General features: G+C 37.7%; 3 protein-coding genes across 6 annotated transcripts in view; 1 reads left to right on the top strand and 2 right to left on the bottom strand.

Moving 5' to 3' along the window:
* Positions 1-160: 160 nt before the first annotated feature.
* On the bottom strand, positions 161-15,983 carry DECR1 (2,4-dienoyl-CoA reductase 1). Of its 3 annotated transcripts, none has more exons than XM_052786941.1 (10): positions 15,883-15,983; positions 13,412-13,614; positions 12,369-12,426; positions 12,134-12,220; positions 9,517-9,664; positions 6,232-6,331; positions 4,874-4,946; positions 2,559-2,705; positions 2,181-2,243; positions 161-2,083 (listed from the first exon to the last, which is right to left on the bottom strand). In XM_052786941.1, the coding sequence occupies exons 1-10, from the start codon at positions 15,955-15,957 to the stop codon at positions 2,024-2,026; spliced, it is 1,014 nt and encodes a 337-aa protein (XP_052642901.1). In that variant the 5' UTR covers positions 15,958-15,983; the 3' UTR covers positions 161-2,023. The 3 variants fall into 3 exon arrangements, with proteins under 3 accessions (XP_052642901.1, XP_052642902.1, XP_052642903.1); XM_052786942.1 differs by lacking the exon at positions 15,883-15,983 and adding an exon at positions 15,227-15,642; XM_052786943.1 differs by lacking the exon at positions 15,883-15,983 and adding an exon at positions 15,257-15,642.
* Positions 15,984-20,422: 4,439 nt separating this feature from the next.
* NBN (nibrin) lies at positions 20,423-49,242 on the top strand. 2 transcript variants are annotated; one of them, XM_052787071.1, is made up of 15 exons: positions 20,423-20,500; positions 22,153-22,286; positions 25,141-25,286; positions 26,690-26,849; positions 27,253-27,356; positions 31,951-32,068; positions 32,365-32,555; positions 35,144-35,244; positions 37,477-37,618; positions 38,068-38,331; positions 38,615-39,089; positions 42,661-42,816; positions 43,824-43,937; positions 44,973-45,022; positions 48,299-49,242. In XM_052787071.1, the coding sequence occupies exons 1-15, from the start codon at positions 20,470-20,472 to the stop codon at positions 48,327-48,329; spliced, it is 2,217 nt and encodes a 738-aa protein (XP_052643031.1). In that variant the 5' UTR covers positions 20,423-20,469; the 3' UTR covers positions 48,330-49,242. The 2 variants fall into 2 exon arrangements, with proteins under 2 accessions (XP_052643031.1, XP_052643032.1); XM_052787072.1 differs by lacking the exon at positions 20,423-20,500 and having other exon boundaries at positions 26,731-26,849.
* Positions 49,243-58,335: 9,093 nt separating this feature from the next.
* Positions 58,336-71,811, bottom strand: part of OSGIN2 (oxidative stress induced growth inhibitor family member 2) — a 15,386-nt gene continuing 1,910 nt past the window's right edge. The window contains exons 2-6 of the mRNA XM_052787073.1: positions 69,985-70,139; positions 65,099-65,235; positions 62,902-63,093; positions 62,176-62,267; positions 58,336-60,167 (exon numbers count right to left, since the gene is read on the bottom strand). Of these exons, the coding sequence (XP_052643033.1) occupies positions 59,120-60,167; positions 62,176-62,267; positions 62,902-63,093; positions 65,099-65,235; positions 69,985-70,139 (1,624 nt within the window). The 3' untranslated portion in view covers positions 58,336-59,119. The remainder of the gene's footprint in view (positions 60,168-62,175; positions 62,268-62,901; positions 63,094-65,098; positions 65,236-69,984; positions 70,140-71,811) is intronic.

Raw genomic sequence — 71,811 nt, 5'->3', positions numbered from 1 at the left:
AAGTGCACCTGCACTGCTGTTCAGATGCAAAAGAAATAACTTAAGGTCACACGAAGTCTGTGACAATGTTGGACACAGAACATGGTTATCTTCTATCTCTGTCCTATACTTCAACCACATGACAAACTTTCCTATAGCAGAAGTTGTACACACCCATGGATGCAAGAGAGCAGTGGGAACTTATTTTTTATTGATAGCCCATCTCCAGAGGATACCTTACTAAATACCACAGAGAAATACTTGATCATACCACAGCTCACAAACATACCTTTGAATTTTTTTTCTGAAACTTTTTTTTCAAGTGTCAAAGCCATATATGCAACAGTGTCCCACACAAAGAGAAAATGTAAGTATATGCAAAGGACAACAAGCAAAGAACAGTGAGCAAAGAACAATATATATGAGCCTAACTTCCCAATTAGATCACTTTTTGGGGAAAAGACATGGATATCATGTCAGAATTTGATCTTGACAGTAGACCGACCAAAACCCAAGATGCTATAAAAAAGCTTTACATTACATTCAAGAGACACCTTGAAGGCTGCTATGATAAACACATTTGCTTTGTTTTATTATCAGTGGCACAGATGCTGTTCAATCCCCCACAGGACCACCACTCTCAAGGGAAAGCTGGCACATGGAAGCCTGCACTAATATAATCCACCCTTTCAGCAGAACATATACTAGCTTGCTTCAGCTTCGTATTAAGGCAATCAAATGATTTCAAAAGTCAGATGCTGGCATATGTAAGCATGGCCTGAAGTGTGGGTAAAGCAATGCCAGCACTTGAAGGAGGACATCCTTGAATTGCTTCTATATTCCTGACTCTCAAATCACTGCATCAATTTCAAAGCACATACAGCTATGTCCATGCTTGTATGTGTGGAGAGTCTGGAGCTTGGTTTAAATTTAAAAAAAAAAAAAAAAAAGGCATGGATTTCAGGTTGTAAAGGCCAGAGCCTGTTAATTTCTTTGAAGAATTCCATCCACCATTTGAAGCAGGGGGGACAAACAACTGGCAACTCCTTAATCTGGAAAATGTATTAATACTAAAAGAGGGACAGCAATAAACATTGCTTGCTTGGTTTTGTTTGGTTGGTTTGGGTTTTTCTTTAATCACCTGCTTATTTGGGATGGATAAACTGACTAGATTCAGAAGTAATGACATCTTAAAGCTTCTTTAGTACCAGTCTGTGAATACAAATGAAACAATGAGGTTTCAGCGCTTTCAGTCCCAATTTACTGATGTCCTTTACTAGTCTTAAGTAAACCATTTTTTATGGAGAGACTGCCCTAGTCACACACACATTAATAGCAGATGATTATTTTGTTTTCTCATTTTCAAGAACATTAACTTAATCATGACAAAGAGTAAGCTCCTTAGAAAGGCACTGCTAGTCCTTAAATGCCATTTTTGAAGTTCAGGATAAGATAATTAACAGACTGGAAATGTCAGCAGAAGATGAGACCAAGATGGTTATGCATTTCAAGATTTTGTAAGTAACCACAGGAGTTACATCCTATCTCCGTGTATGTAGTCCTGCCGATAACTTGAAACTCTGTTATTTGCAAGTTTAGGACTTATTACTGAAGTGTGAAGATTAGGACTTCATTTCTTAGTTTTTCCTCAGATTAGCAATCATATTCAGTTATGGTAGTCCTGAAATGCTATTTGAATTACAATATTAAGAGACACTTGCATGTATCTGAGGAACAAACCACCCCTCCAAAATATTAAAAAAAAAAAAAGCAGCTAATTGTAGACCACAGCATGGCTATATAAGACATAATCTAAAAACCAATTAAAATTTCAGTGAACATCCATTGTTCACTAGTGGCAACAGATTAGATTGTAGATTGGGAAAAATATACATGCTATATTCAAAATATGACAATTTCAAAATATCTTATTGAAACTAGCATACAAAATACTTTGAAGGCTATTTCTCAATTGGTTATTTCTAAATATTAATGAAAAAGTCATGGTTCATTTCCAAAGAACTCCACCATACAGTTAGGTACTTCAAGAGCCTTTTGTTTTTCTAATCATTGCTTCGATCACATCCCACTGCTCTTTGGTAACCTAATAAAAGAAAAAAGCATTTTATTGGAATTCCACATAATAATTACAAATCTAAGTATTTGTCTGAATGTAAAACAGCAAGCAAGGAATTGAATACCTTCTTCAAATCATTGAATTCTCCTGCCATAGAAACATATTCTCCACCATCCATTCTAATAACCTAGAAAAAGCATAAACAGTGTATTTAATAATAGTAAGCTTTCTATAGCATTCCTTTCTTATGAATTGTGAAAGTAATTTTTATTGATTTGGATCAGAAAAACCCATGCTCAAAATAATGTAATTCAATCACTTTTAGAAGTTCTTTTTAAAGGTACTAACTACTATGCATTACAATTAAAAGGTTGATAATCCTGGTACAGAATTTCAAAGTAACTGGTTTTGTTGCATTTCTGAAACCAGGGCTTTAAAAAGTATCAGCAAAACTCAGACCATCATCAGTTTAATTGTATAAACAACATCAACCAAAACTCACTGCTCCATTAACCCAGCTTGCATAGTCACTGCAGAAATAGGCAGCAAGATTTGCAATTTCTTCTACAGTTCCCAGACGACCACAGGGAATCCTCTCAATCATGTTTTTCTCAAATGAGCCTGTTGGGTCAAGACGGCTAAAAGCACCCTGAGAATTAAGAGAAACATTTAAAAAAAAAAAAAAAAAAAGAATAACTACATTAGAAATTGAAATCCAACAGAGATTTGACTCCACATAAACAATATGGAAGTTAACGTTTGTGAACAAACAGTCTACAGCCTGTTTGTCAGTAGGATGAAAAAGAAAAAAGTGGGAAACAAAAAACAGTTTATCCCTGTTGCACTGATAGGCATCTACTGAGGAATATAAGCTGGAATTTAACATGTTTGGGACAGTCACCCACCATCTATCTACGAAATCTTTGTTTCCCAAACACCCTTGATAAACATTTGAGGAAATAAGCAAGACTCAAAATTGCTGCATGGACAGGGGAGAGGAAAGAGGGGAGAAGAGGAGCAGGAAAGTGACAGAAATAAATCATACGTGACATAGAGTAAGTAAACCTGGAAAGAAAAAAAATATCAAGTTCAGTTAAATTGCATCAATGGCTAGAACTAAACTAAGTCACTGGAAGTTCTAGTATTTGAATAGCTTAGAATGGCATGGGAAATAGAAGAGGTTTTTTGCTCTTCCTGGCTCCTCCACAAGGAAACAACCTCCTCAGACAAAATCAGAAATGTGTTAGTAATATTTATGTTAAGTTACTTCAGTTATGAGAGTTAAAGCACACTGTAATTTATGTAATCATGGCTGTAATCATGCCATTTAAGTCTTGTATTGCCATGTTTTTAAATGCCAGTTTATAAGCTTAATGGTATTGCACTTGTACACTTTTTTCTTTTCCTATCATGACTCACAACAGTGTTTCTTAAAGACATGGATGTAGCCCATAACACAGAAAGCCTCGATTTTGCAATATGCTGTTTTAAGTAAAGCCTATCTGCCTTTTTATGCTTTCAGGGAAATTTTAACTTGGAACCAGTATGACAAATGTAGTACTTTATCAAGAACACACAGTATCTCAAGTGGGATATACACTATTAGGTTAAATCAGAAACATTAAGGGGAGGTAGCAATATTGACATTTAAAGCAGTTAACTTGCCAAAAATTATAAGAATCTATAAATCAAAGTTATCTTGCCACATGATATAGTGGATGCCAAAAGTTTATACAGATTCAAAAGGAGCACGACAAACTAATGGAAGAAGAAAATCCATCAAGATGACTACAATATGAAGAGATACCAACTGTATCAAACTCCTTGGGCCATAGACTGCCAGAGGCTGGAGACAAAGAAGAAATGTCATGAAATATTTTTCTTCTACTCTTGCCTAAAAATTCACCAGATACAAGGCCTGGAGGACTTGTGGTCTGATCTGTCATGTTGTTTCAACATTCTTATAACCCTGCTGATACTGCATTTACCTTTCTTTACAGTCAAAAAAGGGAAAACTGAGTTGTCCAATGTAGCATCTAATACTGACAAGAGGAGGAAAAAAAGAAAGAAAGAAAGAAAAAAAAAAGCAGCAACCCTGTACCCCTACCCCCAAAACAACAGCAAAACCAACTGTGAAACATTTTACAGGCAGTAGTAATACCATTATTAGCTGTTACTGCTCATAATTGTAATATTTTGATTCAATGTGAAACGGATCCTCCTCTCCCCTCTTGCAGGACTACTTTCTTTTTTTTTTCCTGTTCCAGCTGGTCTGGATTACTTCCTTCAAACCCTCCAGTCCTTTTCACTCATATCAAAGCTTCACATTTCCTTCCTGACTTATTTTTCTCTTTCTAGTTTTGTGATTTTTAACAAAAACTAGTGAAATTCTCTTCTCATATACCTAAAAGAGATTCTGAAATTTTGGAATTGATGAGTTGTTTTGTTTATGAATTAGGAGTTCAGGCAGAAATAGACACTCCAACAAGTCTAAGAATTCACTTCACTTGACAACCTAGGTATGTACAGTTGGTAAGAAGCAACATTAAATATTTTGATGTATCGTTTCTTTAAAACACTAAAAAAAGGTTTCATTTATATTAGTGTAGTAGAAGGGACAGTAGCAGGTTTCAGAAGTTCAAGAAATTCTATTTTACAAAAGAATTGAGAGGTAGTGTGTTCAATATTCCAGCACAGTCGTGACTACCAAGGAAATCATACTTGAATTTAACAGTCATAGAAGAGGTTAGACTATCTTAAAGTTAAGTCTGTACTACAAAGCATATTCAAGGCTGTGTTTCACTTCATGCTATGTACCTTTGTTTTTATTGGACCTGGTTGAATCACATTGAATCTCATGCCATATTTACCCCATTCAGCTGCAAGAGACCTAAAATTCATTAACAGAACGCATCAGTATTTTAAACACAATGCTATTCAGCAAAAAAAAGTATTCAAAACTGAATCAAATGTGTAAATACTAGGATTTTCCTGAAACAGACATTTCTACTTAAGGGGGTTTTTTTGTTCTTAATAAAAACATTTCAGAGAAGAAAAAAAATCACATTCATAAACAGAGGAATACTGATTTAATAGATGCATCATAGATAAAGCAACATTAAGAAGCAATTCTTTCTCCCTCGCAAATTATACACATGATTTTGGCACCTAAACTCCTTGACAAACAACTGTTAGGCTACCACCTTTCTCTGGTAATTTAGATTATCCCACAAGTATACATTCCTAACGTTTTCAATATAGCTCTCGCATTAGATGTGTTGAAATAACACTAAGCAGAGGTTACATTCTAAAATCGGACCAGTAGAATAATTTTGCTTTATGGCAACATTTTCTCTGCATAAGCAGTACTTCAGGTAGATCATCTACTACAGTGAATGAATTAGCTGGGTCAAAGTCTCTGAAAAGTACACACTTCAGTTACAGCTCTACAGAACAGAAAACAAGACCATCACTTATTCCCTCATTTTTTTCTGGATAAAGAATTCTAGTTACTAAAAGGCTGCCTAAATTCCTTCTGCTGAAGTGCAGAGGAGGATCTATTTGCTATGAAGGATTGCCCTATAGTTAATAATGATAGAAATCCTTTTGTTTGCTGAGTAACATGGATACATCACATGATACTGTTCTGAATTAAGTATAACTGCAGACCTTAATTTAAAATAGTGACAGGAAACATTTCTTTATGAAACTAGATAGGTGAAGCAACAGTATACTCCATCCAAATACAAGCACATCTTTTCCTGAAACAAAAGAAAGTGGAAGGCACTATAGACCTCGAACAGTTGCCCTAATAACTGTCTTTAAGTGCTGGCTCGCCTATAAGAATGCAAGAGAATCTGATTATCGAAACTCTGTAACTGAAATTTTAGAACTTGCTATTGCCAAAAGTAGTTCCACTTACCCTTATCTCATCCTTGTGATAAAAATCATCTACTCATCCTCGTGATAAAAATCGTCATAATAATAGCAGTTAATACTTCCTTCTTTAAGAAGGTGACAGAATACTATTTTCTTGCTAGGATACTGGAGGCTGGGAGGTTCTTTTATGATACAGTGAAACAGGAGGACTATACCAACTAGCTCCATTTTTATAGATCAATTAACCTACCTCAAAGATGTGAAAAGCAGAACACACATTTTGTTACATTACTCACTTGCTCATTGCTTCTACACCAGCTTTGGCAGAGGCGCTTGGCAACACAAATCCTGAACCACTCTCTGCATAAATTGTCGTAATAGCCAGGAACGCTGCTCCTGGAAGTTGCAAAAACATTAAAAACCCCACGCACATCAAACAAACAAAAAATGCACGAAGATCGAACTCTGAACTTAAGGTAAAAGCAACCTCAGTGGTACAGAAGTTTGCAGCTCAAGTGCTAGGGATGCCATTTCACCCTGGGTTGTAAAAAGATATTTTAAAAATCTAGTCTTGGAAACCTTGCTTTCAAGCCTTTTATTTCAGTTCCCTCTTCTCCATGAATGTTAACAGTTATTCCATGTAAGTGTAAATAGCTATTGATTAGGCTCCAAAGGTCTAAACCCTCAGACTTCTACTGATAATGAATTACGTGTGCAAATCAGTCTAAGTGGAATGAAGGCCTAAGATCTTACAGTGTCTTTTTAGAAGGTGCACTAGCCTAGTGGTCACTAACCAGGTAATTTGCCCTAATTTCCTCAATTCCTGGCTGAAAAAAACCCCATAAAATAGAAAAAATCAGCATGAACAATTAGATTTGGCATAATCTTAAAATGACACAGTTTAGGCCTTGAGTTAAAGTTTATGCAGAAAAAAAAGAAGAGGTTTTTTAAGAAATTTTCAGAAGCTTTTTCTACAGTAGAGCTTACAACAAAGTTAACCTGCATAACTTTATCCCATTAGTATCACAACAAACTGTATTATAAAAAGACTGCTTTCTTTTACATGTTAAATTTTATGACAGATTTAGCAAAAATGTTATGGAAAATAATGGAAACTGCAACTGTTTATTTAATCTCTTTTTTATAGAAGCCTGCAAATTCTAATTGTCTGATCAATGACTAGCATGAACTTACTCTAACTTGGAAATGGAGGACAAGGGACAATAGCTCACTACTTACGCCACAGTATCTAAAATAACTGTTCTACTTACTGTATTTTAAAAATAATTTAATTAGAATAGCTACCCAAGGGATATTTCTAAAACAATATGTTACTTATAGAACGTATGTGACGATGAAGTAGAGACTCAATTAAAAAATTACAGTAATGTTACATAAGAGAAACTAAAGGGAACCATAAACAAGCACTGACAGAAATGCCAGCAGATATCCAGAAACCAGGGACCCTGTTTATAAAAATAGTCTTCGGCGAGAGACTTTGAAAAGAAATATCAACACAGGCAAAAAAACACAGAACAACTTTGAAGTTATCTAGAGCTGATTGTTAATTATACATTTTGCAGAATTAAACCATAGAATTTTTAAAATACAGGTTAAATAGAGGTGAGTTGGGTGAACCTAACACAGAAGCAAGAATGACTGATAACTTTACAGCTCTGAAGTTTAAAGTACACTTCAGTTCATGCACAATTTTTATTTTTAAAGCCTATAATCATAAAATGGACAATATCTAACCAATTAATTCCTCTCATTTTGTAAAACTTTAGTGCATAAATAACACACTAGCAGATTACAAATCCCTTTTAAATACCAGTACAAACCTAAGAGTCTGAAAGCAGAGCACTTTTATTGTTTACTAAATTAGGTTTAACACAGATCATACGGCAGACCTAAAGGATGTGCCAGTGTTCTAGGAACTGTCAGATGTATAGCATCCTCACAGACTGTTCTAAAATATTTGCATTGGGTAGCATCTCCATCACTTCAGAAACTAAGGTCTCTGCTCAAACTTAAAAACAAGCAAGTAAAAAGAAAATGAAGGTGGAGAATGACAGGACAAACAGGTACACTTGATTTACTTGCAAAAATACATCTTAAAGAAAGCCTTAAATAAAAAGTCTTACTCACAGATGCAATCCCCTAGAAAGAAGGCATGCAAGTAATAGCAAAAGAAATTCACGTTTTGGAAGCTTAGAAGTGAGAGGAAGAGAGACAACATGAAGGTGAATGACTTCTGGATTTTGCCAAATTTGAGGGTGGAAGCAAGGGAAGTAGTTTTTCCTTCAACAGCAGCAGAGACAAAGGCATTTTTAAAGCTGTATTTCACATTACTATAGGGAGACACTGCATGCATTTGGCAGGCCATAAAGTCATACCAATACAGTAAGTCAAAGTTGGGGATGGGTTTTTAATGCGGTAATATTAGCACTAGAATGACTAGAAAGGATTTTTGCATGTGCTGCTAAAATATATGTGGGAAATACCTTGTCAACTGACCAAAACTGTTACAGACTTACTGAAACAACTTTATATTGTTATCATTAAATAGTATAAACCCACTGAGTACTTTTTGGAGAGGAGTTTTGAAGAAATTCAACTAATTCAGGAGTTAGAGAAATACAGTGCACAAAAGGATTATTTCAACACAGTGGCTGTACCTAGAAAACATGATTCAGAAGTGAGGGCACATGGAAAACCATAATATACCTCACTGCTTTTAAACGCTATTTGAGATTATATCATTCTGATTAAAAAAATAAGCTCAATGTTTTTCAATTCATAACTAGAAGATAATGTAAAATGAAAGCAGTTCTTTGTATATATCTATAATATAACACAGAAGAGCATACGGTATCTTTCCCTTAAAGGCAATAATCTGGTTAAGTAAATCTTTAGCTAAATAGTACATCAAAAAACTACCGTATTTTTAAGGTAAAGCTAAAATATTGGATTAAAATTCTAGGTAGTCTAGAACTAAGAATTATACCCAAGAAAATAAAACCTAACACTGATTTCAATTTTGAAATTCTTTTTCAAATTACCTCAAAGGTAATATTCTCTAGTGCAATTAGTCATATAACACAGCTGTGAATTTTATTTATTGACGTGTAGGAGGAAAATTCAAAGCGATATCCTGACTTGCTGTTCATTTAAGTAAATGCCACATGTTCAGTTGCTCAATGAAACCAACATAGATATAGAAGACTCAAAAGAGTCTTCTCTTTTGAGAAATAACAGCATAGGTTTTAAACAAAGCCTTATTTTTTAAATTTTAAAAACCATTTATTAGTACAAACTCTGCAATCAGATTTTTATATTCAACCTCCTGGCCTCTGGGTCCAATTTTAAGGGCAGATTCTACAATGAAGTAATTGCTAGCCAGTTCCACTGTGTGATATTTAAGTATGGCTTTACCGAAAATGAAGTTTCTTTCTAGAAAATATGTAGAATGTTAAAGATTGTGTTTCTTTCCAAACTCTCAAAACTGGCTATAATAATAGCAAGGCAAGGAAGTAATAATACTATGTCAAAATGCTTAGTTACCATTTATCTTAAGATACCTTTTTGTACTTTAATGAGCTCCTTTCCGATTTCCAGAGTTACAAAAGCGGTACCGTTAAGCACAATATCAGTTATTGTTTTCCATGCGTTAGCAGAAAGTCGTTCAGAAGGGGAAATAAAGTTTCCAGCTGCGTTGTTTATCACAACCTGAAACACATGAAGGAAAACCTAAGAGTTAACTAAAACCAACTCTTCCTGAGAGAAAAGCAAAGAATTTAGAAGGAACTTCTTAGTGTTTCCAGGTAGAAAAGTAAAAATATCCTCATCAAACGAGGTACCGGAGGAGGGGAGAGAGAAAATAATCCATCAGAAATTTTAACATCTGCAGCATAGATATGTATCAGTAACAGAAAATGAGCTGTATTTCCAAACTGCTGTAGTTACTAGTCTAGTACTGAGGAACTTTAAATGTAGAGGGTGACTTAAGTTGCTATTTTCCATAGTGTCTGAGGTGCATCCTAACAGAAAAATTTGTTCCCACCGAGTGTCAAGATAACATATCATATTTAATGTAATGGATGCATGGGAATAAAAGCAAAATAAGTTCAGGTAACCTGACGACTAAAGTCTGGATTAGCTGACTGTTGCATAACAGGAAGTCTAATCAGTCATGACAAACAGAATATTACGATTTAGTGAACTGCAAGCAACTAGTACAAAACCTTTTTCAAATAGATGTATCTGTCACTTGTTGCCTTTCTACTTACAATAATTAGGTAGAGGATACTTTCGATATATCTTGTGCTTAGCCCTTCAAGCTAGCAGTTAGATATATATTTTTACGGGGAATAAGCATCACATAAGCAGTTTTTAAACCAAAACTTATGTGGCCAGATCTTGTGTATTTAATAATAATATAATGTACTGAAGCAATAAAACAGTGTATTACTTATGGAATAGTACCTAGATTCATGGAGGTTTGCACATAAAACCAAGTCTTTGTCCTGAAGAAGTTCTGGGCTAAATTAAGACATTAGAATTTTCAGTAACAAAACACAGCACAGTACATATTGCATGAATAGAAAACAAATACAATACAACAGCCATAAATTATACATATAGGTGGCAAATACAATTTAAAGGCCTCCCTACAGTCTGTAGAAAAAATAAAATCCAAACACCTCAAGATACTGACGAGGTTACTTGAATCACTGAATAAATACAGCAAAGACACAATAATAAAACTAGTGAAGTAAAGACTGCATGATACAGTCTTTGAGGTATGTAGATACATATGATGCCCAAACAATCCATATGACAAAAGAATGACTGCTTTCTAATTGGGTGTAACAGTCTTGGGGACAGAATGAACAAAACAAAGATAGAAGGAATATGATACTGCCATTAACTTCTACCTTTGAGACCTCACCTTAAATGCACAGTGGCAGTGACACTCAGGCTTGCAGTATTCATAAACTTACATGCCATGTCTGTCACTAAGACAAAAACCAGACAAAAAGAACTGAATATTCAATTTACTCTGCAGTCTCTCTTAAACACACAGAATATGTGAAATTAAAGAGAAAGGAAATGCTTGTAAAGAACAAGTCATGGGAAGTATTTATTCAGAAAATTACTGGTGTACTAAAAACATAATATATAGGAAGAAGTCTCCTCCCTCTCTACATGCACTTAAAACCTGGAGATCATGGTGACAGACGTGCTTTGACCAAAAACTGCACTAACTAGCAGTCAAAATATCTTGTCTACAAAATCAGGACAGTAAACTGTCTTATTTTAGAACACTGTTACAGCAAACAGCTGCGAGAAATAGTTTCTCCACTTCTTAGCACATTTAGAATTCAGCAGGTACTTTTCCACGTCCACAGGAAGCTATTGGTGAATGCAAAGTGTCTACATCACACAGATGACACTTATAAATCTACAGTAAACAGTTTAAATCTCACTGACTATCCTTTACATAGATGTTAACACTCTCATCACACTTTCTATCAGCTAGCAGAATCTGAATTGTTTCTCACGATCAAATCAGAGTTTGGTGCCTATCATTGCTCAGACTCCTCCAGACCACCCTTCTCAAAGCAACAGTCTGATGTAGAGAGCTCTGTATTTTGTGACAAACTATTAAAAACCAGATGCTTAGCTTGACTGAAGATTTTTTTCTTGATTTTATGAGAATTTAGTTTTCAATTTGCAACCTTCTTTGTGTATTTTAATAAGCTAAGCAAGAACCAAAGAAGATGTTTATGATTACTTCCATTTCTAATTTGTGAAACATTCTGTTAATAAGCAACAGGTGTAATTCAGTACCAACACAAGTAAGTCACCTTTTCAGGAGGATTTAACAGCAATATTCCACTCACTTAACTCAAAGAACCCCATCATAATTGTCCCACTGTTTACAAAGAAACTGTTAGTCCTTAGAGTAAGGACAACAACGTTTTGTCTATTTGGCCGCTAAGCATTTTGAGAACCACAGGAAGACAGTAACCAGTCTAACTGTGAATGTTAGCTTTATCTTGAAGTACAGCCACATTTTGTCTAGTGTCTCTTTAGATTCCATTAACTTTCTATCAGTCATTTTCTTCATGCCTACTATACAGAGTATTTTCAGTAATGAAGACTAAAGTTCTTTCCTTTCACTAGAACACTTACATCAGGATGTCCTGCCACTTTGATTATTTCAGCAACAGCATTCTTAACTGAAACTGGATCTCTCACATCACACTGGATGGCATGAACCTATATAATAACAGAAAGGCAGCTGTAAGACTTCAAACGCGTATCACTTATAAATTAAACAAGCCCACAGAAGCACATAAATGCATAAAAATCCTATAATCATTTAAAGCATAATAACTAACATATTCACAATTCTGTAAAAATTTACCTTATTCCCTGTTTTAGAAGAAATTTCTTCTGCTGTTCCTTTCAAAACATCAAGCTTCCTAGAAATAAGTATACAATGTCACTAAATTTCAATTAAATGCAATTACAATTCAGATTAATAAAATCTGGTGATTTTTTCTTAGCAAATATGAGCTAAACCTTAAAATACCATTTAATATGTGTGTGTGCACATGCGTGTTGCCGATTTTCATGAAAATTGAGCTTTAAGATAGAAACTATACTTAGCCACTAACTTTCTGAAAGAAAACTATTTAAATCTAAGTAATTTCTGGTTACTGCTACTTGAAAGCAACTCAGAGGTGACTACAATAAAAGACTATCTTAAGCTAAACATGGTAAGCTAGAAAAAAATATTTTCATTCCGAGTACATGATCATAACAAACTTAGTTTTAGCTACTACTCTACTAGTATTTTAGAAGGTACACGCATATTCAGATTTAAAACTAAATATATAAACCACCATTTGGACAACTGTCACGACACTTGTGTTGTTTATTTTGATTAAAAATGAGATTGTTTTTCTAGTCTTTACTGTAGTGCTACTTAAGAGAAATGTATAAAGATCATCTTCATTAAGAGAAAATCAGGGCTGTTTTTAAAGTCACAAGAATTAGGAGGAATGGCTTTAATTCTTTACTTCAATTCAAATCTGTATCAAGAACACCTGCAATAATACATTCAAAATGTTCAACAATGGCCATTTCAATTTTGTGTTCTGTATTAGGCTTTGTCTGAATTTATGTCTAATATTCTAGGTTGTTTATTTTGCTGCCATTTCATGGAAGTGTGTTTAGTTTATTTCTTCCTACTGCTGGTTACACCATTAGACACTTGTAGATGGATCTGCAAGTTTCTGGTATTTGCAATATGACATTATAATTTAAAAGTGTACTGAAACAGAGTAAATAGAATAAATTTACCCATTTTATGAAGAAGAAAACAAGATCGATTATGAAGAAGAAAACAGATCTGTTCAGCACTCAGTACTAAATGAAAGCTCTAAAACATCCATTAATATTTACCGGCTTGCTATAACACACTGGGCTCCTAAACTGGACAAAGCTGTTGTCATCCCTTTGCCAATCCCAGTACCTCCACCAGTTATAAAGGCCACTTTCCCTTGAAAGGTATTTGGTGGCAACATCACTTTCTGAAGAGGTGAAAAGAATGCAGCTTGGGGTGCATTGCTGTCTTGATGCAGCACATTTGGCCCACGGCTGAAAAACTGGGGAAAAAAAAAAAAAGAAAAAAAAAGGAGGAAAGTTAGTTTTTTCTCATTTCTGTATATAGGACTGTTACACAAGATTAGATTTTCTGATGACAGCAGAGGTTAACAACCATAACTGCCTTATTATAAACTGAATGTAAGAACAATTACATTGTATTATACTAAAACACACGGACCTTCACATAAATGCTAATAATAGACTAGGAAAGCACCTGAGCTATTTTTAGATGTTCTATTGCAACTAAAGAACTATTGAAAAAATATTTTAATCATGATTTTTGTTATTTTGAAAGTTAGTTACTCATACGTCTGTCACTTTTACTAAAGTGTGTGGAAAACCATTACCAACTAATTACAGATTCCCAGCAGGATTTGGGTTTCGGATTCATATATGTACTGTACTTTATGCATAATCTGTACATGCCGCAGCTATAATGCACAGGGATGGGGATTTCGCAGAGCTTAAAGCTGGCCTGAGAAAGTGTGCATATGAATCCTTCTGTGTGATAATACATTTGCATATGAGTAACAAGTGAAAACAGAGAATAATCATGGAATTACACTGTCCATTTAATGGAGCTGATGTTCCAAAGAAATGATGAAACAAAAGCTAAGAGTGAAGAAGAGTTGTGGGCATTATGTAGAAAAAAATTAAGACAGTAAAGCTTAAACTAAAGCTAAAATTATCACAAAAGTAAAGCAGTGCAGCAAGTCCCACAGCATTTATATTAAATGTGTACTTTAGGGATTCTTTCTGGAACTTGGACACCACAGCTTCTCACAAAGAAAAAAATAAACGAAAGATGGTGGTTCTAAGGAACACAAGCAGACCAAATGGAAAATCCAAAGAATGTCACAACATTTTTCTGAAATAAAAAAATCCTACGGATCAGATCTGCCACCAAATGTCTGTAAAATACTGACGATTTTTTTTTTTTTTTAATTCTCCCAGCGAAAAAAAAACTTGTGTATTTTCACGGAGTACCAGAATACTATTAAACCTCCAGGAAAGGGGAGTGTGAAGATTCTCTTTTGGGTCTTTCTTAGTAGTCCCCTACTCATCTCCTCCCTCTTCAGGTATGCAGGGAGAGAGAAGGGCTCCTCCCCCTGGAGAACTTCAGCTCATGCAAACCAAGACGGCATTTGGACTCCCTCTTCCTCCAGTAAGGAGGTAACCGGGGATAATCCCTACGCAGTACTGAGTCTCCCTGATCAGGTGCTCTGTTAGTGATGGACACAGCTCACTCCTCTTGCTCACCACTACAGAAACCGTGCAAGTAGCTTTCCCCCTGCTTGGGGGAGGAAGATGAGGCCACAGCAGGGGCAGGCAGGAAGACTGCACCAAGACTAATGAAATACTGTAGTGGTATCAAGCAGCCAGTAAAGTTGGTATAATTCAGCAATCTTCTCATGAGACTGCTATCATCTCATTACGAGCTTGCACAAGTGGCTTCTGTGACAGGATCCGCTCAATTTAATCATTCCACTATTTAAGGTCAAGGTTTTAAGTTAAACCTCAGGTGTAAACAGACATATAAAGAAGCCAGGAAACAGCTTTAACACCCCACCCCACCCCCCAAGCACGAACAACCCAAAAAACCACCCTCACCCAGGGGCTGGAAGTGAATCCTGAAATTACCGCAGAAGGCCCTCTCGGAAGTACACAAACACTCGCCAGTAAGAAGCACTGTGCTTGGGCAGAACTCACTAGAAACGGCCTCCTGCAACACCCACACTAATCAGCCGTGGCACTGCTTGGACAGACGGCAACATTCAAACCATTTCACCTAAATGGCACTGCATAACTTTGCTATCAGGATCAAAGGGCGGTAACAAGGCCTCCAGAGCCTCTACCGAAACGGGAGAGAAATGGCAACCGCCCCGCGGCGGGGCAGGGGGCTCTGTCCCGGGGAGCACAGGCCGCACCTCTGCGAGGGCTCCGTGGCGGACAGGGACAGCGCGGGCTGCGCCGGGAACCGAGGAGAACCGGGGGTCGTCCGCACCCTCGGCAGATGTTTTGGCTGCTTCCCCAAACTGCAGCAGCCGGAGCCCCACTCAAGCCTGGGCCGCCCCTCGACACCGCTTCGGTTGCGGGGCGGGGGGGTGGGGGCGGCGTCGGCCCGACGGGCAGCACCGCTCGCAAGTCCCCGCCGTGCCCTCTGAGGGGACAAGTGCGCCCAGACAGCCCCGGGGGAGCGGGTCGCGGAGCACACCCGTAGGCGCCGGCCGACTACTCTCGGCCCCACCAGAGTAGGAGCGCCTTACCCGCGCGGTGCCAGAGAAGCAGGCCGCGACACCGCCACGGACGCCGCACCGCGCCCCCCGCACCACGGCCGCCATGGTTCCCTGCCGCGGGCCCCGAACTGTGCGCCTGCTCCGTGGCCGGGGCCAGCGCCCGCCCCGTGCGGGAGGCGGTCCGGCCGGCGGGCCTGCCCGCCGTTCGTAGGGAGGCAGGGGGCCGCTGCCGGTGGCGAGGTGGTCGCTGCAGCACGAAATCGCGGCTCCGCCGGCCGCCCCAGGGGCTCCTCGCCCGGCCACTGCCACCACCCCGGGGCCTCGCGTCCCAGCGGCGAGGGACAGATTGCGCTCGGTTCAGTTTATATGCTTCACTGGGTTGGGGTGGGGTTTTTTTGCAAATTATTTATTTACTCAATGCTATTTGAAGGACACTAAATAACTTTTTTTTTTTTTTTTGCCTTTAGCATGGCTTCTCCCCAGAAGTTTTGCCAGTTCTTGGCACGTGTTTTTTGGGGAAAGGGGTTGTTTAAGAAATACGAGAAAAGCAATGGCACAGCAGTCTCCTCATTGGGATTTCAAATGGGGTGGGTAACACACGGCCTGATTTGGGGTGAGATTGTGCTGAGCGCATCCACAGATCACTCCCTGAGGGCAGCAGCAGAGGGGCTCCATGCTGGCTCCACCGCACACACCAACACCTTTCATCTTGTTGACTGCTGTGAGGTTTACTAGAAAGACCAAGAGTCCTCATTTCAAATTCAGCACTGTCAATGGAGTTCAGAAAAGGCCTGAGCAGCCTGTGAACATTAAACCATGTTAATCTACAGGGGATTATGTTGAAATAACAAGAAATTTGATTTACCTGTGTTGAGCACATGGACTGGCCAGTCGGAAAGGTAATGACTGACTGATACCCGCCCTTTTGCACAGCCTGGGTAATAAGGCAGAGAAGCCTACAGTCTCGTATCTGGCCATAAGGAATGGTAGGGAAAGGAGGTGGGGGACTAGCACAGTAGCTGTAAGAACCTATGGATTCGATAAAGCTGCAGGTTTTGAGGAGGAGAGACCACGACAATGAATCTACGCAGTTACAAAACTTGGCATGAAAGACAACAAACTTGTCTCTATCAACTTTTGAATTAAGAATTCAGGGCAAACTGAATACACACTGCTATGGGAGTTCAGAAGCATCAGAATTAAAATCCTACAGCTTAGTCATCAGCACCCTGTATAAAAATGGTCAAACAGCTCAATGTTCAACATTCAGAGAAAAAAAAATGTTGATGCTCTGTTGGTACGGTAAGTTCTACAGTATGTAATATCATTATTAGTCCTGCATGCTGCCTGGCAGCCACTGAAGCAATAGTGCCACACCACTAAGCAGTAGTTGCCACAATACCATTAAAGTTGTATGTCAAACATCTGGTAGGTGTTAAAGAGTCACTGTAAGGTTTAGATAGTAACATTTCATTAAAATCAGTTAATTCAAAACGCACTGAGTCTCAAGAGATATGTAATCACTGAACAAAAAAATCTAAGTTGGAGAAAGGGAGTGAATATAGTTCAAGAAATGTTTCAAAATTGACAAATGCTACAGAATTTAGAAAGCTTCACTGGAATGAAGCTAACAGGTAAGAGGAAACAAACCACAAAAGCAAACCTTTTATACATTGGAAGATACAAATGTGCCAAACAGCTGCCTCTGAAAGAATCATCATATTGTCATGGTAAAAGTGAACAAGAAGATACAACCAAACTAAATTTCAGAAAATGTTTTTCAGCAACTTTCATTGATGAGGTGCAATTTCTATACCAGACCTGTTACTTTTTGGTAATAAGAAGAAAGTGGTTTCTGAGACTAGGAAGCAGACAAATTTTAAAAACTGCAGTAACACTTTCATGTCTCATGATCTAAAAATATAATTGAAGGCAGACTACCTGCATTTTGCAAGGAAAATAAATCGGCTTAATAGGCTACTACTCCGCTTTATAAAATCCTGCTTCAGTTTGGGTGATACTTATTTACAAGTTTAGGAAGAGTTTAAGAATAGGTTAACTGAAACATTAAAGCATGCAATCTCTGGTTTAAGATGCAATCTCTGGTTTAAAGCATGTCAGGAGGTGTAAAGTGCAGAAAATACCTGGTTTTTAAAAAATCTTCTAGGGTAACATGAGAAATTATAAGACTGTAAATCTAACATCTGTAGAGGAAAAAGTAATTAAACACTGTAACACCTAGAAAAGCATGATCTGAAAGTGTCTGACTAGCACTAGTCTTCTGCAAAGATAATTATGTCTCAATAATCCTTACAGAAATGCCTGAGAGGTAATGAATATGTAAGAGCTGGCAGGCTTAATTTAGACTTTCAAGGGTTTGGCCAAGTGGCATAACATAGAGCTCAGCAGAAACCTGAGTCCTCATTGAAAACCTGCATGCCAATGCTGGTTTTGCTACTCAAACTACCTTGTTGAAAAAAATGCATAGCATCTGATGATAAAGTTTAAAAATAGTCCAAGAGACTTTTGACACAAAAGGCTACTAAAAAAAAAATCCTGGGTCAGGGATAAAATATCAACATGGACACAACGCAGACCTGCATTTCTGTTAAGGGCAAAAGTTTAATGATAGATCACCTCAATATTCTGTTTAGATACTGTTTTGCAGGGGTTAGTCAACTCTGGTACTATATCACCAGTTATATGCAAGTTAAACCTGCAGTCCATATGAAGATCTGAAATGCCTCTTTCTGCCCTGATAGTCTCTGAGTTTCAGACTCTGTTGAATCATTTATTTATGAACTGAAAAAAGGAACAAGTAGAAAATCAACAAATATTAGAGGACAGTTGGGTCAATCAGGATCAGAGAGACAGCAAGAACTCAAGTCTAGAAGGTAAATGAATGGGAAAGCATGGTACCAGAAAATAAAATAAAAATGGATAAATGCAGGGAAATTGAAAGTATAAACATTATAATGGGGTTTACAGGACTCATACAGTTTCTTACGATGATGATTTGTCATATGAGGTTGTGATCACAAAAGTCAAGCCAACAGCATAAATAAGACATAGAATAATGACAACAATACAGAGAATATTTAAGTACAGTTATATAAAGCTGAGAAATAGTCTCATTTGGGATACGCTTGACATTTCTGGTCACCCTAGCTAAAAACTGACTGAAATTGCAAAATTATGACGGCCTAAAAAAACAAGCAAAGAAGATGAAGAAAACTAGCAAGAAAAGAGATTAAGGAGACTGGGATCATTTATCTTAGGAGAAGCGTAGGAGGGAAACTATAAAAAAGTAAGTGAACATTTAAGGACAAAGGATGCTTAACACATGGAGATTAAACAGATTATGATTCTACAGAAACAACATTTCTGACTAACAGCTCGTATTCACATTTCTCGATGTTTTAAATTAATCTTTTCCTGTTAGAAAAATGTTATCCCGAGTTCCCCCACTCCATTTCAGCTCTACGGGTTTTCTGATGCTACAACTTCTTAACTACTTGTGGACATACCTCCAAAAGCTTTTGCTGTTTTGCAAAGATAAAGGGCAAACAATTACCGATATTCATTACCTGAGAAGCAAGCCGATTACCCAATAGGAAGACATTTGCTCTCCAACTGCTGGCTGATATGATTATGGACATCAGGAATTTGACACCCTACTCCTTGTGAGCTGCATAGCACAAGGAGAAATGGGTATTTTGAGCCGTACCTCTAACGCGTGCGACTGGAGTCACCCAGGTATGGCTTCTCCATACCTGTCCTCTGCTGTTCCTTTCCAGAAAGTTCAGTGTAACAGAGTAGCAAGGCTTTGGTAACTGGCCAAATGGCCTTTAAACTCCCAAGCATTTTTTCTTTTACTAATTCTAGTAAGTTTATTTCTTCTTTTCATCCAAAAGTTGCTGTCAGTTAAGACATGAATCTGTAGTATTTCCTGTTCCGCACGCAATGCATTTTGTCAGGGATATTAGCGCACTATGAAGGGTAGAACAGAGGGACACAACTGCCGGGCTGGGGGGTGCTCCTCAGGCCTTGCCGGCCTTGCCCAGCCTCGCCTGGGGCGGCCACCTGCACCCTGCCCCGGGGCCCTCAGTTCAGCCTGGGGCTGTCAGTTCCGGCCTAAGCTGTCACGGGGCAAGGGGGGGACCGGCAGCTCCCGGGGGCTGAAACGGGGCCCTGGGCCGCGAACTGGGGAATGGGGGAAACCCCAAATGGGGCTGGGGAAAGACGAGGGACACCCCCCCCACCAAGGCCGGGCCTGCGGAGACCGCCCCTCCACCTGCGCATGCGTGCCGGCTCTCGGCTGCCCTGGCTCCGGCTCCTGCTCCTGCGCCCGCCCCCGGTAGCCGGCTCTCGGCTTTCCCTTCCCTTCCCTTCCCTTCCCTTCCCCGCCCCTCCCACCGCGCGGCCGCAGCCTTGGCACGGGTCTCGCAGGGACGTGGCGGTCCCGGCGGCGGCGGCGGCAGCGAGCGGGGTTTTTTTTCTTCTCTTCTCTTGCCTTCCCGGCCTTGCCCCGGCTCGCCCGGGCAGAGCCACCCCCCCCCCCCCCCCGCCCCAGCGCTGAGGCCCCCCCCTCTGAGGCGCCCCTCGCCGCTCTGCAGGATGTGGAAGCTGGTGCCCGCCGCAGGAAAAGGTGAGGGAGCGCCCCCGGGCACCGCGGTCCGCCCGCCGTTCCCCGCCTCAGCCTGCGTCTGCGCCGCCGGTCCCCGGGGCGGGGGCTGGGCCCGGCGCCTGGCCTCGGGCTCGCGGCCCGCGGCGGCCCGGGAGGCCGGAACCTGCCGGCCCGGCCGTTCCCTTCGGTTGCCGAGGTGTACCGGCGGCGAGAGCCGGCGTTTCGGCTTCCACCGGGGTCTTCAGTCAGGCTTGCTTGTCCGCGCTCCTCGGGCAAAGCTGCGTTGGTCCGGTGTGGACCAGCGGTGACACAAGTCCTCGTCGCTCTGGGCATCGTCCGCGGCTGAGCCTCCGTTTCTTCCCTTGAGCACTGCAGACCACAGGCCCTGTTAAATTTAATACGGCTTTTCGCTTTGCCAGCCCACGTGGGATGTCTTCAGGTGCTGCTGCAGCCAGTGAAGCAGGTCGCAGGGTGCTGCTTTAAAATACCTGAGGCAGCAGTCAACCTCAGGAGTCTCTCCTTTCAGAAAAGATGTCGAAATGCTGTGTTGGTGTTTCAGGGACCAAGTGTTGAACTTAAGGCATCACGCTGTTTGTTGGATGCAGAGTTTTGAAACTGAGTTACCGCTGTACCTTTCTTCATCAGTTTCCTTATCCATAGGAGCTTTAATACATTGATAACTTTCATAATAGGTATCATATAATATACAAATTTCTTCTTGACTTAAATGTTTTCTCTTCTGTATAACAAGCAGTCCTATTACAACTGCATCTGCTCTTTATTTCCTGATTCATTGGGAGTGAATTTTGGATGTTTGTTTTATCTCCTACTGGCAATGGTACCTAATCCTATTGAAATGAAGTGAGTTATCTCTTACTGCCTGGAAAACGCTTGAGCAAGAGCCAAAACACGGGTATCGTTGTTCAGGATGATTGTTTCTGTGCAGTTCATATTTGGAAAGTTATTTGCCCAGCGTTGATAACTAGAATTTGATCTGTAGTTATTAATTCATTTTCATCAATAAACGTTTCTGGTTCTGTTGACCAGTAGGTAACAGACACCTTTTGGTTGTAGTCAAGCCATTCACTGAAAAGCCACCATGTGGTCTAGATGACAGATACCAAGAATGAGCCAAAGCATAGGTCAGAGACTGAACTTATTATCAGTTTGATTTACATTACAGATCTCCTTACATTCATTAGGAGGACATTTTCCTCTGAACCTCTTAATAAATTATGTAAATAAATTATGTACCGTCAAAAAATTATGTACCCTTAAAACTTGTGTTTTGGAAAAGCTATCTTACATCATAGTCTTTTTTTTTTTTTTTCTTCCCTTCTCTGTGTAACAGTCTTCAACAAGTAATACAAGAGATAAGTGAAGTAGCAGAGTATTAGTAAAAATATATTGTCATTGAAAAAAGTGTGCTGCCACTTTTGTAACTGCTTTGTTTATTATAAAATGTATCCTTTTTATAATGGACAAAGCGAGGGAGAGAATAAGAAAGAGATTTTGTCTATAAACTAAATGCATAATTCTAGTCAGCCTAATAAATGATGTGTGACAAAGCTGAGTTTCAGATATACTACAAACTTCTGAATGTTTCCTAAGTGCTTTGGGTATTTTGGAGGTTTTTGTAAACTGATATTTTTCTGTCTCTTCTTTATTTTCAGAAGAGCCATATCGGCTTTTAAGTGGTACAGAATATGTTGTTGGACGCAAAAACTGTGCAATTTTAATTCAGGACGATCAGTCCATCAGTCGAAGTCATGCAGTTCTGACAGTAAATCGTCCTGAAACAACCCCTGTAAGTAGCCAGCATTTACTGCATTATCAATATGCTATGTGGATAATTCAGTCTGCCATGACCATACATACTCTCATTTTGCTCTCACTGGTGTTTTATGCTTGGAGTAGAACCACTGATCACCTGTCTTTTCTTAATCCTGACTTTTTTTTTTTTAACTTTCTCAGGGTTGCTTGCCTGTGTTGAGAAGTTTAGTGGCATAATTCTACTGGTCCAAGCTTGCTTTTATCCCAGAGCGAAGATTTGCTAGGAATTTGTATTAAAATAATCATAGCAGGAAAATTATGCAGTTAAATTTCATTACATAGACAAGTTTTAGGTCTTGTTTCTGCAAAGTGCTTCTGTTATCTTACTGCAGGCTTAGTTTGTGTTTCACTTCACATCATTCATTCTGTATTTGCTTAGGGGACTGAAAATAAAAATGTCCCAGGGAGAATTAGCAAGCAGCAATTTACTATCATGTGGGCCCTTCTCTGGAAAGAAATGGGAGGCCTGGTTACCCAGGACATGGAGAAGGCTGAGGTACTTGACCACATCTTTTGCCTCAGTCTTCACCAACAAGTGCTCCAGCCACACCACCTAAGACACAGAAGGCAAAGGCGGGGACTGGGAGAATGAAGAACTGCACACTGTAGGAGAAGATGAGGTCTGAGAGGAACCTGAAGGTGCACAGGTCCATGGGACCTGATGAGATGCATCTGTGGGTCCTAAGGGAACTGGTGGGTGAAGTGGCTAAGCCACTATCCGTCATGTTTGAGAAGTCGTGGCAGTCCAGGGAAGTTCCCACTGACTGGAAAAGGGGAAACATAACCCCCATTTTTAAAAAGTGAAAAAAAGAAGACCCGGGGAACTACAGGCCGGTCAGTCTCACCTCTGTTCCTAGCAAGATCATGGAGCGGATCCTCCTGGAAACTATGGTGAGGCACATGGAAAATAAGGAGGTGATTGGTGACAACCAACGTGGCTTCACTAAGGGCAAATCATGCCTGACAAATTTGGTGGCCTTCTACAACAGGGTTGCAGCACTGGTGGATAAGGAAAGAGCTACTGACATCATCTACCTGGACTTGTGCAAAGCATTTGACAGTGTCCCGCATGACATCCTTGTCTCTAAATTGGAGAGACATGGACTTGACAGATGGACCACTTGATGGATAAGGAATTAGCTGGATGGTCGCACTCAAAGAGTTGTGGTCAACGGCTCAATGTCCAAGTGGAGAGCAGTGATGAGCGGCGTTCCTCAGGGGTTGATGTTGGGACCGGCGCTGTTTAACATCTTTGTCAGCAGCATGGGCAGTGGGATTGAGCGCACCCTCAGCAAGTCTGCCAACGACACCAAGCTGTGTGGTGCAGTCAGTGTGCTGGAGGGAAGGGATGCCATCCAGAGGGACCCTGACAGCCTTGAGAGGTGGGCCCATGCAAACCTCATGAAGTTCAACAAGGCTAAGTGCAAGGTCCTGCACATAGGTCAGGGCAATCCCAAGCACAAATACAGGCTGGGTGATGAGTGGATTGAGAGCAGACCTGCGGAGAAGGATTTGGGGGTACTGGTGGATGAAAAGCTGGACATGAGCTGGCAATGTGTGCCTGCGGCCCAGAAAGCTGACCATGTCCTGGGCTGCATCAAGAGGGAGGTGATTCTGCCCCTCTGCTCTGCTCTCATGAGACCTCACCTGGAGTACTGTATTCAGCTGTGGGGCCCCCAACGTAAGAAGGACATGAACCTGTAGGTGCGGGTCCAGAGGATGGCCACGAAGATGATCAGGGGGCTGGAGCATCTCTCCTATGAAGACAGGCTGAGAGAGCTGGGGTTGTTCAGCATGGAGGAGGCTCTGGGGAGACCTTATAGCAGCCTTTCAGTACCTAAAGGGGGCCTACAAGAAAGCCAGAGAGGGACTTTTTACAAGGGAGTGTAGTGATAGGACAAGGGGTAATGGCTTTAAACTGAAAGAGGGTAGATTTAGATATGAGGAAGAAGTTCATTACTGTGAGGGTGGTGAGGCACTGGAACAGGTTGCCCAGAGAGGTTGTGGCTGGCCCATCCCTGGAAGTGTCCAAGGCCAGGTTGGATGGGGCTTTGAGCAACGTGCTCTAGTGGAAGGTGTCCCTGCCCATGGCAGGGGGATTGGAACTAGATGATCTTTAAGGTCCCTTCTAAACCAAACCATTCTATGATCACTTATGTGTTGCAATGTTTATGGACATTTTGAAGCCAGTCAGCAGGAATTTCATTAATGTAACCATATATAGAATTTGAAATTAAATACATAAAATTTATTTGTCCTTTTAATCCTGCAATCCTGTATAACTATGTAACAAAAGTTTCATAAAAACAGGCTGACAGTGTTCTCATTGGCTGGTGAACCATTTGGGAAATATGACAGTGTCTAACCTCTTCTCAAGACATGACTGATGTCACTATGCCCTGCAGCTTGTGGAAGATCAGCAGTGCCTGTGGAAGGAAGTGAGGGAAAGTGACTTGGGCACGTATGCAAGGGCTGAACAGTAGGTGAAAGCAGCAATAATAACTCTCAGAGCCTTGGTAAATCACACTAGCAGAGGCTTTGGGCCAGTGAATGATTGCCTACACAGCCTCCAAAAAGAGTGAGTGTAAGCAGCACAAAAGTTCTGAAGCTAAAAATATGTATGTTTACTCTCATTCCTTCACAGTGAAAACCAGAAGATGGATAATTACACATAGCCAGCCTCATTGTCCAAGGTCTTTATTTAGTATGGTATTTTGTGGGCTTTTTCTTACTTATCTACTGCTTTGATCCATAATGGTAGTAACCCATTTCTGATAAAACTATCTCATTATGATAAACTATAATGGCTTTTTAATGTTTATTTTCAGAGCCAATCTCTCTCAGTCCCTACATTAACAGTAACAGATACATCTAAGTATGGTACCTTTGTCAATGGGTCGAAACTCAATGGCACTTCAGTGTCTTTGCAGTCTGGTGACAGAATCAACTTTGGAGTCTTTGAGAGCAAGTTTAGGTAAGTGCTTTGTTTATAAAATATCAGGTAGAAAACTGCAGTTTTTGAAAAGAGTGTTTTTGCATATCATACAACTTGACAAGCGATACAGCAATGATGAGTTTTTAGAAAGCAAAGGAGATGAGTAATATTTTGCCTGTGTTCCATACCTGCTTCTGCAATAGTTTTCCATTACATATTTTTATAATGTAATTTATTTTGACACTTAAGAGATTAAAATTGTTCGTAGTAAAGCATTGGCATTTTAGAAGGTGTATCATGTACAGTGAGTGTTTTCAGGCTATCTTAGGCAAAGAACAAAATCCTAAAACATAAATGGCTCTAAAGAAGGGAGGAAAGTTTAGGGTGGGAAGAGAGCTTGTCTGAGCCCTTGTTAGCTGTTGATAATGCAATGAGAAAAGAACTGAGATAGCTGGAGGATGCTTTGTGCAGCACTAGCTATTGAATGCTTGTTGCTGTGACGTATGCCTGCATTGTCTTTAGTGAACCCAATTTGCTAATTTTTCAAATTTAACATGGTAGTCAGTGCTATCTGTTTGAATATGTGAAGCACTCCTTCAAGTAAAGTGGCAGGTAGATAGAACAAATACTAATGACCATTAAAATCAATATTAAAGCAACCAGAAGTTGGCTTTGTTCCTTAAAATTTGACTGTTTTGTCACTGCTGCTGGTATTATATAATTAAAAAAAAAAAGGCATTCTCCTCCGCTTATTGTAATAAATTATTTTGGGTATTTTGTATCAACATACCTGAAATGTGGTACAGAAATCATGCTGTGAGACCAGATACATTTTGACTGTTGTACCAGAAAGATTATTTAAATTTCTTCCTGCTTTGTAGACTAAACCAAATCAAATCATGGAATTTTACATGCTGTAATTCCATATAGAAGACCTACAAATATAAATAGGCTTATGGTCAAGGGTAATGGCAATGTTAGGAAAAAAAGTTACTTGAACTTGCATTCTACAACACTTATATTTTTTTAAATACTAATCTCTTTTTGTGGACTTTTCTGTTGAGCATACTTTTGCCTTTGGAAGCACATGTTCAATTTCTTCTGATATTCCCTCACCTTACAGTATTCCTGAAGCACTAATTCTATGTGATGTCTGTGAAAGACCCAAAAGTTGTTAGAAATATTTCAGACATCAAGTCAAAATGCTGTCAATTTTTCTGAGTAAAAATCAGTATTTAATTTCTTCAGGAAATTTTAAAGCACAGTCTTTGATCTAGATAAGAGTTATGGGGTGGTTTTGTTTTGGTGGTGTTTTTTTTTTTGTCGTCTCCCCCCCGCCCCAATTTCCCTGAGATACAAACATGATAGTTAAAGTCAGCTCTGTTCATCATAATGATTGGCTGAAATAACTAAAGCAATTCTCTTCTACTTATTCTTTTCAGAGTAGAGTATGAACCTTTGGTTGTCTGTTCCTCATGTTTAGATGTTGCTCAGAAAACTGCTTTAAATCAAGCCATCCAGCAGCTTGGAGGTCTTGTAGTGAATGAATGGACAAAAGAGTGTACTCATCTTGTAATGGTATCGGTAAAAGTTACTGTTAAGGTATGTTGAGCTTTTGCATATTGATGGCATTGCTTTGCAGTTTTCCCACAAATGCAAATTAAATTCTAGACCTGCTCAAGATTTCCTGTACAAAGCTACAAAGTCAACTCTTCCAAGTTTAGAAAGAGGTGTATTTGATGGGAAGTTGGAGGGAAAGAAAATGAAAAAAGCCAGTTTTGAAGACTGTTACTGATTTTCAGCAGTTGCCTTGTACATTTTCATAACTTTGGTCAAGACAGCAATTAAAAGCAAAACTATCCTGGTTTTCAGTAGCAAAATTCAGTATTGTTCTATTTTTGTGTGACGTTTTCCACCTGTAAGATCTTAAAAAGCTTATGTCAGTTGAACCATATTCTAGCTGAACTTCTTCCGTACAGTAAATACATATTTTCCGTCTTTTCAGACTATATGTGCTTTGATTTGTGGTCGACCAATTATAAAACCAGAGTTTTTTGTTGAATTAATCAAAGCTATTCAGTCCAGGCAAGAGTTGCCAAATCATGAAAGGTAAGTAACATGTTTTCAATGTCACAATTAAATTTATGGGAGTTAGATTATCAAATAACTACACCCTTATCTGATCATACTTGACAGAATATGTGATTTACGTAACCTTATTTGTGGAAGAATGCTTAATATGACACACGTTTTAATATTCAGACAATTTTCTTGCTCTCATCCCTGGAGTTATAAAATGAGTCCTTGGAATTGTCTATATGCTTAGAGATGCTATTGGTTCTAAATAGGAACTTGTTTGGTTGATATGTTTGAAGCAACATTTACACTCTTTTGGTAGTTAATACATTTAAATAAAGAAAATTATATTTTTATGAAAGAAATTATACCAAGCTTATTTCATTATGTAGACATGTTTTCCCAGTACACGGTTTGTTATTGAGTTTACTGTAAACTTTGGTCAAAACAGAGTTAGCCTGACCATTGAATTCCCTGAAATAGCAGGGGGGGTTAATTATCTGTTAGGAGATGAAGTGAGACTAACATGCATTGGTCGTCACTATATGAGAATAAAATGCTCACTGTTTTCATGGTTAATTAACTTGAAAAGGGAATTCTTACTTTGGAATAAACACATACTGCAGAATGGCCCTTTTGGTTATTTTCTCTATGTAGAAGAGAGTAAAATAATCCCATTATTGTATGTGAGAATTTCATCTGAGCTTGTATTGCTACTACTTCTACCTTGAAAAGGGAGACAGTTGTGTTTTGTTTGGGTTTTGGTTTTTTGTGGTTTTGGGTTTTGGGTTGGGTTTTTTTTTTTATGTGAACACATGATTTATGTAGGTGAGAAATTTCCATCGTGTATTTTTGAAAGGTAAACTGCATGGGTACTTCTTTTTTATCACTTCTATTCTTTGCACGCTTTGGAAGATACTGTGAAATGAAATACGTAATGAATGAAAATTGTAAGAGTCCTTGGCATTTGAAAAATAACATGTTGAACTTTTAATGTCAGTTAACAGGGAGAAAAATTTGTGCAATTACTTTAAATGCATTCAAGACATCATGATTTTTCTGGATGTATTGTTTTAACTAGGTGGATGCTGGACACCAGACATAGGAGTTGGGGGAAAGCAGTGGTGAAGAAGAATAGAAGTCACTGTTGGTTTTACATATGTATGGATATACATACATACATATGCGTTAGGGCATAGCAATTTAATTTATTTTCTTTAGTGGGTCTGCTGTTAACTATTGGTAGCATAGTTTGAATAATGGAGGTGGGGGGGAAAGGACAGCTAAGCAAATCTCAGTGGTGCACACATGGTAATGGAAGCAAAGCTGCAGAGGATTCGGAATAAGCTGTGCTTGCTATGTGGTAAAATATATTTCACAGAATGTGACTGTATCTTGTTAGAACAATACAGGTGCCAATCTGGAGCAATTGGTAGCAAATATTCTTTAGTTTCTAGATACTAGATTTTACATTTGTTGGGGTTTATGTAATATGTCAAATCAGGCATCTGTGAGTGGTTTAAAGCTCATCTGGTCTTCATTTCTAGAAGAAAGGGGGAATCTTCATGAACTGTAACTTTTCCTTCTACTTATACTTCTACATTGTTTTATAAGAACGTGAGGAAACTAAACAAACTATTTAGAGTCCTCTCTGAAATATTGGGCGTAAGGTTTTCTGGATGATTTTTGGTTTTTAAGTACAAGTAGTAGAAACCATCAAAAGCTAGCAATTGGTTGTGCAATCCGAAATTTGCTTGGTCTAATGTTATCTAGCTGTAAGGCTGCTGTTACTGTCTGTTACAGTAACAAGCAAACAGTGGCTTGGGCTCTTGAAACTGGGGTGCATGTTGTCCTGTCCTTTAATATAGAAGTGACAGTATAATTGAGCTGTTAAGTGCTCCCTAGAATAGAACCAGATGGATATGTTTCCCTTTCTTAAATATTTTTGCTATCTGTTAAGACCCTCAGAGGAATTGAGCTGACTAAATGTTAGTGACAGTAGTAATGCATCCATTATGTAGCTTTCAAAGAGAGAGTTCTGCATCAAGCTAAATGAGACATCTGGTGTAATACGCAGATCTATATTTAAAATAATTACAGTATTTTAAATAGGTGATATTTTTAAGATGTAGCTTGTGGGAAGTTATTGAAAATTTGCTTAGCAGCTGTTTGCATTCAATTTCCCCAAATACTTTTAACTTTCACAGGGAATCTCTACATTGTGCACTGTAGCTAGAGCTGACCTGGGCTGGTACATCCGCAAGACACTAAACAACCTGGGGCAATAATAGTTTGGATATGAAATAAGAAAGGTATATTGATGTGGTAATACAGGGTGACACTTAATTAAATCTTGATTACTACTGTAGATCTGATCCCCCCAAAATCTTAGAGAAATAAAAGCTTAAAATTAAAAAAAAATTAAAACTTCTTTGTGTTTATACTAAGACTTCACAGAATTGCAAACCTGCAGTTTGCATATGAATGTGGGGCTTCTTACTTGAGGCTTTTTATGGTGAAGTATATTACCTCTGCTACTCTCTGATAACCTATCCAAGGAAGAACAATAACTGAAGATTTCACTAATGGCTGCATAAATGCAGCCCTGTATGAAATAACATGTTTTATTACAGCAGTCCAGTGTAAATAGTGCAGGGCTTTAAAAAAGCAGGAAAGTGAGCCTTTAACAGAAACTCATCAAGAATCAAAATCTATTTATTGAAAGATTCAAGACTGTAGAGGGTCTTTTCTGGATAATGGTGTTAACTGCAAATCTTATGGGGAGAGTGTACAAGGAGCACTTCAGAATCGTAAGACTGAAAAAGACTTGCCTTTTAAGCTTAGATCAGCACTGGATAAGAGTTTCAAAGGAAAATCAAAGGTTTCTTTGAGGAGGAGATGATCAGTTGAAGTTTCCTGCTGAAATTAAAAAACAGAGGTTTGAAATGTATTTATAGAGAAACTATAGTCCCGTTCCAAAGTAATGGAAACTTCTGTTTCTCCCTTTTTACTTATCCCTTGGTCTTTAAAGATGACTTTGTCCCCTGTATTAGGTTAATAACTGTCACTATGGGATTCAGTATCAGAAGTCTTCTGGCCTGGTAACTAATATCTGAGTTACCCTATTTCTTACAACTAGTAGACTTTATCATATCTATTTCAAATTCAATGCAACAATATTTTTGTAAACAGACTTGTATAGGTTGCTGAAACTTATCCAATACTCATTTTTCCAAACCTGATGGTTTTAGGCTGGTTAATTTCCATTGTGTACATAAAGCTTCAGGAATTGATCCTGAAGAACACAAAAGAACAAAGATTATTTAAAATTATCTGTAATTATATAGTACATTTTAGCCTATCATAATTGAATTACATATTTGGATGCAGTAGAAAATTCGCATGCTTATTCTTGTGTTCAGCTGTAAGTATGTGAATAGTCACAGTGTTTGAAGAATGTTTATATGTTTACAGATAGTGCATTTTTTTCAGAAACCTAAATATTTCAGCATTTCATGGAGTATGTTTCTTGCTTAGAATCAGCTCATCTTTGATAAATTAGAAAAAAATTTTAAAACATATCCATGTATATGTATGTATACATGGATATATGTAATTTATTGTGTTATTAAACCAGACTTTGGGAGTGTGTTTCAGCACTTTTTTTTTTCCTGCATAGTAGTGTGAGAAGGATGTATAATCACCAGTCAGAATAAAGATAAGTAGTTCTATGATCAGCCAGAGTACCTACATAAACTGCTGTTTGGGTACAGATGTAGTATAGTATGGTTAAAATTGACCTATAGTTTCTCTTCTCTCTAGCACGTGCCTTCACCTTGTTCTGTCAGAACTGCTGTAGTAGTGATATGTGGCTCAAAGATCTTGTAAATACTATCCTGAAATTATCAGTTAGATGCTTGTCTTAACTCTAGAGGCTTTTTATGATGTGGGCATACCATCATTAACTGGAGCTGAGATCACAGGCTGTGACAAAAATGAGAGCTTCAGGGTAGAATTTCACTTCTGCCTCATCTGTTCCCCAGCTGAACTGGTAACTTTTCTTGTATTGGACAAAACAATTGAGCATCTGCAGGGAGAATCAGTTCAGTTCAGTTCTCTATCCCACCAGCAAGAAAAGTGTACTTATTTTCTGTCATATTAGTGAGTTGTCATCTAGTGTGGTGGTACACAATTTCTTGATTCAATAGAAGAGAAGGAGGGATGGCTGTCCCCACCTGAAGGCTAGAGGAAGGAAGATGAGTAATTTTGGGGGGGGTTACTATTTGCTAGAGTAAGTGCAGAATGAGATTGCAGTCTCATTTGTCAGTATTGTTAGTGGAGAATGTGGATATGTGTACAGCAGATGCTTAAAGTGGATAGGTTGAATGCATTCCTAAAAGTGTTGTCCTCTTAGTTACTGAAGTAGAAAGTGTTGGTCTTACCTTAGATGTCGAGAAATTAGAGGCTCTCTTTCTTCTTAAGAACCTCAAAAAACTATTTATATAAATAGTTTTAAAAGCAATGCAGTATTTTAACTTCAGAGCTTTACTCTGAAATGGAAAGGACTATGAGTCAGTACTGGTAGGTAAATCTGAATTTTTTTAACTTTAATTTTCTGTTCTTGCAGCTTTTATCCTCCAGTTGATGAGCCTTCCATTGGCACTGAAAAACTGGATTTATCTGGGCATCATGAAAGGAAAAAAATATTCAGTGGAAAGACTTTTGTATTTCTAACTGCCAAGCAGGTAATCAAGCTTTACATTGCAAAAATGTTGCAGGGGTAGCTAAGCACAGATTCTGTTCTCTGTGAATACACACTCATTCTGGGTTCATCAGGAAAGAAGTATTTCTGTGTATTTATTGTCTTACAGTACAATGGCCTAAGCAAGGTGAAATAGGGGGGGAGAAACAGAACACATCGCATCTGCATTAGTGCATCAGTGATAAGCATTATGCTGATAGTTCATTATGCTGATACTTCTAAACTGACTGTATTTTAAGGGGGTTTTTTTGGTTTTTTTTATTTGCATTCTCTTTTTAGCACAAGAAACTGGGTCCAGCAGTTACTCTTGGAGGAGGGGAAGCAAAGTTGATGACAGAAGGAAGAAAGGAAACATCTTTACTAGTTTCTCCCGAAGTTTGTGTTGTTGATGTGGGGTTGACGAACTCTCAGATCACAGGATCTGACTCCATGAGAAACTGGACTGATTCCATTCTGACTGTCTTGCAAAGGTACAGCATTGTTCTCTTGTACAGCAGTAGGCTAATTTCAGAATTTCTGCAGAGGTTTAGTCACGGTGTTTGTGTACATATTTAAGCAGTGGGATGCTTATAAAGAGGGCATTTTCTTCATTGTTTTAAGTATTTAGCATAGTAACTAAAAGTTCTTGAAGCAGGAAGGAAAGGACTTGGCAGTTCTGTGACAATTTGATGAGGTTTTTGTTTTATTTTTTGTTTCGGGTTTGGTGGGGTTTTGGTAGCGGGGAAGGTGCCGCAGGGCTGGCTGCTGTGAGAAGCTGCTAGAAGCTCCCCCGGCTCCAAGTCGGACCCGCCTCTGGCCCAGGCCGAGCCCATCAGCGAGAGTGGTAGCGCCTCTGGGAGAACAGATTTAAGAAGGGGAACTGGCAGTGAGTAGGGGATTGGAATGTGAGAGGAACCCCTCTGCAGACACCGAGGTCAGTGAGGAAGGAGGGGAGGAGGTGCGCCGCAGGAGGGGATGCCCCTGCAGCCCGTGGTGAGACGGCAGGCTGTCCCCCCCAGCCCATGGAGGGGAGTGGGGGAGCAGATGCCCACCTGCAGCCTGGGGAAGAGCCCACGCCGGAGCAGTTGGATGCCCCCGAAGATGGCCGTGTTTCCATGGGAAAGCCTGTGCTGGAGCAGCCTGTGACTGAAGATCAGCCTGTGGAAAGGACCCACGTTGGAGAAGTTTGTGAAGGACTGTCTCCTGTGGGAGGGACCCCACGCTGGAGCAGGGGAAGAGTGTGAGGAGTCCTCCCCCTGAGGAGGAAGGAGCGGCAGAGACAGCGTGTGATGAACTGACCCCAACCCCCATTCCCCGTCCCCCTGTGCCTCTGGAGGGGAGGAGGTAGAGAATTTGGGAGTGAAGTGAAGCCTGGGAAGAAGGGAGGGGTGGGAGGAAGGTGTTTTAAGATTTGGTTTTACTTCTCAGCATCCTTGTTTTGATTTGATTAGTAGTAAATTAAATTGATTTTGGTTTTTTCCCAAGTTGAGTCTGTTTTTTGGCTGTGACAATAAGTGGCAAGTGATCCCTCCCTGTCCTTGTCTCGACCTGCAAGCTTTTCTTCATATTTTCTCCTCCTCATCCCACCGGGGGCAGTGAGGAGTGAGCGAGCAACTTTGTGGTGCTTTGTTGCTGGCTGGGCTTAAAGCATGACATTTTTCTTTTTTTTTTTTCTTTTTCTTTTTTGGAGGATCCAATTCTACAAAAATTTATTATAATGAAGCTGCTTTGAAATTACAGACAGCAAGTGTTTTTTCTTCCACTGTTTAAAATAAGTTAAAAATTAATATATTCTGAGAATGGAAAATAGATCATCTATGATTTTTCAATAAATATATGTATTTATTTCACAGAAAACAGATGAGATGGCACCTTGAGGTCATGTGGTTCATTGCTGTCTGATTATTTGCATACAATGTTTCTGAAGAGCAGCTTCTGTTTAATGAAAATCAGTATTTGCTGTGGTGGTAGGTTTTGTTTGAGAGGGCAGACTGCGTATTTTATAGATGTTAGGATTTTCATGATGCCATTTGATTAAAACAGTGAAAGAAAGCAAAATCCTAATCCTTAACCTGATATATAAACCTAGTTCCCCTGAATTTTCCTCCTAAATAGAGAAAACTGTATTCAAGTTCTTCTCATGGCTGTAGTAGAGGAGAGGGGGGGGTGTGTGCCTAACAGACTTGTAAGAAGTGCTCAAATCTTTCAAGTCACTTTTCCATTCACACACATTTTTGAATCAGAGGTAGAGCACAGGTGGTTAAATGCCCAGAAATTGGGTAGGGAGAGATGCATTGGCCAGATTACTGTGACTAGGCAGTGGCTATGATGTCAGATATAGAAAATCCTGTTGCAGATTAGAAAATCCTGTTTTAAGTTAGTTAATAATTTTCAACTTCAAACAATTTTAATAATACCTACAGAAGTAGCCAAGGTCATTCTGACCCTTTCTATTCTTCCTGATTGATGATACGTCCCTCTTGGCAGGAAAACGAACCATTGACCTGGCACAGAGTTACTTAGCGGTCAAAGTGAGGAGGGAATACCTCCCGAGATGACCACCAAAGACCACCCGAGACTCCCACGCATGCGGAGAAGGCATTTGATGTGTTGTGGTTATATAAGCCTATGCATATGCATTAGATAGTTTGAATATGTACTAGGTAGGAGTAGTTTAATAAATTATATGCAATTGTTACTGTATAAAAGATACACCTCATAAATCTGGTGTGCTTGAGTTGTGGAAAGTCCACTGAGCACCCAGACCTGAATAAAAAGTAGTACCTCTCCTGTGTGAGATTGGTATATTGCACACAGGGTAACGAATCAGCTTTTAGGGCAACAGCTACAGCAGCAGGAAGTGTGGAAGTTCATATGTATAAGACGTGGGTATAATGATGGATAATTATGTTGACTTACTGTATTGTGAAAAATTGTAGTGTAGACTGATGTTTCTTGAAAGGAGGAATGGAACATTTTGTACTTTGTCATATCTGTGCCCATTTGCCTATTCATATTTGAATCTGTATTGAGAAACATTTTTTATTTTTTTGTCTTTATTTTATTTGTATATTAACAGCAAGGATCTCAGGGCTATTCCCGAGGCAGAAATTGGATTGGCAGTTATCTTCATGTCTACAGAAAAATACTGCAACCCTCAAAAGCAGCCAAGTAATAAAGGTAATTGGAACAAGGGTAGTAATAAGTTAACAGCATTAAAGAGGCAGTATTGCTTTTTGTACAGGGGCATCAACTGCTAATGTTCAAGTTCTTTTGTTTTGTTTTTCAAGACCACTAAACAGAATGACACTGTATGAAAAACATATACAAGTCTGCAGAGATAATGGGTTTTTAATGGTCTTGCAATAAACTGCAATGAAAATTATATGACTCTGAGATGTAAATAAAAAAGTAGCAGATCTAAAATTAGCATAAAAAGCAGACACATAGTACATTGATCTTTAAAGGAAAGGTACTTGAAAACAAGCTTCTGAAGTTCGCATTTTAGTGGCCACTGAATTAGTATGGATGTGGTAGTTTGAATTCCATGCTATTCTATCTTTTATGAAAAGACTAGGGTAATAGGGAGGTAAAAGATGAATGTTAGAAATTGAGAGAATAAGGACAGAATTAATTTGTAAAGACTAGGTTTTTTTGGTTTTTTTTTTGCACAAAAAGGAATTTGCTTTAGGAAAGTTCAACCACACCCCACTTAGTTCAAAACCAAACATAATCTTGACGTAAGAAGTAAAAACAATGAGACATGATTGCCACATTTGCTAAAGTAATAGTTTGGGGGTGGACATTCCAAATCTCGACTTGAAACTTGACTTGTATGTGCTAATACAGGAGTAATAAAAATTTGAGAGACAGAAAGAGGTTTTGTTTGTCTGATTCTCTTTTCATGGCTCTTCCAAAATTGTTAGTCTATATTTTGTTTCTACAAAATTGTCAGAGTTATGTGTATAATTCTAGGTTCTATTCAGTTCTACAAAGTGCTGTATTGGGTAGAAAATCCTACAAATTCTTAAAAAAATCAAACAAAAACCCCATAGGTTTGTCTTTACTTTACAGGAACATTACTTAGTCAAAAATGTATTTTGAAGAGAGAAAGATACACATGCAGCACTGGCAGAGCTCTGAAAAATATTTTGGTTGACTGGTATTCTTGTATGAATAACTTGTGTATGATCTGTTGTCTATCCAGTTAGTTTAGAAAACAATACAAAATAAATTAATTCTCAGATTAAATTTAAAGATATTGACCCTGCAGACATCTGAACAAATCTGATTCTGACATGCTGATTCTTATTTCCAGTCTGAATGATTCAATTAGGTAAACGGACTGTGTTATCAGGCTTTTAAAGGTAGCTATGCTTACAGTTTATTTGCTAAGAAGGAACAAATGCTATTGTTTGGGAGTTATAAAAACTTCTGTGTGTGTTGAAAATCAAAGGGATTGTAAACAAGACTTCTTCCTCTGATCTTGTCTCAGAACAACAAATAGCAATGTATATAATATGTAGTTGCTGGAGTAGGAGACCCTAGGTGTGTCTATGGGTTATTCCTCTACAGGTTACAGTGGAAGAAAAAAATTAATGAATGAATATATAAAGAACGGGTTATCTGAAAGGATAATACTGTCATCATAGTCTCAATTAGAATGAGATGCAGGAAGAATGTAAAGGGCTGAGAGATGAGTAGTAATTAAAAAGAAAATGTACCTAGAAGCTCGATGAGACATATGTTAAAATAGTAAATGTTAGTATCCTTTGACTTGGAGGAGACATAAGTATGTGAAGACAAGGACAAGTGAAAGGGCAGACAATATGAAAGATGTTGTATATGCTCTTCTTTCTGTTTTACAGAGAAATAATGTGAGTAAATAGCAGCAAATGATGTTTTAAGGCAATCCCCTCACTATGGGTATTATGAGAAATTGGCTGTAGAAGACATTTATTCTAAGTTTTTTTGATAGCAAATATTGGTTCTGTATTAGTAGACATAATCCCAAATATAATAAGCACATGTTAGAGATCATAATAAAGCAGTAAATGTAAGGAATTTTGTGCTCTTGAAGGTTTTGCATAAAATAAGTGTTGCATGATTTATTGATTACATTATGTCCATATTAATATATGATTTCCCATATGCTTCATTTTTATTTAAGTAAAATTCCATGACTTAATTAAGTGGAATGTTTAACTAAAACTGAATCCCAGAATATGGTCCTTTAGAACTGTTTCTTTCAGTTTTTTAAATTAATAAATCTGCTTAATTTTTTGATTAAAATTGCTTTAAGACAATTTTACAAAAATCTCACCTGATCAGTTACCGATGTGTGATAACACGTGCAAAGAAACACAGATTTGATAATAACCTTTTAATTCTTCTCTTTTGTTAATCTTGCAGCTCTAACTAAAAGTACTCCTGCATCAGCTGCTGCAGGGCGAGCTATTTCTCAGAGTCTGGCTGTGGATGAAACCATAATGCTAACTGCTGCAGATCACAGCACAGTACATGTAGCTGATACAGAAATAGAAGAGCAGACATGGTAAAGTATTCATGGAAATAGTTTCTAAGCTAATACTTGCAAGTAAAGCAATCTTTTGTGGCAGAGGAACTGTATCATTGCTGTGAACAAAGATATACAGTGTTAGATATGGCACTTACTAAATTGCTGCACTTGTCTGCAGTGCTATTTCTGCTTTTGAGTGGTAGATAACTAAAAACATCACATAGGACTTGTGTGACTCAAATACAAATGTAGATACTGTATATCTGATAAGACTGTCTTAACTATTACAAATTTTCAAGCCATTTCATAATTATAAAAATATTATTTATCATAGCAGATTTTACAGTTTGTTTTTAGCACACGTACATTGTTTATAAATATGTTCAAAGTACAAGTACAGCTTTTTTTAAAAAGTGATATTCTACAGTGTATCTCTGTGGTAACTTCTTGTGTGTTCTCTTCATATTTTTTTCTCTCTAATGTAGTATGGAGATAGAGGATACTCCCCAGATGGATGGACGAGGCAAAATAGCTTTCCAAGATATAACCGCTGTGAAGAAAAACCTTAGCACAAGTGGCACCATAAATGCAGGAACATCGATATCTAGAGTGAACAGAACATCTGGGTTTAGTCAAAAAAGTCATCCTGTCTCGCCATCTGAAATTTCAGAAGCTGGTAAACCTAGTGAGTGCGCTTCACGTCACCAGTCTAACTCAATTACAAATTACTTCCAGGTAGCTAGAAAAAGGTATGTTGAAATGTTCTTGACATTACTTGCCTTATTGTTATGTTGATGCCGTTTCTGGAAAATAATTTTAACTTAAGGGATGTACATTTAATTCAAAACATACTTAAAAAGGTAATTTTAGGTCAGCTTCCTAGAATGGCAAGCTTTTCCTCGAGGGTACTTATATTCAAATTTCATAATGCAGTCACAAAAACCCCAGGAAGCTGTTATGTTGTGGATGCAGCCAGTCATATTCAGAAATGTTTTTGTAATTTCTTTCTTTTGTAATTATTTTCTGGCTAAGGGAAAGAGCTGAAGAAGGAGAAGAAACATCTGTACCCAAGCTAGCAAAACTGGAGGAGAGGTCATTGCCTGTTTCCAAGCCCATTGAATCCACAGCTTCATCAGTGTGGAAGAGTGAAGCACAACAGCATCAAAAGGAAAATAACATCCTGGACCCAAACCCAAATTTTGCATTAGCAGACACAGGTATAAAGCTTATGAGGGAAAGTAGCAAACTAGCAAGTGATAAAACAGACACTAAAGCTACTTCTAGTGAAAAGCATGTACCAAAGAAGAGAAAGGAGTTGAATGATTTACCTGAAGATACAGCGACACTAGAAATTGTGTTTGGAAGCAGAGACCTAGACTGGGAAGAACAAGTGGCAGATCATGACCAGGAAGCTCAAGGAAATACACAAAAAAAAAGATGTTTGGAAGCCAAAGAAAGCAGGATTCAAGAAGCAAATGTAAAGCAGAGAGAGGAGAATAAAATATTGGTAAGTTATATTCTTCTCATGTGCCTAATCTTGAAATTTAGAGCTGTGTTAGAAGGTTGCAGATAGGTCCTTTAAGGATGAGGCTGCCTGCGTGCAGAAAGTGGCCTCGTAAAGTTAGTTTGCTTAAACCTCTCAAATCACTCTGAACTAAAATTGACATGATTTGTCTGTTACATGTGAACATTGCAGTGTTACACCTATCTAAATGTTTTTTCATTCTTCGGAACATTGTTTCTTTGTGACTTGAAAGCTGCTTGTATTCTGAAAGTTTTCCTCTCTTTTTGCTTGAAGTACTGTAGGTAGAACAGCAGAATATATCCCTGGCCCAAGAAAAACTTCTCATATTGTATATTGTTGTGTTAATTATAATGTTGATACTTATACTAAAATAATACTCAATTATATTATCTTTATGTAATGAATTTTCTGAAGAAATGTTTAGTTGCTCTCTTCTGTTGAATACCACAGTAGTGTCCAACATCTTTAAAGTAAGAATCTCTAGATGTCATGTGAAAGATTATTAAAATTCCTGTATGAGGCAATTCAAATCACTAATGTCTTCTTAAAAAACCCAAAACTAAAACCAACAAAAGCCCAAAACAACAGCTTGTGATTAGTTTTCTTGATTATTTCTCTGGTTTTGTTTTTGAGAATAAGGCAATTTTCTAAGAGAAATGAAAAAAAACAATGCGTTTTGAGCTAACAGTAGCACTTTGTTGAAAAAAAACCAAAAGCAGGTTTGTAGAGGAAAACAATGTTGAGACCTCTAGCAAAGTAACTATGAAAAATGCAGAGGGGAATAAGAGGGAAGGAACAGGTTTAATTATTGTCTATTTAAAAAATACATGTATATTAAAGCTTACTGTTCAGTCAGTTGTTCTACAGTGTAGGAAGTGTTTAAATGCTGTAATAATAAAGTTTGAATGTATGATTGAGTAACTGGAATTTGCAGGATACCTTTTATCGGATGAGAATTCGTAATTGTCAGTGCATCCTTAGCTCAGACCAGCTTAACAGTCTTCTCTTGATACTTTACTGGAACTTGCTTCTGGCAAAGTGTGAATTTTGAACTTTGTTATAATGGTATTTTTTTGGTGTTAACTGACAAGCAAATTTTAAAAGACAAGTAAGTCTTACAATTATAGAGAATCTTTGTTTCTTGCTCTTGAGGAGGTGCTTTCTACCAGGTCTGACTGTACTGAGAGACTAAAATGGCTCCTTGGAATAGTCTTGAATTTTATGATGGCCTGGGAAGTTTTTCTAGTCTAACTTCTTGTCAAGATCATGAAGGAAAACAAATTCTTACGCATAACTAAACTGTTACTTTATCAGATGGCCACTTAAAGATTTTTGCTGACAAACAGTCTTCTAATAGTTTAATTAATAGTGACCTATTTTATTCATGTAAATTGTATTTCCAGTGGAATAGGAAGGAGATTTCATGATAGAGCTTCACAGGCATATTTGTTACCTGTTTTCTTTAAGTGTAGATGCACCTCGTGTATCTGGCAAGACAGAGAATGTGAGTAATTGACTCAAAAACTACAGGGTGCATAAAGCTGATATGATATTTTTCAACCACTGAAAATAATTTATGAAAGGCAAATCTGGTTTTAAACGGTAGGAGGAAAGCAACCTGCAGAATACTTTCCTATCCTAGTAATGAAATGTCCTTTCTGCACACATGTGCACTTAACATAGGAAATTGAAAATGCTACCTTTTAAATTTGAAAGCTTTTACGGTTACTTTCCAGAACTTGGCAGGTCTTTGAAGATTGTACACATGGACAAAACTTGCTAATGGTATAAGAAAAAAAACGTGAGAAAATAATAGTGATTTTTTTTTTAAATAGGAAAAAAACCCCAACAATTGTTACAGTGTACATAAACTCATAAAAACTTAAAAGTACAGTGCAGTTTCTTTTCTGTCTAAATATTTAAATTGATTTGAAAATGCTTATTCCACTGTAAAGAGCAGAAAACATTTTAGGTAATTAAATTTGCATTGAATTTAATTTCTGTGTTACATTTTAAATAATCTTTAGTCAAATAGAAAAAAGAGGTACTTGGATCTGTTCTAACTTCAGAAATGAAAAGTGAGATCAGGCAAGAGTCACCAGTCTTGGTAAGAAGCCAGTTCATTATAAGTTTGAACAGCAAACTTTGAGAAGCATTAAGAAAATGCATCAAAATTTTGCTTTTAAGAACATAGTATTCCTGGATCCTTTTTCAGAGTAAAGCAGGTTCTGAAGATTGTACTCCTTAAAATAATCCCCTGTAAATTTGAATAGTACAGTCCAAATTACTGATTGTGAAAAGATGGAGCGAACTGTAGTTCATCTGCATGCTTTTGTAATGGCATTTGGATGAATACTTAAGATGACTGAAACTACAGAAACCTATTGTAATTGTATTAACCCTTCAATCCAGTTAATACTTGTACTGGTGTTTTTGTTAGGTTACTGCTTAAAGACCAGACAAGAATGTCATTTCCTTCTCTGGTCTAAGGAGATCACAACTAGAATGGAAGAGATGGACCATTGAGAAAACAGATTAACATACACTGATTAACAGTAAATAGTGTCCTAACTTTGTTATAGGTGAGATGAATGAAGGAAGGAGGGGAGGCAGAGGAAAAGGAGACGAAGCTAAATGAAACTGAAATGGAAAGATTCTGAAGAGACAAAGGAGACTGTAGCCAGTCAAGAATGGGGGCAGGATAAAAGCTTTTGTAAAACCTTTTCACATATGTACAGAAAACAGTCCAAGAAAAGGGAAGCATACCAGAGGGCAGGGTCAGCTCTGATTAAGGGACTTTTAGTTTATACTTTGCTATAAAACAACTGTACTGCATCTGGGCTGGAGCTGTCCACGAAGATAGTTTAATGTTACTTGTGAACTTGTCCTGCACCCAGACTTCCTTTTTAATTCACATAGATCTAGCCCCAAGCAGCAAAGTGTGCATGCAAACTTGATGGCATATGAGCATTCTCACGTACAAGAAAAAGTTGCTTCATTGATCAGATCCAGCTTACAGCCCTAAAGTTGGCCTAAATGGTAAATTTGTAGGCTAGAACTGAGCTGAAGACATTCAGCTTTGTCTTCCATCGAGTTAGTTGGAGTTTCCATTAGAGTAAGCATACTTGATTAAATTAGTCCAGGTAAGAGGCAAGGTGGAGAAGAGAAGTAATTCTTAGGTATTAGCTAAATTAAAAAAAAAAAAAAATTCTTACTTGAAGTTTTATTTTGAAGTAAAATCCTAGTGAAATGAGGTACACTGACTTCATTATTAATACTGCAGTTCTTAATGATCCTATCTTTTCAACAGATTTAAATATGAGAGAAACAAATTTACTGAGCTCCCAGCTCTATTGGTAGTATAATAGGAGGCTGAGAAGTACATCCATCTTCTTGGCTTCTAGCACTGCTGCTGCTTCCCCTTGCCCTTCTGTAATCCTAACTTTAGCTTCAACTGTGTTCATAATTTTTTTTGCTGAAGTTTATACTGTTAGATACGCTGTATGTCTGTTTATACACTTGAAGTACTCCTTCCTTTTTCTTCCTACATAAGAACCACAATGAACTGCAAGATGACTCCAGCAATCTTCCTAGCAGACTTCTGTTGACTGAGTTTAGATCGTTGGTTGTCAGCCATCCGAGACAGAACAGTCAGCTTACTGGAAATACCAGCTATGGGGGAAAGAAAAATTTCAAAATGTTCAAAAAGGTTAGTGTGTATTTGAAATGCTCACAAGATGGCACTATTTAAAAATACTAAAAAGTGTATTGCCTTAAGATTGTGAAAATATGTAATGAAAGATTTTCTTTTTTAAACTGATAGTAACTACAGAAAAAAACAATTTAAATACCATATTATACTGTTAACAAATATTTTGCTAAATTGACTGAAGAAGTACCAGGCTGACAAAGGCTGTTTGTGCTAGATTATTTAAATATACTTGTACTCTCTATTCCAAGCTGTTACTTAGAATAAGTTGTTAAGTGATGTCTACCATAACTTCCGGTTGTACCTCCAAAAGCTAGCAATTTGACTTCTCCAAAGACCTACGTATAAAGCATATGCTGATTCAGAATCTTGCATTTTATCTACTAAATCTTAGATTTCTAAATAGAACTAAATCTAGTATCTTATAAAAGTAAGGTTATTGCTTGCTTGGGTCCTGAAGATAATTTCAAGAAGATTCTGTGTTCAATGTAAAAATACCACTTCATATTAAAAATAAAAAATATATATATGGTATAAGATTACTAGAAATGGATTTCAGTAAAATATTATGTAGAGAGCGTGAATCACATAATGCAACTTCCAGCTTTCTGGGAGTATACTCTCAGATAACATTTTAAATTTCTGATAGTATCTTTTCCACCATTTTGTGATAGATGCTTATGCATTCTGATGATAAAATAGTATTATCAGTAAAAATCAGTTCATAATGTTTTCAAACTCCTTTTAATGTACTGTTAGATTTATTTAGCATGTGTAACTTGTCAGATTTTTTTTGTTTTGTTTTGGTAAAAGGAGGGAGTTAATAGCTCTCTTTAAATTTTTTTTTTTCACTTCAATGTCTTAAATATGATCTTTGACAAATGTTATTCAAAGATAGCACTTTCTTCTGTGCTATCTGAATAGACTTTCTGAATTTGTTAAAACAGACCTTTTACTTGCAGTGTGCTTACCTTGTATTGTAATTGTAAGAATTTATTGTCTGATAGGTAGCTTATCCAGGGGCGGGACAACTTCCATACATTATTGGAGGATCAGATTTGATTGCTCACCATGCTAAAAAGAATTCAGAGCTAGAAGACTGGTTAAGGCAAGAAATGGAGGTAAGGAATTATTTCTTAAAGATGATCAAACAAAAGCTTGACTTACGTAAGTGGTCATACCAACCTGTGGTCATTACTGAAATACTTCAGAATTTTATTTTTAAAATAAAAGCTCAGCCAATTAGCTGTCCACATATGCTCATAGGAACATACACATTAGCAAAGTTACTGAAAGTCAGAGGTCAGTGGTAAGGCTCATCTTTTTGCTGAGTATTTGAATTCATTTTACATGCAACATTTATATAATCAGAAGTATTGATTTAAAACAAAATCGATAACCTAAAAGAGAATGATTTTTTTCTTTTTAAATAAGCAAAATAACCATTATGGAAACTTGTGACTTCTAAAAATGTGACAGGGAGCTAGGAGAACTTCGATATGGTAAGCTGTGTTCAAATTGTTTGTTACACAGTACAATTGATATTCTACTCTTGAACAGAACAGAAAATACCTGAGTAAAATTCTGTTGGAGTATACTGAAGAGATACAGTAAGAATAAATTAAATGTTTTTTTCTATTGTAAAAATCTTCACCTTTGTATGTAAAAGTTTTAAACAATATTATATTTTATCACAGCAGTTCTCTAGCACTTTCATTTGCCAATAGTTTCTTTAAAAATACTTGCTGATGGGTCATACTATGTTTCCACAGCCTGATCAAGACCCCATTACTTCAACACTTTATCTTCTTTGTTTTTTAATCCCTGGGTATAGATAACGCTAATTAAAATTCCCTTTACACACCAATAATCAGATAAAAATCTCCCTATTCCTATAATGATGCTTAAAAAACAAAAAGCATATTTCTGACCAAAATTGATATCTTGCACAAACTAATCCATTCCATTAGTTGGTAGCAGTAGCCAAACTTGAGTAGTGAAATATATTATCTAATGTGAATAAGCACTGAATGGAGTACTTAAAGAAAACTTATTTCTTCAGGAAAAGCTGTGTTAGTGCAGGAATATATTGTTCTTCGTCATTGTTCATTAGCTTCATCCTTAACATCAAATATTGAATAAACTTACTTTCTCAGGAACAGAACCGACATGCAAGAGAAGAATCGCTTGCTGATGATCTCTTTAGGTAAGTTTTATGTTTGTACTTAGAAAATGTGTATTTTTTGCGTCACATCTTTTTTTTGGACAAATTCCAATTTTTGGAAAAGACTACTTTGACGATTCTTTTCAAAATTCCATGTATTCCCATGTATGGAATATACCCAAAATGACTCAACTTCTCTCAAATTTTTTATGCCTTAAACTTTCAATTTCATTCAGACTTGCTACAATTTTTTAATAACAGTCTCAAACAAAAGTTTTGCTATTTCCTGGCTCATATGCACAAGCTTGATTGTTCACAAGCTCCAGAAGAGATTCTGGGGTCAGGCTTTTCAACATTAGTGTTTGCTAGAGCCTAATGAAGTTTTTTGATCTTACAATTAAGTCAGTCATCCGAACTGCGAAGAAGAAGTGATGGGGTTTGCCACTTTTTCATTCTGGCCATGGCACTTCTCTGTCCCTGTGCCGAGTCACTTGAGGGAGCTAAAGCAACAGAATACTACTTCTGTGAAAAAGTGTTTGGCAGGACTTCTTTCTTTTTTTTTGATCTTTGAAGTAGTGATGCCCAGAATTTAAAACAAAAATTAAAAAAAACCCAAACAAACCACAAACCTAAGTAAATCCTTCAGTATGGCCCTTCAAGTGTCCCTTATCTTTGAGACCTTAAGCTGCTTTCAAACCCATTCACAGTGAAAGAGCTCATACCTTTTTTTTTTTTTTTTTTTTTACTTGTTAGAAACTTCCTCAATGCCTTAACCATCTTTCCAGTTTTCAGACTGAGGCGGCATTTTCACACTGATCATTCTATGCTCTTGACAGTGTAGTGAAGTCATTAATTCTGTCTTAATCAGTGCTTATGTCACAGGAGTTTGAGAGATTTCTTTGGTAGGTCCAGGTTCACCTTGGCTGTTTGCCATTGCTTTTTGCCATAACTCATTACATTTGCCACTAAAACACAGCCCATTTCAGCAGTTTTCTTTCAATAACTTCAACAATTTCAGTTGTCTACCACTTTCCCTAATCTCTCTTTTAAAGAGAGAATCGTCCTATTCAATTGATATCCTGTCCAGTTACTTTCAGCTGCAATCCTAATTTAACAATAACCACTTTCTAATTAAAAAAAGTTCTTAGCCAAGTTTCATCCAGTTTTTACACCTGCAATACAGCCTTTAAATATATGTCAATTATGAAGACATGTATAAAAACATGTTGCAGCTTGATTGCTGTGCTGGAATATTAACTGGTTCAAAATATGTTGATTAATTTTCAGCCTTTCAAAACACAGCAGTGGAAACTTAGATAATTCACATGCATTCATGCTTAGAAAAGTTCTTACCTCAACTCCAATTTATTTAGGATAGTTGTACTTAAAGAAATTTCCACAGTCAAAAATACTAAAACACACAATTTAATGTTTAGCAGTTTGTAACCTACTTTTAATTTTGTCCTTAATCCTGAGTAAAACTACTTGGCATAATGCTAATGTTAAGAGCTGCAATTTCCAATGGAAATTGCATTTGAAGATGCCATTAGAAAGAATCATGCACTACTCCCAAGGTAAAGGTGAGCTAGAAGGAAAAGCTGTGCCCTCAACTACAGCTGAGTACATACTGAGATAGAGGGGGAAGGGAAGGCATATCATACTATCTGCTAAGACTGCAGATAAATGGATTATGTTCAGTAATAGCCCTTTGTATCCTTCGCTCCCTGTTCCCAGCAAGGTCTTTTGTTTCTTTGTGCGTTCACTCACAGTTGTGGAATCCCTGTAGTCCTTTTTCCATTTCAGGCTGAAGGCACTGTACGGTTTCCTTTCTCTGATAATGTTGTTTGATTTCTTTCTGTCTGGGAAACATCATCCAGGCTTCATTTAACATGGAAAATGGCTGGAGGTGAGGTGGGGGAGACTACTGAAAAAGGTGTTTATGACTGTCAGTGGCAGCATCTCCATAGAAAGTCACAGACAGTGTTGAAGCTGTTGGTGTCCTGATGGCAGGTTTCCATCATGTATCATTCCCTTCTCCTATCTGCTATCTTTCCCCCCGTCTTCCTCCTCCCACCACCCCCCAAATAGGATTTGGTGTCCAGGACATACTTAAATGTTAGAACTAATGTGTTACAATGCTATAGCAATGAATTCAAAGAAATACTTTGAGATTTTATATAAGGATCTCATTTTGTTTAGCAAAGATTTCATTATTTTCTTAATTTTTATGTGAAGGAACAAGCAACCAATGTTTGACTTCTCACCTGCCGTGTGTTTGACAAACACTAAAAATTGTGCATTTTGGTAGAAAAATGTGTATGGTAAAGAAGGATGTTTTTGTCCAAATTACTATCAAAGAAACATGATACCGCATATCAGCATGTGTAAGAGCATTCAGAAAGTCTTACTGCATTAACAGTTTGCTCTGTTCATTAACAGTTAATAATAGAACATTTCTTTCAAAGGTTACACATTTCATTTTTGCCAGAAATCTGACTTGTATAGCAACAGCAGTGACTTCTAATACCTATCTAGTTACGTGGTGATGTAACCTGGCTCACAAGTTGTCACATTTTCCTGTCTAAGCAAAAAAAAGTCTTGATGAACGAGAGCAGAATTTGTGGAAGTAAAACTGCCTGATCATTCAGTTGTGTCCATAAGTTATTCATACATGAATACAAAACACATCAGAATTTCAAAGAAGTGACACAGGATTTTGGGAGATGAAACACAAATGGAGAGAAAGAGAAGGCCAAGGGATAGCAGTGTCAAGCAGAGACAAACTATAAGCATATTGCAGTAGATCAGGTAACTATTTAGTATATCCAGAAAGTACATCTAAATTACTGAAAATCAATCAGAAGCTGTATAAAGGGGAAGGTAAGGCAAGGAACTGCTTTATGTGGGAGTGGGAAGCAGCAGAAGGGTTTTGTCTGAATGAGTTGTGGCCAAATATTGTCATTGCTGTGAATACACAGTACCCCTTTCCCCTCCCCTGTTGTTGTGGTGGTTTTTTAGTAAGGACCTTAATGTTGGGACATTAAAGGCTTGGAAAAACTTGTTCATGCATCAGATTTAAAGATTTTTAAGTAGCTAGGAAGTCAGTCAAAATTTTAGTAAAGGTTATCCCTAGTTCATGCACAGGTTCTAGCTTCAGTCAAATTGTAGCAATGTAGTTAACTATAGAAGTGCAGTTGGAAAGGACTGAACACTGACCAATCCCTTGTTATGAATATATAATAAAGCTATTTACATAACATTAACTTTGAATATCATAAAGTTTTCATTATTTGTGACAAATTTTCTTTTTTGTTGCAGGTATGATCCTAATGTGAAAAGGAGAAGATAAAATGTGACCTGAATTTACAGTGATTCTCTAGCAAAAACTGCTTTCTGTTCCTTAGGTTTGCTGGTTACAGTGTGTAATATATACCTACATATGAACATTTGAGCTGTCTGTTATTGTAAGACTTGTTTTTAAGTCTTGCTTTTATTAAAGAAAAGTTTCTTTCACTGCCTGGTGCTTAAAGATTGCACATTTTCAAGACCTTTAACATAGTTTGCTTCAGAGTAATGATTGGTAAAATACCATAGATACTTAGGATTTCATTTTAGGCTGTTTATTTCTAGTCTTTGCTTATCAGTACTATTTTGGGAAAAAAAGGAAGCTAGCATCAGGCTTTTTTCTTTTCAGAAAGGCTTTGTTAATTAGATTTTTGTATATTGTTAATTTTGTCTTGAGGTGGAGATTTTTGAAGACTTTATAAACAAGTTATACAAATTTAAAGTTTGCTCTCTGAGTAAACAAGAAGTATTTAATATCAACATGGTCAAGCTTCTTCCTATTTTTGAAGTTGGTGACATCAAATTATTTTTAGTCAGCCACCAATTTTGTGTGATGGCAGATTTGAAATGAATGTTTAAATTCTAAAATTCAGTGATTTTTTTACCCTATTATGTCTTCAAAATTTGTTTTAACAGCCAACAGTTAGACTAGAAGCACTCTTACAAACTCAGAAAAAGATACAAAAAAATTTTGCAGGAGCAACAAGCATTTTAATTTTGGTTTCTTGGGAAGGGAGAGAGAAAATTGCAGTTTCTTTTTCTGCATATTTCGTTTCCTTTGCAAACAGAAGAAAGCTGTGTTTCACTGTTTAAGAACAAAAGATGTATACAGAAAGCCCAAAAGCTGCACGATGAGAACCGTCAGATTATGAGAGTCTGTGTACTTTCCTATAGTATTAAATGAGAAGTTATCCTTGTACATTGCTCAGAAGTGTAAATTCTGATATAATGATGTCTCATACTCTATTTTTATTTGTAACGAGATTCAAGTTAGAGGGGGAGAAGACTGAATTTGATAGCTTCCAGGATTCAAGGACGGCGGGGCAGGGGGAACCCAGCTTTTTTTCTCTTGCCTAAACATATTTTCATTTGCAGCTTTAAATCAGTTTGAATGTCCATTTGTTAAAAGCTACTTCCAAGCCAGAGAAAGTCTTAAAGAGTTACTGCACTCCAATTTGGGATTTTAAATTATTTGACCCACTTCTTTCTCTCATGCCTTTAAATTTTGCAATCACTATGTAAAAATGTGCCCTTCAAAATAATTCCATCATCTGTATCAAGTGAAAGCTATGAAATAGCTACCCATTTTTGGGTTAGGAGAGATCATCTTAGTGATCTGAGAATTTGGATTTGAGGGATTCCCATGGAACTACAGTGAAAAAAGCCTTTCAGACTTTCTGCTCAGCTGTACGAAGCCATCACATACAGAGGAAGATGGACAGTAGCTCCATTGCATGCTGTTTCAAGAGGCAGGATGGTGTGTGAGGAAGTAATCTGGTTGATGTAATTGAATTTAAGTACTCCTTAATAAAACTACTTCCTCTGGCAAGAGCTCAGAACATGCAAGCAAGATGAGCTGAGCTGTTTCAAGCCACTCTGTTGTGTATCAGATTTGAAGAACAGCATTGTGAGATCTGTGGCATCCTCTTGATCCCTTGGTCAGGGATGTCCAGAGTGATACACAAAGTGCAAGACCAATACCTCCGAGTTCAGCAATAGCTGTGAGAGTTTTGGTATTGTAACTTGCATCAGGGCACATCAAATCTTGTCTACCAAATACTTTTCAACCACTGAAGAACGGTTTTAAATACTTGCTGGAGGAGATGTACTGACTGCTGTTTGTTGCACCCTCAGGTGAGTTTTTCTACTGTCACAGTGAGAATCTCCAGGTTTTCCTGTTGAAGACCCAGTGGTCCAACAGGGTAGCTCTTGTAGACTGCTGAGGATGACCTTTTGATTGCTGTTACTAAATTCAAGCAAATAGCTTGGATAGCAGAATATCAATGGACAAGACCCTTCAGAAAGGTTGTGTTTACAGTCGTAAAAAATAGAACTTGTCATTTCACCTTAGAAATTCTCAAAAGATACAATGTACAGGGGCCTTCTATGAGAACGTAAATGCTGAATCCTTTGTTGCTCAGACTGCAGTCTGCTAGGGTTCAAGCAACCCTGGTGGCACATCTGAGACCACTCTTCTATTCACATTATATGACCTGGGGGGCTCTTCAAATCCAGTTCCCCAGGCAGTTGAATTTAGCAGCTTCAATACTTTTAGTTACTTAGTGACCTAAGACTTATGGACTCACCCACCCTGTGACTGGGAGAGCACCCACAAACACTTGGAGATTGATTTATAGGTCTTGAGATGTCTTCTCTGTATCAACACTTCCAACATCATCATCGGATTTCTTTGCAGTCTTTCACAGGCAGCTCTGCTCTTGAGAGGGAAGGGCATTGTGGGGATTCCCACAGTGGTGCCAAGGAAAAAAAAGTCAGGATCAACACTTGGCTAAAGATACACCCAGTGTGTTCCTGGTTTGGGTCCAAATTGAGGGTGTCCAATAGGTGATAGTTTGGTTTCTAATTCAGTTGCATCTGCTGTCTGGTTGATGAGAAGCCTGTAGATTAGCGAACCTGAGCCTTTTGCTGTTCAACATGAAGTTATGCTTGCATTAAGAAAGAAGCTTGGACATCTAAACTTCTACCCCTTACCCATGGCTTGAATTCTAACTCCAAGTTCCTGTAATAAATCCTATTCATAATACTGAAGCTTTCCTTCCATTTTAGCATACTTTTGTCATGATATTCAGCTCCAGACATCAGAGGAAACATGCTTGTTGGCTTACTGGTTTGGGCCTTTTGTTAGTGAAGTTTCTGAGGTAGATGATAAAGGACATGATTACATGATCCAAGTCTTGGGAGCCTGAATATACAATAAACTGTATCCGTATTGCCTTACCCCTGGAACTATTACATTAATGATCTGATGTCTATTTTGTAAAACGTACTGTTGTGGGCTAACCCCAGTAGGCAGCTAAGCGCCATGCAGCTGCTCATGTGCTCCCCCCTGCCGAGCAGGATGGGGTTAGAGAATCAAGGGTAGAAATAGGAAAACTCTGGGTTGTGATAAAGGCAGTTTTATAGGTAAAGCAAAAGCTGTGAGCACAAGCAAGGGCATTAAGTTTGCGTTCTGCAGAACTTTTGCTGCATGCTCCATTTTCATTCTGTGGGGCTTGTGCCCTGTGGTTTCAACATTCAGTTCACCAGTTTTCTGAGAGAACTTGTGTGCTATTGATATTCATCAGAAGGTTAAAAAAAGTTCAGTAACTCAGATGTGACATCTAAGGTTTCTTTCATCTGCCTCAAACCACAATCTGCAAGCATACCCACCTTTTTGACAAAATTATGCTCTTCACCTAAAAATACATCTAAGTAGAAACTTCAGATCTTGTTTCTTGCATTTTTCTGTGTAACACAAAGTTTGTCTGAGGGTTTGTTTGGATTGTTTTTTTTATAGCATGTATTTGTTCACAGTGCTTACAGGAAGAAGATGCACACAATACATAAACTAAATATACTTTTTATTAGCAAGGCTTTTAAAATACAGTCTTGCATTCAGCAGTTTAGCTGAACACAGTTTAAAGCAGATTGAATTAATCCATGCACCAATAAACTAGCAGATGGGTGCTGTATCCCTGCAGGAACAACATGCTTAATTTTCAGTTTAATTCGCACCAGTTTCGGCTGACTTCCCATCTTTCCTTCATCAGCTGGGGAAGCTACTGCCTTTTTTGGCAAGACTACCAAAATGTTCCCACTGTTGAAGTTTGTTTTCTGTTTCTGTCCATTCACATCTGTGAGTCTACCTGTTTTTCTCCTACCCTTACTCTCTATCTTCTCCTAGAATGGGGGAGCTGGTGCAGCAGGGCTGGCCTCTCCCGTGTCATTGCACCAGTTCCTTTATGCTGAAAGTGTGTTTGCAGTCAGCTTCAGTTTCCTCTGCCCACTGACCTCCCCATCGGCTTCCTGCAGAGTGCTAAGCCCCCTTCATTACCTCCAGTCCTGATGCGTCTGAGAGGCTCTATTCCACACGTTTACCAGGAAACATCAGTTTGTAACTGAGACAGTAGCTGAAGTCTCTGCTATAGACCTACCTCTAACCCCCTCCCAGCTCTCCTATTGCCAGTCCATTTTGTACAGGTGATTTCTCAGTCCTTATTCTTACCCTGTCTTTTCTCCCTTCCCATAAAACTAGCCCTTCTCTTGCTGTGTTCCATTTCTTGAATCTAGCTTCAGTCACATTTGGCCACAGCTGGTGTTTGATTCCAAATTCTAATTGTGTTCTGGTATCTCCTTAAAACTTAAGCCAAACGTGGCAAAACCTGAACCGTCTTCCTTACCATTATTCCTCACTCCTCCTCTTACAGTGTTTTGATAACCACTATCACCACATTCCAGTGACATAGTTATAAAAATTGTAGGCAGATCTCCCTAACTAGTGACTTTCCCTGCCACTTGCTTTAGTCTTCTGCCCCAGCTTTGACTATCAGAATCTCTCTCAAGCACGGGCTACAGCACCAGATCCATGCAAACCAACACCTTTTCCTTGTTTCTGAACACTACAGCTCTCTGAATGCCTCTTCCTCCCCAGTTTGTTTTTTCCATTGGCTCGAAGAGTTCCCCACTTCTCCAAACCAAAATAATTGGCTACTACTTGAAACGGTTTTAATATTACTCCTGTAAACTTCAGCCCGTCATCAGTTTTCACACATGAAGATAAAACAAGCTTAGCATGCAAACCTCAGGTAGTTTATCATCTAATCAAAGCTGAGGTTTTGCTCACAAGTTGCTTGCAGCTCCAAAGGAGAATAAATTTCAGCTAACTGCAGATGTTCTGTACACGTTTACATTGCTCATCTAAAAAAAGGGTATACTCCAGCAAAAGCAGAAAGCTGAGGCATGATACAGAAATGACATTTACATATATCTCCAAGTCTGGTTGGATCATGCATGAACAAACATCTAGGTAGATGACTATAAGCCTTTATCTCATTTAGAACTGGAATTCCACAACCAGCATACTAGGCCTAACAGAGAAATGAGCAAGATCGCAGTACTGACTTTCCAAATTGTGCCAGGTAGATGTAAGGTAGCAGGATCAGTTCTTGAACAGCAATAACTGTGTTCACGTAGAAGCTGGTCCTCGAATCCAAACGGTTGAAAAATGAACCATTTCTTTCTCCTCAGAGTATCCCCTGGTACTGTATCAAATCTCTTTGATGGCCTTGTCTCTAGCTTTGTATTGGTGGACAACTATTTTTTTCTTCATAAACGTAGTTAAAAAAGAACCTAAAAATGTCAGGATTCCATAATATTTTGTGAATACATAACAAACCTAGCTGTTCATTTTCTTTATGCTTGTATGTAAGTCTACAGAGGGTGTCCAGGAACAGGAAGCTGAATTTTAGTTTACTGAAACATCCAGTGTAGGCTGACACACTGTCAGTGATCTCAGGATGAAGAGACGGAGGAGGAAAGTGCAAATTAGATTAACTAACTTAGTCGTCTCCAGAACAAGTCATTTCAAAAGGATAGGAGAGCTACAAATATGATGTATAGCCTTTTTCCTGGTTTTGATGAGTAATAGGTTTTAAGAGTTGGCTTAATATACCCTATAAGTAGAAAATTTTTGTTGTTAGAAAATCACCTAGCATGCAGACAGGTGTAATGTGATCTCAAGTTCAGCATTGCTTGAGCTGAAATGTTCTAGTGTCTGCAAAGACAAAGCCATCTTTAAACTAGTGCTTAGCTTCACTATAATTAATAAATTATACTATAAATGCTTTCTTTCCCCATAATCCTTGTTCCTTACACCAAATTCATCCTTAACCTCACAATTCCTTGTGTAATTCAAGCTTCAAAAATTAGCTAAACTGAAACACCCTAAGTGTACCATATTCCCCCAAATACGGTCTTTTTCAGAAAAAGAGCTGTTTATAATTCAATATCCTTGCTTCAAATTTGTGCCCCTTATGTCACCAAAGCTTTCCTTTCTCTGTGAAAGAATGTTTTAGCTTCCATTGTTTCTGCTAAATAGAATCAGGTATTATGATTATTTCAAACAAAGCATGACTTTTCTTTCAGGTTGGGCAAGGGCAAAAAGGGGAAAGTAAATGTCCAAAAAGCTTTTGCATCCAGTTGAGTTACTGTGCTCCCCTCCTGCTCTCACCTTAAAAAATAATCCAGAATGATGACAGAACATTGTTATTGTAAGGTTCTAAAATATTATCTAAATTAAAATGTAACAGTATAAACCTTTTAGCATTTTTTTTGTTCCATAACTTCTTCAAAATTAAGTCATTACTATATGGATGATAATGAAATTGAATAATCCGCTGCCTTTAAGGCATATGTCTGCTACCTCTCACTGTTTAGAAATGTTTGGGAGATAGCACTGTTAAGCATAGATTCCACTATTACATGAAAATACCTGCTTGCTTTCTCAGAAGTAGAAAACATGGTACCAGAGGAACCAAGTCTCGTCTCTTGGCCACCACCTTACTGATCCAGCCCTAGTTACTTGTAGTTCATAGGTATGTGTTGCACTTCAGTGTAACTTCAGTTAATAACCAATTAAAAATATATGGCAACATGTTAGTCTAACAAACAGCTCCAGGACAGAGCTCTGAAGTTGCAGTGTGCAGATCTGACACAGGAGGATGGGAGACCACCAGCCTATCAGCATTGCATGGATTCACTTCAGCACCCATAGGTTTGCAGTTCATATTGCTCAGATTCTTTGCTGCTTTCCTTCCATTGTTCCTCACTGGTCATTGCTTGTTATTAGTGAGGACTCATGAGAAGTTTGCAAATTTTACACCCTTTCTTTCTCTCTCGTGTAGTTGGCCTAAAAATGGCCTTTTCTTCCTTGCAACTGGATATGCAGGTCAGGCCTGCCTCAAAGTTTGAGTCTTAATTTATTGTTTCCTCCAGCTTTGAATAAGTGCTCTGGCTTTCTGGCTCTCGCCTTCTTTTCACAGTTCTTGAGCTGTGAGAGAAAGAAACAGCCACCTCCTTCTACAAAATTAGTATTTTTCATTATGCAACCATCACTCTATGAAATTAATTATTAAAAAAAAGGTGCCTACACTCACCAGGCCAAAAGGAAAGTACAGTATACCCCAACAATTCCCTACATGCTGAGGACTAGGGACCTACAGCTGTGGGACGCACTTTGGTGTCCCTTACTCAATGTGTAGCTATACTCTTTCCATGCATTGACTGGCAAGCCCAGGCTGCTAGCCCAAGGCAATGCAATTTCCTGAGAGAGAGAGAGAAGAATCCGATGTTATTGTCACCACTCTCTCTGGATTACCTGCAGAAAGGATTTCTGTGTTTACTCACTGGGGTAAAACTTAGCCTTACTCTTTTGTGGAAAATGTTTTAAGCAGAAATCAATCATCTACTGGAAACCAAAAGAAAGGCTGTGCTGCTTCCTACTGCCCCATCGGGTACCTTCATTAACAAGCACCCATTGTTAAATAATCACATAGGAGTCAGATTGTTAGGGAAAGCTACTATGACAATTCTTAGTCCCAGTTCAATGCTGGATACTACTTAAAATAATCTTGGCAATAACTTAGCTAGGAGACACATTAAGCATTAAGAACGAAACCCAAACGTAAGAGACATTTTCCCACTAGCCTATGAGAAAATACACAGTATGCGTTAACATACCTTTACAAATTCTGTAAATCCAAATTAAATTCCTTTAGCTAAAAATTACATTCTTCCTGTCTGTATTTTAGTAATAAAGCTTAAGTAGTAAGCATCCTTTTAAAATCTGTAACGTTTAAAAGCTTATCTTTCTCACTGAAAGAAGCAAACAGTCTCCCTTCTGGGAACTATTATAACATACAGGAAATTCAAATGTTTGGGGTTTTTTTTAAATCTGAGAAACAAAGTATTTCCCCAAAAGACAACTATTCAGTGCCAACATCTAATCCACAATAAATGCAGTAAGTATGATACAATGCTTTAGGTAAAACTATCCCTAAGGCAAAGCTTGAATTTTTACATCTCTTATTCTCTCAAAATACCAAAGAGGAGAGAAACAGAAATTTCTCTCAAACCCAGAAACTCAAAAGTGAGGAAGTCCAGCTACAACTTTAAACCTAGCAATTCCTAGAAGAAACAGGATGATTTTTTAGTAAAGACTTGGTTGAAAAAAAGTGGTTTTATACTGGCTTAATAAACATGACCACTAAGAAAATTTCTCTACCCAACTAAGGGGTCTCACATGTGATTTTTTAATCTCAAAAATACTGGCAAGATTGATTAGAAAAAAAAAAAACAAACACAAAAACACCCAAAACAAAAACAGTTGAACCTCAAGGTGCTGTAATACTGCAGTAAAGATACCTGTGTAATAACAGGACAAAAATCTCTGCTACAAATTTAACTACAACACACACAGCTTGTAAGTAGCTGCAGCAGCTGAAGCTAGAGATTTGGCTGTTTGAAGCTTTTTCCCCCTTTTTGCAAAATAACTGTTTAAGTAAATTGCTTCCTTTGTTTTGTTGGCATTTTAAATGTTTCACATGACAAATGAAAAATCAGTTACATGCCACGGTATGTTGTATTCGGACATTTATATTGACACAAAACTGAAGTAATTTAATCACAGCACAGATGTATTTCCAATATATTAACTGCAATAAAGTTCTATAATCAAGTATTTAGCACTTATAACACTGATTCTCCGTTAAAATTATTAGGTATCACAGGTTTAGGATAGATTTATATATACACAGTTTCTGCCAAAGGCAGCAAATTATAGAATCTCAATTCAATTATGAAGAAAATAAGACTAGAATTTAGCATAATTAAAACCAGCTCAAATATCAGTATAAAAAAGTATCTTAACTAGTATTGACAATGCATGGTTAAATCCAACCATGTAGGCAATGCAGAAGTTAATATAAATGTTGCTTCATTTGTTTATGCTATTAAGTTGGCTCTAAACAAAAATTTATTATTAGTAGTAGCATCATTTCATAAATTACTTTGGAATTCCATTGAAAATACAGTCATTTTAATCCTTGCACACTTTACCTTTTCAACTTTTATGTCCAAAGTCTGAGTAACTTACTCAGATGCATAAAGGCCTGCAGTAGCCACAGAACCCCGTAATTCAGTAGGCACAGAAAACAGGCATTTATTGCATATAGGAATCTACAACTTAGGAAAGTTAGACAGGTGGGAAACTAGCAAGCACTAGCAGTTTCACAAAGTCTAAGCCTAATTTCCTTTTAAAAATCTATGTAAGTTCTAATACGGAGATTTTAATCATGCAAATACAGTACCTTAAACTAACATGACGTTCTTCAACACAAAAAAGCCCCAAACAAAAAATTAAATAACATTGATTCCATCACATTGGACCTGAATTAAAATGTTTGGTAATAAATCAGTTAAAACCAAGCACTTTTGTCTATTGAGAGTTCTGGAAGATAACTTAAGTTTTCTAACTAGCTGTTGCTTACCTCACTATGGTTAATAACCCATGAGTGTGTTTAGGTAAACTACTCTAAAACCCAGCAAATGAAATCTAGGTCTTACATTATGGAGCAGAAAGGTGAAACTTCAATTCAGAGGTAGGTACAAGTTAAGTCTTTGTCTTTCGTAACAAGCTTTAAGATTTATAGAACTACGGCATGTGTGTTTTGGGTTTGGCTTGTTTATTTTTTAGCTGGCTGTGAGATATAACCCTTTTTCAAGTTTCAAAAACTGCAGGCTAAAATAGTTTTAGTGTTACGTGCTGCTCTAGAAAAAAAAGAGAAATAACCCAATACTTGGTCAAATGGGAGATGAGAATATCTATCACCCACCTTGATCAGTCAAGTGATCCCATTCAGTCTTCCTGAGCTAGGAAGCAAAAAAACCTTACATTTTCTCATGTACTTAATTTTTCAGTAGTACACTAGATATTCATTATATTGACACTGTAATAAGAGCACTTACATCAGTACTTTATTGTTTACGTTAATGAGTATTCTCAGAAATGTACGTATCACTGTAGGGGAACATCGCATGTTAGTCTTTCTGCACTCACTGACTCTAGGCAGAGTGTGAAAAAACATTAATGGATTGTGTCAAAACATGCATTGAAGATTAAATGTGAATGCTTATTCTTTTATTCCAATTATCAAATAGGATAATTTATAACTGTTGAGGAATACTCCTTCCTTACAGAAATCGTTCTTATAGTAAAAACCATTTTATTAAGTGCTCATTCCAGGTATTTGTATTACTATGGCAAATAAATAAAATCCTTGTTTCAAGCAGAAGGCTCCAAATTTGCTTTGGGACCAAGAATCACTTCATACTAAGCAAAGTGATTTCTGCTTTTAGAAGTTATTTTTAATTTCACAGTAAGAATATTTTGTCACATTTGACACTAAAATGTAAAGCCACTCTGGTAGGCATTGCTTTTCCCAGAGAAGTCTGCTCTTTTAGCTGAGCAAGAGATGACAGGCAGGTCAATGTAAGTTAGTCTCATTTTCTGTTTATCTGGAAGTAATTCCAGTTGAGTAGAGATCAGCTGTAATAGCAGATCAATTTTTTGTATTTTGAAAAGGTGAAGTATTGTAGTATCAGCAACCTTTACCAAGCAATACAAGCGCAGGTTACTTGTATACAACAGAAATGTGACTGCTATCAACTTTCGCTGTCAGTGAGTATTCTGTTAGACTACGTCTGTAATTCTGTATGTGAAAGTTTCTAATATCTCATTTATGGTACGCCATCACCTCCTCCATCCCCACTTTCAATCAATTCATGTTTCTTCTTTTGTCTTATTGCCAAGCATCGTGCAATGCCCAATGCACCTCCTTTTAAAAACCTTACAAAGTTGTCTCCCACCAGAGGACCTAAAGCAAAGAGGTTAGCTTCTTTAGTGCATTCATAAGTGTATGGATCAATCTCTATAGGATTCCCCTTGCATGTGATGGGCTGATTAGAGTGATGCCCTATGCCATGCCCTTGGTCCTTTAGAAAGAAAAGATTTGGGTGAGAACCTATCAGAACTAAGGCTACAGAAAACTTCAAAATTTTCTTCAGTCCAGAGGCACTCTGAAGAACACATTTCATTTCAGGCTTGAAGGAAAGTACATTGTGTTCAGGGAAACTAGTGTAAGCAGAATGTAGATTAGAGTCCACAGTATGGGACTGAGTACACATCATATGATAGACCTTATGGTATTCAGGGTAAAGCTTTTTAGGTAACTGTTTGAAAATTAGACTTGTATCGGTAACTCTTCTACGAAACACATGGATTACTGGGATGTTGTTGTTGTAGGCACACAGTACTGCATCGGCTGCTGTAAGTCCAGCACCCACAATTAACACAGGGTCTGTCTTCCCACGTAACTTTCCTTTGCTGATAGCAGCTCCGAAGTCAGACATGGAATGAAGCACAAAAGGAAAGTCTTCTCCTTCAACTTGTAGTCGGCCAGGAGAATCAAAGGTTCCTGTGGCAAGAGCCACATTCTCAGCAAAGAGGCAGAAGGGCACATGAGAACCATCTGTTGCTCGCTGATAACCCCTGACTTCCCAGTTTCTCTTAATCAGTGATTTCTGTCCATCTTCCATTTCCAAATGCCGTGTTGAAATATTTTCATTTAGTTGATTTCTGTCTTCATCATCCTTTCCTCGGTAAAGCCTGGATACTGATGTTATGTAAACGTTGTCTCTGAAATTCTTTTGGAGGCCCATGACTTTAACATAGTGTTTATAATAACAAGCTATTTCCTCTGGTATTACTCGATCACTCTTTATATTTCTGAAACAAAATTGAATGGTTCCAGTTAATATTTAGACCTTATCAGTAATTTGAATATCATACATGACATACCACATGACAGTCAAATTTAAGAGGATTCAATCTGCTCCGTGTAACTGACACCGAGTTCCATATCTTTAAACGCATTCAATTTGTTTTATTTGTTCTCTTGATTCCTGATATACCAGACAAGCCAACTTTTTTTTAATAGTTGTAAATCTTTACAATGTAAAGTGCTATGGTGATTAACAAGCTAAGCATAACAAAACTCTACAGTATCACAGTAGGTCTGTATGGAAGTGTTTCACAAAGCCAGTTTAGCATCACAACTGTCAGCAATACAATATTGGCTAACCTTGTACTCAGTGAGAATAACCTTACTTAGGAGGTAAGTAATTAAGTATCGTAGTAATTGTTAAGTGCTAATTTTGAAACTCTAGGTTTGATACATTACTTGAGTCAAGTATTCTTCATTATACCTTGCAAAAGACCTCTCCCTTGGGTACAGATAAGTTCAGTAAGTACCAAATTAAGTAGTTCCATATCACAGGAATGAACAAAGCAAGTATGACAGAACTATAATGCAACTACATAAACAGGATGATGATGTCCAAGTGTCCAATAAAAAACATGTTTGCACTGCAATCCTGGTATTACATTTATGCTTTTGCCATGTTTATTGCATTCTCATTTATAAAAAATAAGCTGAAAATGTAATTATTTTGAACAGGTGCATGAATTTTGCTGCTTCTTTAGAAGTAAGCTCTAGGAAGTAGGCCAAAGAAACAGTAGTGAACATCAGGATTGCCACTGAATTACGCTTAAAAGCATATTTACAAGAAATTGGGCTACTCATTCTTATAGATTAACAAGATAATAGCATATGTACCTTTAAATGTTCAGGTTACTATGAAAAGCCTGATGAGATATTTATTGAAGAGGATAATGCGACAGTGTGACACCTGTTAGAATGAAACTTAGGAAACTATTTTACATGACTAGAAGTTTTCATTATCATCAATACTTTTAAGTATGTTTAATTGGAGTATAACAGGTCAGCATTTCTGGTTTTAGTATTGTTGAAAACTGTAATATAAACAAGTTAGCTTCAGATAATAAGCAGCTTATGGGATTTCAGTTAGTAAGGAGGCAAGATTACTGTGGTTATCTAAGAAAGCGATTAAAGAACAAAGGTACGGTTTCTTCACTACAAGTGTTGTCCTGAAATAAGTCTGCCCTTAAAGACATATGCCCAAGTAATTCTGCTTCTTTTGCCATACGTGGTACAAGAACAACTTTCTTTGATTTTGCTAGAAGAAAGTCAGGAAAATTAAAATTTTAGAAAAAGCTTATGTAGAGTGTTCCTAGGTTCATCTGCTGACACGGACCTTTGTGAACTAATTGTATAACTGAAATAAAAACAGTGAGCTTGTACAAGACAGTAATTTTTTGTCTCTGAAATTTTTCCAAGAAACTTAATACTAGAAAATAACATTGGGAAATACTGAATTATGCTCTTAAAATTAAAGTTCATAGATAGCAACATTTCAGATGCTGCAGCTTTGCCTATAAAAGCAAATACTGAAATATACACCTTCCTGAATTACAAGAAATCTAGTATGCACAGCAATTTAAGCTGCATCCATGTTGAAAGAGGAACTTCCAATACTTCTGTAGATTTTAAATTCCTCCCTCAATCTTCCCTCAACTCTGACTGAAACTGCTTACAGTAACAGTGCTTCTTTATGAAACGTTGCTAAAACACACCACTGCTAGTATGTATACTTTCAATGCACTCAAAGCAATTACTCTGGCCAACCATTGTTCATTTTTTTCCATCAGAGTACATACAGCAGAATAATTTCCAGTGCCATCAGGCAATTTCATAAACAAAAAAAGAAGCCCTCCTGTGAACAATGATGTTTGAATGTTTTCCAGTTCATAAACTAATGTTATCTGGATTCTTATAGCAACTAGGTTTCCCAAATACATTATGCAATATCTTTACCTGCGTTTGCTAGCTGCCCAATCCTTAAAGGTGAGGCCAGGCAATTCCATCCAGTCTCCAAAACTGATTGTTAGCATAGAGCCTTCCATGGCCTATGGAGAAAAAACCAAGATGCATGACCAGATACATTTCAAATGGATACATTTATGTAAAACACAGTGAAGTTCTCCTTGTACTCATTTAGAGCAATAAAATACCAGAACATAACAATACCAGGACATTACATGAAGTGTTGATGAACTATTTTCGTGTTACAGTTAGATACTATTTTAATGAGCAACTAGATGATCTAATAAAGCAGAGGTGAAGAGCGAACAAGTGAAAGGGGAACTAAATAAATAATAACTGAAAGTTATTTAAAATACAAAACAAGAAGGAAAAAAGTGAAACCAACAGCACAGAACACATTAAGATTTAAGATTTTGTATAAAAGCACCTGGAAACAATGCAGACAAGAGAAAAAAGTCAGAAAATACTCTTCATTATAATTCATTAAATTAAAACCAGTAAAAAAACACATAAGACTACAGTCATGCTCACAAATCCCCAGAGGAAGGACAACTTTTTCCTTCCTTTCTCATCTCCACAACATATCTGGGCTTTGGTAATTGAGCAATTGAAACTGCAATTGCCATTACTATCTAAAACAGCCTTAGGCAGTAAGAAAAACCTCCAAACCACAAAATTATCAAGTTACCCTAGAAGTGGTATGAAATTTTTACTCACATGCCAAGCCCCACCAGGTGGTCCTTTACCAAGCACTATATGGGGAATATAATTATGTTGTTCTAGCTTCCAGTGCAAAACTGGCGGGTAGTCATACCCAAAGTCAGCATCAGGATGAAGCAATGTATCAAAAAGCACTGCAACTGGGTTTGAAGAGCGTCCTTCGAGGCCTTCCGACAGGTACTCCAGATCCTGAAGTATGAAAAAAAGTGGTATGTTCATGCAACTTTTACTGTTCATCGTGGTATTCTGACATACCATGAAGTTGAATTTCAACAGAAACCACAATTAGTTCAAGCTGCATTTTAAGTAGAGATAAGTTTAATGTAGAGATTCAGTCAAAACACTTTTCAGAAATAACTGCCATGATTCAGTTCTTCTATAGCTCTGAATAATACATTTCACTCATTTAAAAATTACATGTTAATAACAGTAATACCGAGGCAGGTCAGTATTTCAAATTCATTGTAGAAAAAGAAATATAGGGACAAACATTCAGAGATCAGAGCAACTTAGTAACATTTACATTTATAGCTAGCGGACTGCTTTTAACAAAGAATTGCTAGTATTTCTAGGAGCCCCATTTTGATAAAGCAAACTTGGAATCTAAAAACATTAAGTTTTAAAGATCAAGTAGAAGAAGCTCCTTTGACAGCTCTTAGGTAGTTTTGACACTAACTTTATTATATTTTGAAATAATGGAGGTATTGTAAGTATTATTTTTAAAAATTAATTAAAATTAGGCTTATTTTACAAAGCAGTTAATGTTGAGAACAATTTCTAGAAGTTTGTAAAATGTTCACATTTCAGCAGCTATTAATCAGCCGTGTTCTAAAAATTTCATGATGTAATAGCAAATATTTGAAGAGAGAATAAAGATTTGAAGAAAGAATTGGCTGTAAGGCCAATTTTTGCTAACAAAGACAGGACAGTTTAGCTTCCTAAATTGGGAAAATATCAGCAGGTCAGGCCAGGATGAAATACATGAAACAAACATCTGTAGCCAAAAGTTTGGGCAACTTACTCTCCTGCCAAAAAAATAAACCTTGAGACCTAAGATAAGTATTACATGCAAACAGCACAGCACTAAAACAAAAACAAACAAAAAAACCCAAACCCCAAAACAAAACCCAAAGCCAAACCACCCCTACCTCCCCACTACAAACACATATGCATGTTTGTATTTCAAATAAATTAGTCACCCAGGCAATACAGTTAGTGATAGCATTGTAAGTAATCCATTGGGAGTATAGTGAGTAGAGTAGAAATCAATGATAACATGGCAAACAAATGGACAAGTGTGGAGAAAAATAATGGAGAAAATTTAACTAATTAAATCAGAAAAATTGTATGTACACAAGGATAACAGATACAGCACAAGAGCAATTGTGAGTGCAACACAAACACTGAAGGATGCATACTGTTCAGGAAAGAAAAATGGGTTGCGTTTACAGAGGATGTCTGTCCCTAATGTTACTAAAAATGAAGCCTTAATGAGAATTGTACTATTTAGTAAGATTTTAACTTGAAGTATGTTAGCAGCATGTGTTCTTTGATGATAGCACACAAACATCCTAGGACATGAAAGCTGGAATTCCTGCATCAGCTACTCACTGACCAAGTGGTGCTTTAGACACTTTAGGCAAGTAGTAAGAACACAACAAAGGGCAGACTGTAAAACCAAAAACACCACAAAGAGCCCTCAAGAACCACAAAAACCACCACATGCCCCAGGATTGGATCTAATGGTCACGAGCTGATTCTATTTAAATTAACAGAATAACAAAATAACTTATTAATGCCTTAGAAATAAGATTAGGTAAGTAGGCTGGTTCTTCACAATGCAATCTGCAGAATTTTTTTGGATAAGCAGTTCTTAAAATGCATTGCTTTTCATCTGAAGTGCCCTACATATAATTTGTAACAAGCCACTGAAGAAGGTATATACTGTTCTTTATTTTACAGATGGAAAAAAGAGAGCCCAAGAGATAAAGCTAGTTGTCTGAGGCCACACAGTTACTGAGCTTTACTGGGGGCTAATTCTTTGTGGGGTGAGAATATTAAGTCTTTTCTTGTCTGTGGCACTACTTATGTAAGTTGCAAAAGCATTTAAACAGGATCATTAAAGAAAGGCTACTGTTTCATAATCCAGCTTGCAGTAGGAAAAGAGCTAGACAAGATGGCAAACAAAGCTTACTTGATCAACAATGGAAAGATGTCGAGCTTCTTCTAATTTTGTATGTAGAACGGGGTTTGGGTGTATAGCTTCAGGAGATAAATATGGCCTGTATCCAGAGAGCAGATAAGAAAGACAAATTCCCGAAGGTCCATTTCCTATTAAAGAAAGAAGTTACTGCTTCAGTAAAAACGTCAATAACCTGAAGTTTGTAAGTCACTAAATAAGCAGCAACAAAATCATAATGAAGTAGTATAATGCCATACTGTCCTGATTCAAAGCAGCTTATAAACTTCACAGTAAAATAAAGCCTACCATAGGAACTTCTTCCAAATAAACTGAGCAAAATCTTTTTCAGATAACAAGGAATGTATGTATGACTGTTTACACCATGAAACAAAATGGATATAAAGGAGTTTCATAATTTAGTATGTCAAATTCATTGTTCTTGTGTGAAAATGGCCCAATGGATAAGATCTGGTCTGCCTGTCAATCAAAGTGATACCCGAACATTATTGCCATCTTACAACTTTGCGTTCCCATTTACACTGGGTACTGTAAAACACAGAACAGAAAGACTATCTAGAGCATATGGTCTTCAGGTCTGCCCATAAAATGAAAGGAAGAAAGAGGCAAGCAGAAAGCTGAAGATTGCAAGTCAGATGAGAAGTTACAGACACAGCACAATAGCAGTGTAAAAGCTGAGTGAAGACAGATACAGTAGATAAGTGAAGTACAAGAAACTCATATAAGACCACATTCATCGTTCAGCAACAATATCAATTCAAACATCTTTCTATATCCTTTCTGTCGCATTTTATAATTCATATATGTGCATTATTGCAATTTTAATAGACTAACTTATTTTCAAAATGTTATTAAAGATGTGAAATTGATGGGACCAAAACATTACCATAAGGTAATTATTTCTATTTATTTGACTAGTATTAAACAAAGTAGGGGACCATATTTATAACATGCAAATAAAGAAGTAATGTTCATGTTGTAAAGTCAGGTATCGAAAGCTAGGGAAAGCTAAAGTCAGAAAAGTATGTGGTATGATACAGAATTTAAACACGTGACTATGTACTGTTATTCCTATAGCTCCTCTTCCTCATTAAATGAATGAAAAGCACAGTGTTCTCCTAATGAGGCAGTATTCAGTATTTTGTCTTTGTTTTCATCTAGAGTGGCACACATGGCATTTACCAGACGCTATTCAAATCCCGAGCTAAAGTTACTAATGTATTCATGTTTTTATATAGCACTCATTAGGATGTTAGCTCTTACTTCCTACCTTTTCAACTCTCCATCTCAAGAGTTTACCTGTTTCCTGTTCCCCATCACCTTTGCAGACACTATTTCCATCACCTGTTAAGAATCCCATTTCTCCAATGCCTGTCTGTTCTCCCTTTTCTGATTTCCCAGTCCCTAAATCCCCCATCAGTTTGCTGAGACCCTGTTCATTCCCGGTCTCTTCATACATTGGATCTCTTCTTCCTCCTCCACCAGGCTACACTCATCACTCTAGTCCCCAGCAGCAGTATATCCCATACTTTATTACAACGCTGTGTGCGTAGACCGGTCACAGCCATGGGCTATGAGAAAATCATTTAGGCTCACTACAGATGAGTTCTTCAAAGGCTGAGACTGCTAAGTTATAAGAAATCTTCAATAAGCATGTTTTCTCTGAAGGCCTAGAACCCAAATAAGTATGTGAGATTGCACAATGGCTCCTACCAAACAATTTAGTTTTTACACCCTAATATGGAGGCAAAAATAAAGGCATAAGGACCACAAAGCACTGGAAAAAGACTGTCTAGGAAAGCCATGGATTTCCATCACTGGGATCTTCAAGACAGTTAAATCAAAAGTCTGTAATAAAAGGTTTAAATATTGGTGATCCTGCCTATATTATTTCCCAAACCACTTTGATTCCTATTTTGCCATTTACAAAAAAGACCATAAAGAATCTTTCAGACAGTGAAAACGCTCTTCCTTACTCTCACACTGTTCTACCCTCCCACAACTAGATCAGCATGAGATAGCTGGGTATGCTTCAGTCCAGGAATTTAAAGCTTAAAACAGATTCAAGCCCCCCTCCTGTCACCCACTTGCCACATAAGATGGATGCGAGAGAGAACCTTAGCAATATGCTGAAACCATCCATAACAATATCATATGAAGTTGTGAAAACATTCTAATCATACCAGTAGTTCATGAGCATTCCCGTGACTGAGTAAATTCTTACCTGGTTTTAGAATTACATCCTGTGCACAATAAAGAAATTTGGTTTTTTTACAAGTGCACAGCTAGGTTTTTTTTCCTAGTAGGTTGTAAGGGAAGCTAATCCACAATGGAAAGAGGAAAATATGTGCCATATCCAAGGACACCATGCTAAAGATTATTCCTACTGTGCAAGACTAAAAAGAACCAAATGGATAACAAAAGTTGCAAAACAAAGACTGGCAAGGGCCAAGGAAATTACTGAGGATGGGATTATGTTAAGGTGAATTACTGTCACTGAGCTCCCTAGCCACTCCCCTGGGACCATCCAGAAAGCTGATCCAAACCCAGCTCCTATTCTTTGAGCAGACTGAGTCCAAGGGAAAGAAATTCCCTTGTAGATATGCTCTCAAGAACACACAAGATGAAGATTCAGCTGCAAGGTCTGCAATTAGACTTGCTATGATTTTCTCAGAAAATCCTTGGGGAAAACAAACAAACAAACAAACAAACAAAAACTTTTTTAAATGAGAAATTTATACCAGAGGAGTTTGCTCTTTATTTACACACGATACCTCCAATAACAGCTCAGATCGCAACTGAGAGATACTACTATTATACAAACTTTAGATATACAATCAATATACCCCAAAACACCATGGCCCTGTTCATTTAAGGAGCAGTTAATATTTTGTTTGAATACCAGCAGCAGCTTCTCCTAATCAACAGTAAACTACAGTACAATCATTTTTACATTATGTGTCTAAATTTAAAGCAAATAATCAACTTCAAACATCGTAACAGACACGTTATTTGGATGAAAATTTAAAACAGCGTTTACACAGTAATGATCAAAACTAGTGCAGAAGGTGAAAGTGTTTAGCACAGAACATACTCTAGACTTAAAAGCTCCAGCATGAAATTCTTCAGTCCCAACTCATTCAAACAGAATATATCCATTTCTTCTGAATTTCTTGAAGACAGGTACAGCACAGAAGTTACTTAATATTACCACAGTAGCTTAGTACTCTATGCAGAACTGCAGTACAATATGCAGCACAAGCTTAGAATCAAATCTTAAATTGGGCATCATACAGGGAAAAAGGGGATGGTGAAGTTAAAAAAAGGGGAATATAAGTTATTGCTCCGTCATTAAGTTAACTGCTTACACATGTGCTATCTTTTTCTTTCTGATTAATAAAACAGTGCAATGAGAAGATGGAGGCACTAGGAAGCTAAAAGTATGTTTAACTCCAGCTGTACAGGAATCACACAGAGAAGATTAAACCAGTAGACAGTGTGTGTTTATGGGGGGGATGACAGCTCTTTTTGTATTCTTCTACTACATTATTAAATCATTTTAGATCCCTTTTAAGGCTCTTCAGACAGCCAATTAATTACTGATAATAGGTTGCCGATGGAGAAGATCAGCTTGTGAAGTGTCTCAAACTTGTCTGTGAAAAAGCATTTGGGCAATGTATTTGTTTTTCATGGAGAAACAGTCAAGGCAGCTGTGTTGGGTGTCAGCACATAGAAAGGCGCTCTAGACAAAATAAGTATTGAGCACAGGTATTTGCATAATGCATATTTGAAAACTAAACAGTGAAAACTGAGTCATTAACCATATGGCAAACCTATACTAAGGTTGACAAAATGCCAAGAAACTGTTGCTCTTCAACTATGATGCAGAACTCAGCAAGCGATTCAGGTCTGTCACATCCACGTAAGTCTATTACACGAGCACTATTTTAAGCTATCATGAAGAGAGCTTTGAGAACAGGCGCTGTACAAACACCAATCTTTCAAAGTTGTGGAGATTTACTGTGAGCACATTACGTTGAAACATCATTCTCTGGAATCTCTGCTTGTTTGCAGGTACAGTTAAAGCTGTTGGTTTCCTGTAGTCCCAACAGCTTTGGACTAGATTATTGAAAACCTCCTTTACTCCAGATCTTTTCTTTATCCCTTCATCAAGTCATGGCAGTAAGGAGCTGGCGAGCAGCTGTTGCTGAAAAACCTTGGCCCAATACAAATCATCCTGGCACTCCCAATTAAGCTCTGTACCTAAGGAGCCTGCTCCCTCTGCTATCCTGTCATTCAGCAAGCACAAGTCTTTAACTATTTAATTAAGACTACAGTTTATTGTTTTAAACTGGCTGAACTGACTTGGATTCAATTTGGGAAAGATGGGACAATATTCAGATGTTAGTGATGGATGCAACAAAGAAAAAGGCAATTAATGAGAGAGGTTAGCATCTAACCAACATACAGCAGACATTTTACATGATGCTTTTCACTGTCCCATCTGACCCCACAAACTTCTACTGGCGCACCATCAACAACCTCCATGCAACCTGAAGCAGACCTATCACATTAATCAAACCATGTGATCAAGACTAGAATCAAAACAGTTCTTCTGTTCTGTTAAGACTCACGTATCTGCTGCCAAATAATGTGGCTTATTTTGTCAAAGCACAGTTTGAATTAAAATATACTCCAATAGCAAGTCCCTTAACATAATTTTATGGTACTGTTGTTAATCATAACAACTGTGTTACTCTAATAAACATCTTCACTGTAAGGATGCTAAGCATTAGTTATTTAACGATAAATGACTTCATGCAGCAAGGTCTATAAAGGCAATGGCAGTGACAGAGAATCTTAAAAGTGAAAAAACTCACCTATTATTACTACAGGCAGAGTAAGGATTGAGTCTCCAGGCAGAACAGTTTCTTCAATTAATGGCATTCTTTTGATCTTCCTCCCGAGGCTGTCACCAAAATACTGGACGAAGGAATTCAAAAGCTGTCCTTCGGTTTCAGGGCCGCTGTAACTTCTAATTAAGAAGGACAGATGGGAGAAAACTAAAATGAAACAGTTGAACTGTTGTCAGCACAGTCTCTTCAAAAATAAAGTTTACTTTAAAAGCTATGGAATTGGCAAAACCGAGACCAAAACAGATATGCTTCATCCAATCTACAAAATTTTACTTTTCAGCACAGCTTTTCTAACAGAAGATTTTTAAAAAGTCCACTTTCTCCTAGAAAGTCTACAGAAGGACAACAAAAAGGCACAGATGGCTCTGCAGAGCTGCAGATTTCTAATTTCAGTTTATACAAAGCCAAAGTATAACCAACAAGCATTATTTTGATCCCACACACAGCAGAACTCATCCTCATTATCCTTATCAAAAGAGGAGAGATACACACTGCCTAGCCAATTAACAACATTAAGGCCAGCCAAAGGCTGAAGGAGCAGCTAATGCACAACAGCAGCCGTTCGCATCCCTTTCTACCTGCTAAGCACCACAGAGGACTGCGCCTCAACAAATTTCTGTTCGCGTAGAAGCAAGGCTGGTTAAAGCTGGCAGTGGCGTTGAAGATGGAGAAAAGTGTGATCCCTGTAAGCCCTAGACACAGCCCATTTTACCACTGTTAAAAGAAAACTTTTTATAAAAGGAATTGCCATGCAGTCAGCTCAGCTACTGCACGGCAGACTGCTTTTACCCCTAGTCACCTTCCTAGATTTCTCAGTTCTTTCCCTGCAACATCTACTCAGGTTCCCCTCATAACTCTTCACCATCTAAATGTGCTTCTAGACTACGAACACTTGTTTTATATTGTTTCCTGTTTAATTATTTAGGAGCCCTTTCTGAAGCCTTTCCAGGCCACTGAAGAAGCGCACACTATCACTTTAGCCACAAAGGCAGGGGAAAATTAAACATAGTCTGTTATTGGCAGTTGTTTTATTAAGTCTTCAAAATACAACTTCACAACTTTTTAATTAAAAATACCCCAGTCAACCAATCTAAACATTTTTCTCTTTACAAACACAGTTTAATTATTAACTTAATAAATAAAAGTACTCTTATTTCCTAAGAACCTGCGTATCTTAAAGCTATTCTAGGATTTCAGGGATTATTTTCTACACAGGACCAAAAGCGTAAGACACTGATCCAATTCCCACGGCCTTCAAGAAGCCAGGTACACTATGCGCCATCTCAACTCCCACAACACCGAAGGTTCTGCTACGTATTTCAAAAGCCTCTACTCAATGGGGAAGTCTGAAGTAAACTCGAGACAGAGCTGTACAGTAATAACAGCACTAGCACACTATATGTAATACATCTCTCTGATGGTTATTTCCATGTTAAAAAGAGTGGGGAGCTATTCTAAGGTTGTATTTATTACAGAAAGCAAGTACTTGATACCTGCATTCCCTGCACTACAACAAAAAAAGTTTGCAAATTAAGTGCTTACTGTTTGATTACAGCTGCACATTAGCTCTTCATGATCTTGGAGACACATAACATACAACCAGCATGAGTTAGATGAAGACGAGCAGAAGTCAGAGAGAGCATATCTAATTATCACACTGCTTTTTTCACCTCTGCTTTTAGATAGGCACAGGTAGACTATATTATTTTCCAGCCTTTGCTCAAAGTTAACTAAGGCAATACTACCCTATGCTTTGCGAAAGACAGGCTGAAAGGGAGCATGCATGTTTTA

Source organism: Harpia harpyja, chromosome 5, assembly GCF_026419915.1.
Source record: "Harpia harpyja isolate bHarHar1 chromosome 5, bHarHar1 primary haplotype, whole genome shotgun sequence".
Taxonomy (NCBI): Eukaryota; Metazoa; Chordata; class Aves; order Accipitriformes; family Accipitridae; genus Harpia; species Harpia harpyja.
Note: the sequence above shows the minus strand (reverse complement) of the source record. Positions and strands in the feature narration are given on the sequence as shown.

Excerpts from the sequence above, each read along its gene's own strand:
- DECR1 (XM_052786941.1), bottom strand. The coding sequence starts at position 15,957 with ATGGCGGCCGTGGTGCGGGGGGCGCGGTGCGGCGTCCGTGGCGGTGTC. Across the intron at positions 13,615-15,882 it reads GCTTCTCTGGCACCGCGCGG|TTTTTCAGCCGTGGGCCAAA; the intron begins GTAAGGCGCTCC and ends TTTTTTCCCCAG. Across the intron at positions 2,244-2,558 it reads CAAGCTGGGTTAATGGAGCA|GTTATTAGAATGGATGGTGG; the intron begins GTGAGTTTTGGT and ends TGCTTTTTCTAG.
- NBN (XM_052787071.1), top strand. The coding sequence starts at position 20,470 with ATGTGGAAGCTGGTGCCCGCCGCAGGAAAAG. Across the intron at positions 20,501-22,152 it reads GGTGCCCGCCGCAGGAAAAG|AAGAGCCATATCGGCTTTTA; the intron begins GTGAGGGAGCGC and ends CTTTATTTTCAG. Across the intron at positions 22,287-25,140 it reads ATCGTCCTGAAACAACCCCT|AGCCAATCTCTCTCAGTCCC; the intron begins GTAAGTAGCCAG and ends GTTTATTTTCAG.